The sequence below is a fragment of the Silene latifolia genome, chromosome 3 (assembly GCF_048544455.1).
Source record: "Silene latifolia isolate original U9 population chromosome 3, ASM4854445v1, whole genome shotgun sequence".
Taxonomy (NCBI): Eukaryota; Viridiplantae; Streptophyta; class Magnoliopsida; order Caryophyllales; family Caryophyllaceae; genus Silene; species Silene latifolia.
The window spans coordinates 3,822,385-3,894,025 of record NC_133528.1 but is presented as its reverse complement, the minus strand read 5'-3'; the positions used below and the strand labels follow the sequence as shown (position 1 = coordinate 3,894,025).

Genomic DNA, 71,641 nt, shown 5'->3' with positions numbered 1-71,641 from the left:
GGTGAATGAATGTTCATTTCCAGTTACAGACGGATTAACATCAGTAAGAGTTTCACCATATTCGGCACATAAATCTGTCACTAAGCGCTCAACAACATCGTACTATCTAGTTTTAAAAATTATTTAAGTTATTTAATTTGTTCGCATTGTTTGTAATAATTAATTTCATTAATTTCTGTAATATATTCCCATTATATGTAATTCATTCCCATAATTAAATGTAATTTATTCTCGTAATTATGTAATTTTATTATTAATTATTATTAATTATGTAATTTCATTGTTAATCATGTAATTCATTATGATTATATGTAATTTATTTTATTTATTCCAATTTGTAATTCATTCCGATTATATGCAATTAATTTCATTTATTCCGATTGTATTAATAATTTCATTTTTTTTAAGATGGAAATTGTCGCATGGTTGTATTGCCAAACGATTTGAAGAAATAAATTCTTTGCACACCAACGGGACCCACCATAACCTGAATTTCCCAAAAAAAAAAAAAGTTGTACAAATGACGTGGCTCATTCTCCATTCAGCATTTTTTTCTGAATTAATAAAGATAAGATTATTTTTATTGTTATTATTGCAAATTCGAAATTCTTTTTTTAAATGGTTTTTTTGCATATAAATTAAGGTAAATTAGAAACTCTCACACTTTTTTCCCTTTTTTTTTTACGATCTTTTATCTCTGGTCATTATTTAACATGAATATTTTCTTATTTTAAATAAAGATGGGAAATAGTACATTACAATAACAAAATTAAAACAAAGTAAAACTCAATACAAGGTTAACATAAAAATAAACATTTATGCTTCAACAACGGACTACGAAAACTCTCTGTTGCAACTATCAAATGAAGAGGGGGATGATGGCAACGTCCTTGGTCTGGCTCTCTCTGTAACAACCCGGATTATAAAACAAAGGAAAAACCTTATATAGAGTAAATATCAGAGTACGATACTGATAAGAGGGTCCAGGTGGCGGAAACACCTGACCAATTCGGTTCGCTACTAAATCCAAAACCAAACTAATACATTATTCAAAGGTTCTTAAAACATAAGGCAAACTCCTAATTTATTATTCATCTCGCCGCACAGAACTTCCCAGCAAGATATCATCCAAACAGCAACATCTGAACAACCTGAGAATGGGGGGGGTCGACAATCAGTCGGGAGTAACTAGATGCTCTCCCAGTCATGTTTACAACAATTGAATATAATCAACAATCATTAACAAATGAAATGTAAAACCAGTAAACATGTGAGATCATCTATACTCATGAAAACCCATCAAAGCTTACCATGACTTATCAATCTTAGACGGAACCACGCAAACCTAACCAAATGCAAGAACTAGACCATGTACACTAATAACCATTGTAGGACACGACCCCTAACAACTTAAGGCACAATGCTAGCATCAAAGCATAGCGAATACGGTAACACACAATCCACAAAGAAGAAGGCACAAAGCTAGCAACAAGCATAGCGAATAGAGCGAACGCCCGTTAGAGCGTATCACCATCGCTTTCTTCTAACTTGTCGAGCGTATCACCACCGCTTCTCGATCGACGGAGCGTATCACCACCGCCTCCATCGGTGTGGAGCGTATCACCACTGCCTCCACGGTACTATGTATAGCGTATCACCACGGCCTATATGCCTAAGACTCGGCGGACCCTCGATGCAATAATCGTACACCGAACGACATTCGAGACCCATAACGTATAATTGACTTAATCGGCCACCCCGAACATAGACCAAAATAAATCCCGCATCAACGGGTGGCGTTAGTTCATTCCGATAGTATATAACTGATACTACCGTCATCTATTCAAACCAGCCAACAAACAAATGCACAGTATAACTGACTGTACTAACATGCGTGAACAACATCACGACTCAACCCATAGGATAGTATAACTGACCATCTTACTTATCATATAAATAAGAGTAACCAAAGATATATGCAAACACAATGTCATTTAATAACTGAACACAACACAACATGTGAACAAGCATAAGCAACCAATGTTATAGTAACTTCAGTTATGATTTTAACATTAACCATGCAATGTTATAGTAACCCTAACTATCAAACAGGAGGAGGGCGAGTCTCTACAAAGCTACGTGAAAAGGTTCGACGGCAAGGTTCAACAGATTCGGGAGATCAACCCCGAACTGGCGGCTTTCGCGCTAATGAAAGGCCTCCCAAAGGGAAACTTAAAAGACGAGCTCATCAAACACGGGGGTTTGGGCCTAAATGCCGTCAGGAAGATGACCGATCAGGCCATCAAAGTAGAAGACTACCACAAAACCTGGGTAGGCCCCAGCGAGACTCAACCTTCAGAAAAGAAAAGCCGCCGGGAGGACAGCCCGGAAGAAAGGCGCCGTGGCGATAATAGGTCACGGTCCGATAAACCCACCAGAAATGAGAACTCGACGGGCGCCGGGGAGTTCGGCACCATACTACCGAAAGCGATACAATGATCACACCCCCTAGTTGTATCCCGCAGAAGTCTTCGCCTAAGCAGGGGCGAAGGTCGAAGTGGGAAAGGCCCCTAGGCCGAGGGGCGACGGTGACACAAGCCAATCTTTGCGAGTACCACGGCTCCACCGGCCACTTAACAAACGATTGTCGACATCTGAAAGATGCCATTGAGGAACTGATCCGGAAGGGGAGCCTAGGCAAATATATTGCCGGCGGATCAAATAAGAGGCCCGCTTTAGAACGGAAAGGAGTAATTAATGTCGTCATCGGGGACGACGAGAGCGGCGAGTCCGCTCGTAGGTACAAACGGCACCTAAATGAGCTATATCAAGCCGTCAACTTTGTGCCCAACTTAGCAACCCCCGCTTCCAGCATCCCCGATATGACCATCGGAAAGAAGGATTACGAAGGAGTCGTCGCTCCTCACAGCGACCCGCTTACAGTCCACCTGGACATAGCCAACCACTTGGTAAAAAGGTGCCTAATTGACACAGGCGCGTACACAAATATTATGTACGGAGAATGCTTTCTTAGCCTCGGTCTGAGGGTTGAAGACTTGACCCCCTGTACCAGCCCGCTGTACAGCTTCTCTGGGGCCGGCATGGTACCCCTGGGATCAATCAGACTGCCAGTAATGTTCGGAGAGCGAGATGCAGCCAGGAGCGTTATGTCGGAATTCGTGGTCATTGACGGTTCATCCGCCTACAACGTCCTCATAGGCCGAGACACCCTGAGTGCGGCTGACGCGGTGATGTCTATCCGGGCTCTGACATTGATGTATGTCTCGGACCGGGGGGAAGCGCATAAACTCACCTCGAAGAACGAGGACGACGAGGTGGTGAATATCCAAGTATCCGCCAGAGGGTGCAACCTGCAATCCTTCAAAGCGGCGAAGAAATCAGAAAAGGGGAAAAGCCCATCCTTACGACAGGATAGCAAATCCATGGATACCACCGTCGGCATGATAGAGGGAGCGGAGACCGAGGAGGTAGAGATTGATCCAGGCCGCACCGTGACTATCGGCGTCGACCTGGAACCGAAATTCAGAGCCGCTCTCCTAGATCTGCTGAGGGAAAACAAAGACGTCTTCGCCTACTCGGCGGCCGAGATGCCGGGCGTGAGCGGGAGGTGATCATTCACAAGCTAAACGTACTTCCCACCGCTCGCCCTGTCAAGCAAAGGATGAGAAACTCCTCAGCCGAGAAGGATGATGCCATCAAGGCCGAGGTAGCTAAATTACTTGAAGCAGGCTTTATTATGCCTTGTACTTATCCTGAGTGGTTAGCCAACGTCGTGATGGTGAAGAAGTCATCGGGGGCATGGAGAATGTGCGTAGATTTTACCAACCTTAATAAAGCATGCCCCAAGGATTGTTACCGTTCGCGGATAGATAGCTTAATCGACGCCACGGCAGGCTACACCATGCTGAGCCTGCTAGACGCCTTCTCGGGATATCACCAGGTATTCATGGACGAGGAGGACATGCCCAAATGCGCGTTCATCACCGCGAACGGCACATACATGTACAAAATGATGCCGTTTGGTTTGAAGAACGCCGGAGCAACATATACAAGACTGGTAGACAAAGTATTCCAGAGCCAAAAAGGGCGAAACATCGAGGCCTACGTCGACGATGCTATTGTGAAAAGCAAGTCTGACAGCGAGCACCTGGCCGACTTACACGAGACATTTTGCTCACTAAGGAAATACAAGATGAAGCTCAATCCAATGAAGTGCAACCGGTGTCCGGCGGTAAATTCCTCGGTGTACTCGTCGGTGCAGAGGCATTGATGCCAATCCCGGACAAAGTCCGAGCAATCCTAGACTGCCGAGCCAAGGAATCGAAAAGAGGTTATGATCTTCGACCGGGAGAATGGCGGCCCTAGCCCGTTTCATCTCTCGGTCAGCCGACAAGAGCACCCCATTCTTCAAAATATTGAAAGGGAATAAAGACTTTAGGCGGGGGGGAGGAACAGAGCACGGCTTTCCAACGACTAAAAGCCCATCTTCGACTCTCCCAACTCTGTCCGGTGCCGAGGCGGGGAGACGCTATACCTATACATAGCGATTACCTCGGCCACGGTCGGCCGTAATCATCGAGGAAGAAGACAAGCAAAGAACACCCAATCTACTTTGTCACCACACATTGTTGCCCGCCGAAAGAAACTACCCGCTTGTTGAAAAAGCGACCTTTCTTTGTCGTCATCGCCGCAAGAAAGCTAAAACCCTATTTCGATGCCCATCCCGTGTGAGTCCTAACCGACCAGCCGTTAGAGAAAGCACTGGAAAAATTTGAACAATCCGGCAGACTCGTCAAGTGGGCGGTAGAGCTATCCGGCTTCGGCATTCAATACAAACCAAGACCTTCGATAAAGGGGCAAGCACTTGCGAGATTTCTGGCCGAGTGCACATATCAAGAGGAGATACACCCCGGTGTATGGGAGGTATTCACCGACGGATCCTCCACAACAAGCGCCGCAGCGCCAAGCATCCTTATCATCGCCCAAACGGGGACGAGTTTGAGTACGCTTTGAAATTCACCTTCCCGGCCTCAAACAACGAATCCGAATACGAAGCGGTAATAACAGGGGTCGAACTAGCCAGAGTCACGGAGCAGTAACACATCGTGTTAAAAGAGACTCACCGTTGGTTACCAACCAAATCGAGAGGAGAGTTCGAGGCGCGAGACGATGGGATGGTAAGATACCTGGAAAGGGTAAAAGACGACACAAAAAATTGAAGTTCTTCAAAATTCGGTGCATCCCGTGTCCGAGAACAACCGGCCGACGCTCTCTCCAAACTTGCCACCAACCATCAAGAACATCACCCGAACCGTCTTTGGTAGATATCAGGAATACGAAGAGTATCACCGAGGACGTCGACATAATGGGCAACGTAGAGGCCGAGACAACGTGGATGACTCCGATAATGAAGTACAAAGTTACAAGTGAGTTACCGGAGGACCGCAATCTCTCGGCCAAGATAAAAAGAATCGCCGCAAGGTACTTGGTGTTCGAAGGAGAACTATACAGAAGGTCCGTAATAAGACCACTCTTGAAATGTGTCGATCCAACCGACGCAGAGCTAATCGACAGAGATTCACGAGGGCATATGCGGACACCACATGGGGGCAAGAACGCTAGCCCACAAAGCTCTCCGAGCCGGCTACTTCCGGCCCACCATGCTTCATGACTCGAACGAAGACCAAGAAGTGCGCAAACCGCGATGCATGCCCCGGTGATTCACGCTCCTTCCCAAGACCTACAACCGGTGCTTAGCCCCTCCCCTTCGCACGGTGGGGGATGGACATGCTAGGGCCATTTCCAACGGCCTCCGGAGGAAGGAAGTTCTTGATCGTCGCCGTTGATTACTTCACCAAATGGGTTGAAGCGTAGCGGACCGGCGAAGACCACGGCCGTCGAGAAAGGTGATGCGGGAAAATGTTATAACCGTTTCGGATTACCCCAAGTCATGGTATTTGACCACGGCCGGGAGTTTTGGAGTGACCTAATAATGAACTGGTTAGAAGAGCTTGGCATCAAGTTTGCATACTCCTCCGTCTGCCACCCACAGAGCAAACGGACAAAGGAGGCGCCAATAAAACGATCCTCAGCGGTTTGAAGAAGACAGTGGAAGACCTTAAAGGAAGGTGGGTCGATGAACTACCGGCGTCTGTGGTCCCTTCGGACCACGGAGAAAGAAGCAACGGGGTACTCCCCTTTCCACTTAGTCTATGGATCCGGCGATCCTACCAATCAAGCGACGGTGCCGAGCATTCGTAACGGCTACCTTTAACCCGGTCGAAAATGAGGAAGGCCTTAGAGCCTCCCTAGATCCGGTCGAAAAGCCGGGATACAAAGACGCCTCAACTTAGCAAAGATACCAAAACCGTATGAGAAGAGCCTACAACCGAAGAGTCCACAAAAGGGACTTAAAAGTAGGAGACCTAGTCCTAAGAAAATCGGCCGCCACCAACAAAGGAAACATTCACGGTAAATTGACGGCCAATCGGGAGGGTCCCTACAAGGTGGTCGAAGAAATGAGGCCGGGTACATACGGGTGACAGACATGGAGGGTGTGCCTTTGATGAGCCATTGGAACACCGACAACTTGAGAAAGTACTTTGTGTAGCGGCGGAGGTGTCCAAACCCAATGTGGACACCCCAACGTGTGATCTTAAATAAGGAAACAACCAAGTTTTTCATCCAAGTGCTTGTCCCCTCCATAGTTGTCCAAACCCAATGTGGACACCCCAAAGAGAAGAATTGCTGCCGAGCCATAACCCCGTTACCTTGGCAATTGGCCGAGAGCGACGGGGACACAATGACCGGTACGCTAGAAGAATTGCTGCCGAGCCATAACCCCGTTACCTTGGCATTGGCCGAGAGCGACGGGGACACAATGACCGGTACGCTAGAAGAATTGCTGCCGAGCCATAACCCCGTTACCTTGGCAATTGGCCGAGAGCGACGGGGACACAATGACCGGTACGCTAGAAGAATTGCTGCCGAGCCATAACCCCGTTACCTTGGCAATTGGCCGAGAGCGACGGGGACACAATGACCGTTACGCTAGAAGAAATTGCGCCGAGCCATAACCCCGTTACCTTGGCATTGGCCGAGAGCGACGGGGACACAATGACCGCAGACGCTAGAAGAATTGCCGCCGAGCCATAACCCCGTTACCTTGGCAATTGGCCGAGAGCGACGGGGACACAATGACCGAAACGCTAGAAGAATTCGCCGAGCCATAACCCCGTTACCTTGGCATTGGCCGAGAGCGACGGGGACACAATGACCGTACGCTAGAAGAATTGCCGCCGAGCCATAACCCCGTTACCTTGGCAATTTGCCGAGAGCGACGGGGACACAATGACCGGGACGCTAGAAGAATTGCTGCCGAGCCATAACCCCGTTACCTTGGCAATTGGCCGAGAGCGACGGGGACACAATGACCGTTACGCTAGAAGAATTGCTGCGAGCCATAACCCCGTTACCTTGGCAATTGGCCGAGAGCGACGGGGACACAATGACCGGTACGCTAGAAGAATTGCTGCCGAGCCATAACCCCGTTACCTTGGCAATTGGCCGAGAGCGACGGGGACACAATGACCGGTACGCTAGAAGAATTGCTGCCGAGCCATAACCCCGTTACCTTGGCAATTGGCCGAGAGCGACGGGGACACAATGACCGGTACGCTAGAAGATTTGCTGCCGAGCCATAACCCCGTTACCTTGGCAATTGGTCAAAGGCGACGGGGACGCATCGGACGGTACGTAAAAGACGTTACTCAGTTGAGATATGCATTCAAACCGCCTCGGCCATACCAAAGGTAAAAACAAAGGCACTCAATTAATAACGCAAAAGGACAAACAAAGGTGGTTGATCAACGCCTCGGCCAAGCCAAAGGCCAAAAGGATAAACTTTGTTAAAAGAGTTGAGAGAAGAATACAGACGACGGCCGTCCCCATAGGGGCAAGCCTAAACACAACCTACCAAGAAAGTTTTTTTTTTTTTTACAAACAAGGAAAAAGAAAAGCAAAAGATTACAATCATATCAATTGAAGCGCCAAAAGATGGCAGGGAGGAAAGGCTCAATAGTTGGCCCCCGAACAGCTAAGGCTATCCGAGACGCCGGGTGAGTTTGGTGACGACCGCCCGTCTCCCTATGCCTGATGCTGTCCTCCATCAGAGGCAGCAGCGTCTACGGTGGCCGGCTCAAAAGAAGGCCCGACATTCTCAGCCTCCTTCTCGGCCCCCTTTGCCTCATAGGCCGCCTTGGCCAACGCAATCTGAGCCGCCTTCGCCGCCTCCTCCTTTTCAGCAGCCGCTGCTTCCGCAGCCTCAGCCATCTCATCAAGGAGTTGGTCATATTTATCCCACGGGAAGCCATCGGGGACGGAGCCTGCCTCCACGAGCTTCCTGATTGCCGTCTTCGCCGCCTCCTCGGCCTGGTCCCGGAATTGAACGCACATTTTAGGAAGGAGATCATCTTGCAGCATGTCAATATCCTTCTCCTTTTGGGCAATGATAGCCTGTGCGTCCCCAAGCGCCTCCGCCTGTCTCTGGAACTGATCCTTCCACTCATCCCTTTTGGCAACCACGGCGTCGTAGGTTTCCTTATACCTATCCCGCTCCGCCATCATCTTCGCCGTGGCACCATCAGCCTCCTCAACCTTGGCCCTCTCGGCCTTCAGCAGCTTCTCAACCTCCTCCACACGCTTCTCGGCAGCAGCGAGATCGTGCTTAGCCTTCGCGGCTTCCCCCCTCGCAGCAGAGAGATCAAGCTTGAGCTTTGCAATCAGTGGCCCAGATTGGGCCGCGGCCTTTTCCTGCTCCGTGACGAGGGAGCCGGCTAAACGGATCCACTTCCCCAACTCCTTGTATAATCTCTTACCCTCCGCCACGAGCTCGGTGGGAGGAATTTGCTGAGCTGAGGAGTCAACGGTGATATTTCTATCACCCGCCTTTTCAGGGACCTTCTCAGGCTGCTTCTCTGGTTGCCGTTCAGTCGAAACGCCGGCTGCCGATGATGGATCTACAAAAAATTTACACAGAGCATCCATGTCACCATGCATTGATACATCGGAAAGTCTGTCATCAGGAACGCCCAACGAACCGGCTAAATCCGAACCACAAGTTAAATCCGTACCGGTTTCGACCCTCTTATGCGGAGGGCTGGTGGAGGCAGGTGGATCCTTCCTCTTCTTCGGAGAAGGGACCTTAGCAGCGGTCACCTCCTCCTCAGTAATATTGATCACCTCCACAAGAACCTTTTCGGCCACCGGGGCCGAAGAAGGAGTTGCCATTGAGACAGCCGCCGACTTGGACGCTGCCTTCTTCGCTCTTTTCGGCACGCCTACAAGAACCCGTGCATGGGCCGTCTCCGATCCAACCCCTAGTCGCTTTTCCATGATTTCGTTGGGGGATAGCTGCGATCTTTCGAATCACCGTAGGGCGCAGATTGACAACCTTACCGTCCTTGTCAAGCCCTAGCCTATTCAAGTCCTTCTCGCATGATCCCGCCCAAACCGATCTGCAAGAAATCAAACAAGAGTTACATAAAGGAAGTAAAACAAGGCTCTGAAAAAGGAACATAACAAGCGAAGGTGGGCCTCACACCGACCCCACTCACCCCTTGGTGAGGGCCGGTATGAGGCCGACGCAAGCATAAAGCATCTCATCCTGGATAATAATCTGAGTCGGGGGCAGCCATCCCTTCTTAGCATCAAACAGCTGCACCACCCGCTTCTCATCCACAGTAAGGGGGACAAACGAAGCGTCCATCTTAACTTTGCCACCCCGGATGACGTGTTTCTCATACTCATCCCGGGTCTCGCACCGTAAGTGAACGGGGCTCTGGAATGACCGAGGCAATGGGTAGTCATCTGGCACCTGGACATACACCCATCGCCCTGGCCAGTCTTTGCAAGAGGTGAGTTTGTTCACAGAGACGTAGCCCGGCTCCGCCTGTACGCTGTACCACCCCACTTTGCCGGATTTTGACGGCCGAAGACTATGGAGGCGGCGAAACAAGTTAACTGATGGGACCTCCCCCCTAAAAAGACAGATCCATACAAAGCTGACTATCGTCCTCATGGCCAACGGATGCAGTTGGGCCACGGCGACGTTCATAGCTTTGATAATGGCCATGACGTGCTCATTCAAAGGAAACCGGAGCCCGTACTCCAGATGCCTAATGTACACGCCAATATGACCCGGGGGAGGACAGCAGACCGCCTGACCCTCCTTAGGGATAACAATCTTATACCCCTCACCGAAGGAGAAATGATCTCCGAAAAGAGTCTCTCCGGAACTGCTTGCGAATTTATTTGTAAATGCACGGTCGAGGCGATCGTGCAGCCTCACCATGATCCGGGGACCCGTCCTTCCACCATCAACGGCAGACCCTCCCAAAGACCATCATCATTAACAAGCATCAGCATCATCCTCATCCTCCAACCCCTCCACGAGGGGCGAATTAACTACGGGAGAAGGAGACCTAGGCCCCCAGTATCTTAACGGGACGGCCTCTAGCATCCCCTCCTCGTCGAGACGCGGCGAGGAACCCCCAGGCGCAGAAGCACTGGTCCCAGCATCAGCAGAAGACATGTTCACAACAAATTACCAACGAAATAAAAGAAAACTTGTTTGTTTACCTCAAAGAAAAAAAAACACTCGCCGGATCGAAGACCAAAGATTGGAAGAAAAGAAAGCCCTTGAAAGTTTAGAAAGAGGAAGATTTTGGGAGAAAATTTTGAAAATTTGGGGAAATGAAAGTAATGGCCAAAATCACGGAATAACTGCCCTATTTATAGGAGAAAGCCCATGAAGAAGGACCAATCAGGGCACAGCCCATGAACCGTCAACCAATCAGCAAGCAGACACGTGTCAGGCATGCAACCATGGAACGTCAATCGTTGCAACAGTTGAACGTCAATCAATGCTACAGTTACCAAGCGTATTCAACACGCCCATTCACATCTCTTCTCCTGTTCATCTCCCACCTGGAATTCCTAGGCACCTGCTCTCCGCCGGCCACATGATCGACCAAGCCATGAAGCACCGGCCGGGGACAATCAGAAATAACCGGCACTCTCAGCCCTGGTCTCGGCCGGCATCATCATTCTTTCCCACATCGGATACCCTTTACGCATCCATGTGGAGGGGGGATATGGTAGGCCTACGAATGATCAAGCCGATGCACCAGAAGAGGCCGACGCAGAAATTTTTGCAAAATACTTGCGCAGAATATACGCTCAACATACACCGGAGCCCATGCCACGGCATAGACTACGCTGGGGGCAAATTGATGGGGCATATTCTGCACCGCTGACCAAGTCAACAATATTGAGCAAGGTCAAGGGTATCCACAGCAAAGTCAACGACTTAGACAGTCTGGCCGATGCATCCCATCGGCTGTCACACCGGGTCCCGCGGACAACTAGCGCCCGAGACCCAAATCCGCGTACTCATATCCAAGACCCTCGGCGAGCCTGCCACAGGTCCATCGGCCGAGGGTACAACGGTCTTTTCACCTTTTGTCACGTGGCCACCTGGCCACTACGTGACAAAAGGTGAATGCCTATAAATACTCCTCAACCTTCATTGAGGAAAGGATCCACAAATTGACCTAATAACCACTATTCATCTGGTAATATCTTCCTTATCTCTCTACAATACACTCTTAGCCAAGTAACAACAACTTACCTCTCTAAGTTTACTGACTTGAGCGTCGGAGTGAGTACGCTCGGCCAAAGCCGAGCCCTCAGTTTGTTCATCGTTTCAGGAAACCGCAGGAAGGATTCCAGCAAGGACATCATTCTACTAGCTACGAGTGGTATCAAACATCTGCTCTGGAACTATACCCGGAACAATATGCAATTAATTTCATTTATTCCGATTGTATTAATAATTTCATTTTTTTTAAGATGGAAATTGTCGCATGGTTGTATTGCCAAACGATTTGAAGAAATAAATTCTTTGCACACCAACGGGACCCACCATAACCTGAATTTCCCAAAAAAAAAAAAAGTTGTACAAATGACGTGGCTCATTCTCCATTCAGCATTTTCTTCTGAATTAATAAAGATAAGATTATTTTTATTGTTATTATTGCAAATTCGAAATTCTTTTTTTAAATGGTTTTTTTGCATATAAATTAAGGTAAATTAGAAACTCTCACACTTTTTTCCCTTTTTTTTTTACGATCTTTTATCTCTGGTCATTATTTAACATGAATATTTTCTTATTTTAAATAAAGATGGGAAATAGTACATTACAATAACAAAATTAAAACAAAGTAAAACTCAATACAAGGTTAACATAAAAATAAACATTTATGCTTCAACAACGGACTACGAAAACTCTCTGTTGCAACTATCAAATGAAGAGGGGGATGATGGCAACGTCCTTGGTCTGGCTCTCTCTGTAACAACCCGGATTATAAAACAAAGGAAAAACCTTATATAGAGTAAATATCAGAGTACGATACTGATAAGAGGGTCCAGGTGGCGGAAACACCTGACCAATTCGGTTCGCTACTAAATCCAAAACCAAACTAATACATTATTCAAAGGTTCTTAAAACATAAGGCAAACTCCTAATTTATTATTCATCTCGCCGCACAGAACTTCCCAGCAAGATATCATCCAAACAGCAACATCTGAACAACCTGAGAATGGGGGGGTCGACAATCAGTCGGGAGTAACTAGATGCTCTCCCAGTCATGTTTACAACAATTGAATATAATCAACAATCATTAACAAATGAAATGTAAAACCAGTAAACATGTGAGATCATCTATACTCATGAAAACCCATCAAAGCTTACCATGACTTATCAATCTTAGACGGAACCACGCAAACCTAACCAAATGCAAGAACTAGACCATGTACACTAATAACCATTGTAGGACACGACCCCTAACAACTTAAGGCACAATGCTAGCATCAAAGCATAGCGAATACGGTAACACACAATCCACAGCAACAGAAGGCACAAAGCTAGCAACAAGCATAGCGAATAGAGCGAACGCCCGTTAGAGCGTATCACCACTGCCTCTAACTTGTCAGAGCGTATCACCACTGCCTCTGACTGACGGAGCGTATCACCACTGCCTCCATCGGTGTGGAGCGTATCACCACTGCCTCCACGGTACTATGTATAGCGTATCACCACTGCCTATATGCCTAAGACCTGGCCAGACCCCTCGATGCAATAACTGTACACCGAACGACATTCGAGACCCATAACGTATAATTGACGAATCTGGCCACCCCCGAACATAGACCAAAATAAATCCCGCATCAACGGGTGGCGTTAGTTCATTCCGATAGTATATAACTGATACTACCGTCATCTATTCAAACCAGCCAACAAACAAATGCACAGTATAACTGACTGTACTAACATGCGTGAACAACATCACGACTCAACCCATAGGATAGTATAACTGACCATCTTACTTATCATATAAATAAGAGTAACCAAAGATATATGCAAACACAATGTCATTTAATAACTGAACACAACACAACATGTGAACAAGCATAAGCAACCAATGTTATAGTAACTTCAGTTATGATTTTAACATTAACCATGCAATGTTATAGTAACCCTAACCATAACATAAATTCTAGATGCGAGGTTATAGTGACCTCTACTATAACTTCAACACATATAACTTGAAGTTATACTTACCTCAACTATAACTTTGACACGAAACTCAAAGTTACACTAGTTCCAACCATAACCTTGAGCCATAATCTCAGGGTACGTTAGTTCCAGCTATAACCTTAACTCGTACTTCAATGTTATAGTTTCTCCAGCCATAACTAGGGTAACTACCCAAAGTTGTATTAACTTTAGCTATATCTCATGAATCATCATCAAGGTTATACTAGCTTTAGCTATAACTTTGGAGAGCACTCTTGGCCGCCATCATGCCGCCACTAGGGTTTGATTCGGAAACCCTAATTACGCTCATGACGCCCATAATAAACACATAACCAACATACGGTATATAATTAATACATTAGAACATATACAAACATGTGAAAATATAATTAACATGATAATAAACAATCAAACACGTACTAATCATACAAAGCATTCATTAAATCATATTAATTACATCAATTGGCATAAACACAATTAAAAGAAAACACCTAGTTACCTTATTAGCGAATAAACCCTAGAGATCGTCTTCAACGATATAAACGTCTTCTCCAGGAGCAACTTCCACGCCTTCATTAAATCATCCACGTGCCAAAGATAACGAATCTAATAAATATACTAATATATATATATATATATATATATATATATATATATATATATATATATATATATATATGTTGGGGTTGGTGTCCTTAACAGTTAGTGCAAGGACTTATAAACCTCTAAAAGGATCAAAGGGCATACTTTTGGTATTATTATCGGTTGATCCACGTTTATCAATAACGGTTGGCTTGCTAGATAAGTTTGACGTTATTGTCATACGAGATGGCGGTGGTCAATGGTCCCTAAAAGTCACACCTATAGGATACGTTCGAGAGATGTGACAAGATGAAAATACTGATCATGTAGATGCCAAATTTGACTAACCAGTTAGTCCGAGTTATTTGACTAGTAATTAGTCAAAATGTGATGTTGAGATATTATATTTAATACGGATTAAATATCATGGGCTAAGGCGAATTAACTGATTAATTCGTAAAATTAAATATAAGCGTTTTATGTTTAATTAATGTATATTGAATTAATTATACAATATCGTCTTTGTCGGACACGTTTTAATACTTCAACTAACCCGTGTTATTAGTTGATGTTTTAATAGCCGATAACCGATGACGATTTATAATAAACCGCGTCATATACATTTAGTCTTTTGGGCACGGACTACGAGTTAAAATGAAGAGGAAATGGAAAAGCCCATTTCCTCCCCATGGACTCGGTTTGGCCGAGATTAGGAGATCAAAAGGGAGAGCTTCTCTTCCTTTCTGACCTAATCGTCATTAGTGAAAATAATTAGGGTTTTAGAGATTAATTTTCTCTCTGAAACTGAGATCTCACATCTCGAGAAAACCTCACATCAGTTCTCCCAATATTGCAAGGCAATCGGAGAACACCATCTAGCCAAGGGCATATCTCGGACAAGTCTTGGGTGCAACAATTAGGAGGGAATCTCGTTTGATTTCTGTTCTTTACGCCGCACTATAAAGGACCCGAGGTTAATTCTTTACCTTTATCGTTTCTCTATTGTATTTATGTTTTATGACGATAATCGCATGTTAAATTTACGTTATAGTCCTAAATTTAGAGGGTCTTATACGGATATTACCCCACAAGTGGTATCAGAGCGAGGCCACGTAAATTTTTCATGTGTTTTTCATAAAACCGATTTTGAAACGATTGTTTTGTCTCGAATTCCGTGCCATGTATACACGGCTGATTCGTTTTTTTGTTCTTGTTGAAACCGTGACATGTTTTACACGGTTTTATCACCTTGTTTTCGATTTGTTTTTATGCATATTGTTGTTTTATACGGAGATTACAGCAACATGTCAAGTTTTGTCAATTGTTAAATTGTTTTTGATACGTTTTTGATCAAAATTGCAATTGATTTTGTTTTGTCAAACTGTTTTCACGAGGGTTTTATGTTTTCCAGAAACTTTTTCCCTCGATCGAGCATGTTTTTAGTCGATCAAATGGTTTTTCTGACATGTTTTTACTCGATCGAGTCCTTCTTTGTACTCGATCGACCGCTTTTAAAACCCCACCGCTTTCGATCGAGAAGTCCTCGTACTCGATCGAGCAAAGATTGTCTTGATATAAGTCCTCGATCGACTACCGGTTTTGTCGATCGAGTACTTCTGATTAGCACACCTCTCGATTGACTTGCGCGTTGATCGATCGAGCCCTTTCATTCCTCGATCGAGCACTGTGTCCCTGGATCGAGGGATTTTGTTTTTATGACTTTGAAAATTTATTCTTTTTGCTTTAAATTTTCTTTTGGCTACAAAATGTACATTATACGGATATTGTACACTCGCTATGATTGTGAAACGGTTCACACACGTACCATTAAGTTATTTTAAAGCGTATTTAAAGTAACAATTTGTATTGATTAAAATTAAATGATAGAAGCAGTTTTATCACATGAATTTTAATCATTAAAAGGTGGTTTGGATAAATTTAACATAATTACGGAATTATGTCACGTATGAATTTGTTTTTAGTTGATGCATTTATTTATCGTTTTGTTGAATGCCTTGAATGCCTTTTATTACGTATTTATTTATTTTTTGCAAACGGTTGTAACTTAGTGTGGCCTTAGTAGAACGTGTTACCGTAATGATGGAACACGGTCTTGGTTGTATTTTGAGATCTCGTATCTCCGTTTTGGATTTTTCACTTGTAATTACAGTTTTTATTAGAATGTAATTAGGTTTATATTTTGTAATTTTAATTGTAATTTTTGAGAAGACCAAAGACGGAGACCAGATGCTCACTCCCGCTACCTGGATCAAGATGGAACAACAAGACAAGCTTCTTGGGTCCAACGGTGGATTCCAAAGTTGTATTTTGTTCTTTTTATTAGGATAGGCCACACTAGGAAATTTTATTTACGTATTGCATTCAATTATTTATTTTTATCATAACGATAGTATGCATCATATTCCGCCTAAAAACCAAACCACCTAATAATTGCATGAAAACTGACACATATAGAGGTCACGAGTTAGTTTTTTTTGACATTCGTATGTCACACGATTTTTATAAGCCATCACCCAAATTAATTCATTCACGCAGACGCTAGTTATTCGTTCACTTAATATGAATTATAATTTAGTTGATGGGATCTTCCTCGTATAAACAAAAATTGAGAACGGTCTTTATAGGTCAAACTCCAATGAGTCCCTTCTTCGTCGGTAGGCATAATATGACCCCTTCTACGTCGGGTAAGTTGGAACCGATTGATCTATTTTATCTCAACACTATGGTCACTAAACGATCCTGTGACTGTGGTGGACTATAGATAGGATTTACGGAAATCTATCGACCAAGAGTTCTTCCGGAAGAATTAGCTAAACAGTTGGCTTATCAATTTACAGAAATTGAGTCTTGGGATCACTTGTATCATTCTTGAGGGAGATCAATTATGCAAGTGCGAGAGTCTACATGTTTAAAATGAATTTTAAATAGACTTAAATCACCTCGATGAGTTGCTTATTTCGTTTTGTTTTTCTTCCTTTTTCAATGTAGAACACGAACATTTAAACTGCTAATAACATAATGGCTGGCCGTGAGGACGACCCAATGCCAAGTGTCACATTGGACCGTGAGTCCTGGCTTCGGATCTTCATGGATCGATGAATCGTCTACTCTACTCGATCAAGAATGATGGATCAAACTTCACGGACCGGGAGGCGGCATTACGGAATGCCGCCATTCGATGGGAAGCTCAAATATCCGATTGAGCCCATCCCACCAAACCCAGGCCCCACGGTGAAATTAACGAAATCGACAAGTATAACGATTTCGCCATGGAAGTGGGTGCGGTAAAGAACGTACTTATTTTTGCAATGGAATCCAATTTGCGAAACGCTTCATAGCTCAAAGTGCAAACAAGATTTTCACTACACTCACTAGGGAATTCTCAAAAGCACCGAGAATCGTGACCTATGAGCTTACCACTCGCTTCTTTGATGCGAGACTCGAAAGGGCCAACCGGTTAGCCCACACATTCTCAAAGCATGATTGAGAATGTCGAGAAGTCGGAGACCTTTGATTGTAAGATCAGCGAGAACATTGTGATCGACCGCATACTTCACTCACTCCACGATGGTTATTCGCAATTTAGAGCGAATTACTATATGAATGATTTGAAGAAAACTCCCCATGAACTGCACTCCCTCCTCGTACAGACCGAGAAGGACATGAAGTTCGGTGGGAGCATGAAACAGGATGTTCTCGTTGTGTCAAACAAGGGCAAGGGTAAGGGCAAAGTTCAGCCAGGCCTAGCAGTAGGCAAACCGAAGTTTAAGAAGTCGGGATCAGGTAAGAGTGGGCCTGGTGAGGCAAGTAACTCATCAGGCGCGACAAAGAGCAAGACCGAAAACATGGAATGCCATCATTGCCACAAGATCGAGCATTGGAGGCGTACATGTCCTGTTTATCATGAGGACATAAAAGCGGGTCGCGTTAAACCTGTTGGTATGTCTTCTCCTTCTACTTTTATTCATATGATTGAGATTAACCACGCAAGTTACGGAACTTGGGTACTTGATACTGGTTGTGGTTCTCATCCGTGTAATCATGTGCAGGGGCTCCGAAATCTCAAGCCTCTCGTAAAGGGTGAGGTTGACCTGCGTGTCGGGAATGGAGCAAGAGTGGCTGCCGTCTCGAGGGGAACATATGTGATCCAGCTTCCTAGCGGATTTGAGTTATCATTATATGATTGCTATTATGTACCCAGTCTTTCGAAAAACATTATTTCGGTTTGCACTTGACAAACTTGGTTTTTCATTTGTAATTGAGAATAATACTTGCATTTTCTCTTTACACAATATGATTTATGGCAAGGCAGTCTCCATGAATGGAATTTATGTTTTAGATCAGACCACCGAAATATTACACGTAATGAATAAAAAGTTAAAGGTTGGTGACAAAGATCAAAAGTATCTATGGCACTGCCGTATGGGACACATTAATGAGAAACGCGAAAAAACGGCTCATCAAACATGGAGCTATCTCGGCCTTTGATTTTCAATCATTTGGCACGTGTGAATCATGTCTCATCGGTAAGATGAATCGTATTTCCTTCAAAGGTGTTGGAATGCGCGCTGCTGACCTATTAGGACTCATACACACGGATGTATGTGGACCTATGTCAATCACCGCACGAGAAGGCTATAGGTATTTCATCACTTTCACGGACGATTTAAGTAGATATGGCTATGTCTACTTAATGAAGCACAAAAGTGAATCCTTTGAGAAATTCAAAGAATACCAGAATAGGGTGCAGAACCTATTGGGTAAAAAGATTAAAACACTACGTTCAGATCGTGGTGGCGAGTATCTTTCTCACGAGTTTGATCAACACCTAAAGGACTGTGGGATTGCCCTACAGTTAACTCCACCTGGAACACCTCAGTTGAATGGTGTGTCCGAACGGAGAAATCGAACACTACTTGATATGGTTCGATCCATGATGAGTCACACTGTGTTGCCTGACTCGTTATGGGGTTATGCTCTTATGTCAGCTGCTCTAATACTTAACCGAAGTCCGTCTAAAGCTGTTGACAAGACTCCATATGAACTATGGAAGGGAACGGTCCCTAACTTGTCCTTTATACGGGTTTGGGGCTGCGAGGCTTATGTCAAGTGGAGACACGAGGATAAGCTCGGCCCGCGATCGGTCAAGACATACTTTATAGGTTATCCTAAAGGAACACTTGGTCATTACTTCTATTCGCCAACCGAACAACGTGTTTTTGTTGCGGCTAGTGCGACATTCTTAGAGAAGGAATTTCTTGAGAATGCAAAGAGTGATAGAACCTACGACCTGTCGGAGATTCCAGAACCAAACACCGAGCAACCATTGGAGGAACCTGTTCCTTCAATCCCGGCTGCGGTGAATATTCCTGAGGAACCTAGGAGGTCGGGAAGAGTCTCTATTCCTCCAGACAGATACATTGGTATGGTCGAGGAACATGACATAGATGACGTTCTACTCTTAACGAGTACTGAACCCGCAACCTATAAAGGTGCCATGACTAGTTCTGACTCAAAGCTATGGCTTGAGGCCATGCAATCCGAGATGGACTCCATGTATGAGAACAACGTGTGGGATCTCGTTGACTTACCTGCTAAGGTTCGTCCCCTTCAATGCAAATGGCTTTACAAGATAAAGCATTCGTTGGAAGGTCAACAAGATATCTATAAAGCACGACTAGTTGCTAAAGGTTTCACACAAGTGCCAGGTTTGCACTACGATGAGATTTTTGCACCCGTAGTTATCTTTGCGTTCCATTCGGATTATCTTAGCGATCGCCGCTTTTCATGACTATGAAATTTGGCAAATGGACGTGAAAACCGCCTTCTTAAACGGTTTTTTGGAGGAAGAGTTGTACATGGTACAACCCGAAGGTTTCATCGATCCACAACATCCTAAGAAAGTATGCAAACTTAAGCGTTCCATTTATGGACTTAAGCAAGCATCCCGGAGTTGGAATCATCGCTTCGACCAAGTGATTAAAGAAAATGGATTTACTCGATCGGTCGAGGAACCATGTTTATATATCAAGTCGAGTGGGAGCAAGATTGTTTTCCTAATATTGTATGTTGACGACATACTCCTGATTGGGAATGACATACCTCTCTTAACTTCGGTGAAAGTATGGTTGAAAAACCATTTCCAGATGAAAGATCTGGGAGAGGCACAAAGAATTCTAGGCATCCGTATCTATCGAGATAGATCACGACGGATGTTATCTCTCGTCAGAGTCTTACATAGACAAAGTCCTAGAGAGATTCAAAGCATGACTAACTCCAAGAAGGGGTTCCTTCCTATGGCTCCAGGGGTGCATTTGAGCAAGTCTCGGCACCGAGACACCGGAAGAGAAAGAGCGCATGACACGGATTCCATATGCCTCGGCAATAGGATCAATCATGTATGCCATGATATGCACACGTCCGGACGTGGCATATGCATTGAGTATGACAAGTCGATTCCAACAGCATCCAGGTGAACCACATTGGTTAGCTGTCAAGAACATTCTTAAGTACCTACGGAGGACTAAAGATTGGGCATTGACTTATGGAGGCTCTCAAAAGCTATGCGCAACCGGTTACGCAGATGCTAGCTTCCAAACGGATCGAGATGACTCGAAATCTCAGTCTGGATTCGTTTTTACTCTTAATGGCGCTGCATGATCACGGTGGAAGAGTTCAAACAAATCATTATAAAGCAGATTCTACGACCGAGTCCGAGTACTATGCCGCGTCTGAAGCTACAAAGGAAGCGATATGGATGCGTCAATTCTTACATGGGCTCTCTGTAGTGCCCAGTTCGAATGACCCGATCACCATCTATTGCGACAATAGTGGTGCCATCTTCCAAGCTAAGGAGCCAAAGTCTAGCAACAAGTCTAGACATGTACAACGGAAAGCTCATCTAATCCGGGATTACGTGGAGCAAAAGGAAGTAGTGATAGAAAAGATTGCTACAGATGATAACATAGCAGATCCTCTCACTAAAGCATTACGACAAGATAAGCATGAAGGGCACGTTAATTCCATGGGAATTAAACGTGTTCCTAAGTTGTAGTACTCTTTTATGGATCAGATTCATTCTCTCTTGTACTCTATACGACATCATCGTTTTGATATTTTATATATATATTTTGTTTGTCATGTGGATTTGTACGACAAATTTTGAACACCACAAAGTGAACTGAACGAACATTATATCTTTTCGGTCCTTAATTGCCCACATGAGCTGATAACTCGGCAATTATTTTGTGACGTTGGTTGATGGTGGGTTCAACGAGCCATAAGTCAACCGGTTGGCTGACCAATCACAGAGGCGATTTATACGGATATTTCGTAGGACACACTTGTGACATCGACGTGGAGTCCTAAATGTTTTATAACATTCGGTGCCCGGTCGTGGATAGGACCTCCATGGTGATCCTAAGAGTCGATTCTTTTGACTATCGATTGTCTCTTGAGACTACGGCAGATTTTGGGTGACTTTGGTTTCTTTCTCACGGTCATCCGTAACAGGGGGCCAAGTAGATTTTTTCTCGGGTCATTTCATCTTTGTGCTTAGATCGGAAGGAGTCGAGTTGAAGGAAATATTCAGCCTTTATCGGGTATTAGATATTTCTCGGGGCCACTCGAGGAGTCAGAATCGAAATGCATGGCCATGCTCGGATACGGATTCGTTTTATCGGTTAAGTTACTCTCTAGTCGGGGAAACCACTCTAGATACGGATCGATTGTAAAATACGACCTTTGTAGATTCGAGATCGCAAATTGTTTTACATTGAGTGGGAGAAATTTTAAATGAATATGAGAATCGGTTATCGCACATACACTTGTACGGACAAGTGGGAGTTTGTTAGAGCTGTGTGTCCTCCAGTTAGTGCGGATAACGTCATTGCACATGCACTTGTACGGACAAGTGGGAGCTTGTTGGGGTTGGTGTCCTTAACAGTTAGTGCAAGGACTTATAAACCTCTAAAAGGATCAAAGGGCATACTTTTGGTATTATTATCGGTTGATCCACGTTTATCAATAACGGTTGGCTTGCTAGATAAGTTTGACGTTATTGTCATACATGGATGGCGGTGGTCAATGGTCCCTAAAAGTCACACCTATAGGATACGTTCGAGAGATGTGACAAAGATGAAAATACGATCATGTAGATGCCAAATTTGACTAACCGGTTAGTCCGAGTTATTTGACTAGTAATTAGTCAAAATGTGATGTTGAGATATTATATTTAATACGGATTAAATATCATGGGCTAAGGCGAATTAACCGGTTAATTCGTAAAATTAAATATAAGCGTTTTATGTTTAATTAATGTATATTGAATTAATTATACAATATCGTCTTTGTCGGACACGTTTTAATACTTCAACTAACCCGTGTTATTAGTTGATGTTTTAATAGCCGATAACCGATGACGATTTATAATAAACAGCGTCATATACATTTAGTCTTTTGGGCACGGACTACGAGTTAAAATGAAGAGGAAATGGAAAAGCCCATTTCCTCCCCATGGACTCGGTTTGGCCGAGATTGGGAGATCAAAAGGGAGAGCTTCTCTTCCTTTTCGACCTAATCGTCATTAGTGAAAATAATTAGGGTTTTAGAGATTAATTTTTCTCTGAAACCGAGATCTCACATCTCGAGAAAACCTCACATCAGTTCTCCCAATATTGCAAGGCAATCGGAGAACACCATCTAGCCAAGGGCATATCTCGGACAAGTCTTGGGTGCAACAATTAGGAGGGAATCTCGTTTGATTTTGTTCTTTATGCCGCACTATAAAGGACCCGAGGTTAATTCTTTACCTTTATCGTTTCTCTATTGTATTTATGTTTTATGACGATAATCGCATGTTAAATTTACGTTATAGTCCTAAATTTAGAGGGTCTTATACGGATATTACCCCACAATATATATATATATATATATATATATATATATATATATATATATATATATATATATATATATATATAAACTATAGACTATAAAAACTACGCGAAAAACATAAAACTTACGAAGAAGATAGATAAATTCAAGAAGTATGATTGATCTAAGCACGAAAGATGATGAAGGAAGGAGGAAGAGGCGCGGCACGAAACCCTAGGAAAGGGGCGCGCGGCACAAGAGAGGAAGGAAGAGGAGAGAATTTAGGTTTAGGGTTTTGAGAATTATGAGAAACGAAGAGCAAGCGTTTGATTTCCCCTTATATTTATAGAGAAGCTCATGGGTTTATTCTAGGTTTAGGCCCAAAATCCACCCATAACCACCAAAATCACGTGAGACCCAAGGAAGAAACGGGTCTTCATCGTTTTTCGAGCCCAACGAGCCCAAAAGATAAAAGACGGATATTTTCCCGGAAAATAAAATATGAAATATGGGAAAATAAAATTAAAGAATTATATTACGGAAATTAGGGGTGTTACACTCTCCATCTGATCTGCAAGTTCTTCATCCCTTAAATAGTCTGAGTATATGTTGTACAATAACTGAAGTTTAGAACGCTCTCCTTCTGGAAGGATAAATTTGAATTCATATTATTATGATTATTATTATAAGGATTTATACTGAAAGTAAATAATAGATATATATATGTAATTTGGAGAGATTAAGTAGAGAAAAAAATAAAAGAAGAAGTGTGAGGAAATATATTGATATTAGACTTATTTTATAGAGGGTAAAAAAATATGAATTATGGTTATTTTATTTTTTAAAAATAAATAATTTGTGAAATATTACTGTTCTAAAATTTCTTCAAATATAGCTATTATAAGAAAATGTACCACTGGGGAGAGGGACACATGACAGATTTCGAGTGGCTAATTGAGTTAATAAAAGAAAAAAAAAAGTGAAATGAAATCCTTCTACAGAAGTAACTAGAGGCCCCACTTTCTGATTTCTCACCAAATTTCAGACGGGTTAAATTTTCGTTCAAAAAACTGTGCCTTTATTGCCAAGGTGTCAACTTTTTGCAATTTAATATTGTTTCACTATCTTCACGAGAAAGTGTGAAGAACCTATTGTGGGTGCTCTTAACAAAATTATCAGATTTGAGTGACCCAAATCGAACTCGGCCTGCACCCGTAAAGCCGTACAAAGGACACAAGTTGATAATATTCAACTTGAACGTTTTTCTGACAAAAAAAAAAACTTGAATGTTTATTGCAATGTATTGATTATTATCCCTTAATAGTTGATATATTTATTACAAATTACAATACACCCAAAACTGAGCCGAATTCAAAATTATACGATCCAACTTAGCTCATTCCCAAAGACATGTAAACGAGAATAAGTCGAAGCCTTGAAGACCTGGATCCAGAAGCGTCTTAAAACAAATGGAGGTCTGGTGCGGCACAAAAATATGAGGCCCCAAATATGAATACACAAGTGTACTGTAATATGTTTCGAGGTTTATATTGAATTTCATCAACAAAGCGTGTTAATTTAGTGACCAAAATCGGAGACCCGATTCCCGCGCCCGTAATTACCCGACGTCTTAAACACGCCCCTACCTGGACCGTTATTAACCCGACACGCCTTCGAATCCAATTGATCCGTTTGACGGGCCTTAGACCATGTTTATCCGTAGTTCTTGCAAACCTAGGTCTTACATTAAATATTAATATTTTTTCTAAACCAACATAGAAGCCCTAGTTTTCGTTTTTACTCTTTTATCAAGCCCTACCTTAACTTACTTAAACCATCTCCTTATCTTTTTACTATATACAACAAGAATAACAAAAATAAATAAATATTTGTCCCAAAATGTGTGTGTATACATATATTAATGTAACATATAATATTTTTGAATTTTTTAAGTTTTATGATATTTTTTCATTTAAAAATAATGTTTTATAAACAATACAAATAAATTATAATGTGCTCCAAAATATGTCAAATGTGATCTCATTTTATAGAGCACGAAAAATTATAAATTTTTATGTAATTATAATTTTTTTTTTAATATGTAAAATTAAAATTAAAACCATTTTGAAAAGAATAACAATAACTTCTTTTTTCCAATAAACCTTCTATCCATTCACTAGCTGACATGTGGCATGGAAGAGGAGGTCTTGAATGTGGGCTAAGTGTTCCATATTGGAACGCATGGAACGACTTTGTGAAACAAGGTCTACATTTTATTTTTGTTTTCCTTTTTGTTTTTTAGTTTTTTTTGTCTTTATTCAAGACCTTGCCCATGTAAAACCTACCTATAAACATGGTCTTAGGAAGAGGTGTAAACCGTAAAGAGCTATTCGGAGAAGGTCGATAATAAATCAAACGACGAAACTTCCAAAATCAAAATCAAGTCACATAAAAACGGGTACAACAACAAGAACCGTCGTCGTATATACTCCAACAAGCCCTCTCCTTTTGGCTGTTGATGCGGTCAACCACTAACTAATTCCTTCTTCGCTAAGCTAATCAAACTATCATCCATGGCGTCCGATACCGAACCTGCGAAACTCTTACTTCCTTATCTCCAACGCGCCGATGAACTCTTCAAGCACGAACCTCTTGTCGCTTACTACTGTATCTTCCTTTCTCTCTCTCCAATGCGTTGTTTGATTCCAGATTTTATTTCGAAACCCTAATTTTGGTGTTTGAATTTGATTAATCGATTATTTTGTTTGATTGATTAGGTCGATTATATGCGATGGAAAGAGGATTAAGGATTCCGCAAAACGAGCGCACTGATACTACTAACAAAATTCTCGTTTCGCTAATCAAACAACTTGAAAAGGTTGAATTTTTCTTCATTTTTTATTCGTCTTTTTGATATGTGTAATTGCATGTGTATGCTTAGTGATTTGAGGAATTGATTACTGTTTTGATTGTGTATATCATCGCATGCTTTGTAATCCTTGTGTGATCAATTGTTTTGATACTGGTTGATTGATGCGATTCAACATAAAAAATCTCATTTGAGACCGTCTTAAGAAAGACGAGCATGTGGTTCATTTAATGCTAGCTGTAATAAATTTCTAGCAAGCTTAAGACGGTGTTAGGCAAGTAATGTAGTGGAGTGCTTATATCAGATGTTTAAAACGCGCGACATGTTAGCGAGGGTGTTTGGTTAGTGGTAATGAGATGCTGTTGAGTTTAAAGTTTTGTTGTGATTATTGTTGGTTACGAAGAACTGTTGGATTAAGTTATAGTAATGTAAATTATACAGAAATACGTCTAGGCATTGAATTTAGTAGCTCAATTCAGATACCTCTGGTAGTCTGATTAAATACCACTAAATTCATTGAAACAGTTGCTACTTGCTAGCAAAGATGACATATTTGTCGCTGAACTATAAGATCTAATGACGATGCTCAAACGATGGTCGGTGAATTGCCCCATGAAATCTTAACCGATTACTGGTCGACTACATTGGGTGCGAGTGATGTACGATATCCTAGAATTCTCATCGTGTTAATAATAATGCACTACTTTTTTCTGGAATGTAAAGTCTGTAGCAGAATATCATTAGCTCACCTCATATATGTATTTAAAGGATCATCAGTTCTCATTTCTATTAAGCTAGAGGTTATGCGTCCAGGTCCACAAGCACAGAGATTTGTATCTTAGAAAACGTTGTTGTCGAGATTTGGTAATTGTGTTTCTGTTCTGCTGGCTTGGGGTCATTTTTTTTTTGGCATATTGCAGGACAAAAAATCGTTGAATTTATCACCAGATGACAATCTACACTTGGAAGGATTTGCTTTAAACGTTTTTGCCAAGGCAGACAAGCAAGATCGCGCTGGGCGAGCAGATCTGTAAGAGACTTTTTTTTTTTTATCTCGAATGACTTGTGTTCAAACTTCAAAATCTCTGTTTACTAGTTTGTTACTTTGTTTATAGCTGCCAATTCCAAATTCTATTAATGACTGCCTTATCTTGCATAATATTGTAGGCTTGATATGAGGAGATAAAAACGGTTAACATGTTCAAGAAATGTTATGTTTCATGTTCCTCGCAGCTTTTGTTTTTCTCATTTGTTTTTTTAACTTCTCCCTACTTTTTGAGACTTGTGTGAGATAAATTGGAAGATATCAAACAAACAAAAGTATAAACATAAATTTGAAAAATATATATTTTCAGATATTCAAACTCAAATTTAATTAGTGAATAAGCTGATATTGAACATTGGGATTCTATGCTCTTTTGAGATTACATTTTAACTATCTCTCTTTCAAATTCTCAAAATTGACTTTTGTTAGCTGCGTAATCATACCTGGTGATCTCCCCCTGGCCTTCTTAAGATGGATGTTTAAATCTTATTTGTTTTTTAGTCTATTCAGCGCGCTACTTTGGTGGAAAGCAAAATCCTGAAACTGTGCGAGTTTTATTTGCTTGAAAAGTCATTATCTGATGTTGACGTACTTAATTTGCTGTAGAAATACTGCCAAAACCTTCTATGCTGCAAGCATCTTCTTTGAGATTCTTAATCAATTTGGAGAACTTGCGCCAGATGTAAGTTTCTTACTTTGTGTCGATACTTCTTTCTTCTTTCATTTGACAGTGCTTTCCTTTGAAGCTCCACTTAAACTGGTCATTGGCTATTGTATAATATGAAAATGTTATTGCTTATCTGCTGCGCTGTTTCACTTCTCTACTCTAAACTTCCCATTTGACAGCTCGAGCAGAAGCAAAAGTATGCTATATGGAAAGCTGCTGATATAAGGAAAGCTATAAAAGAGGGAAGGAAGCCTGTGCCGGGGCCACCTGGTGGTGAGCAAGATTTGCCAAGTCCGTCGGCAACCACAAGCACTGGATTTGTAAGATCCGAGCTTGTCTTCATCTGTAGTTATAGATTGAAAGCTTTGTTATTGTTGATTTCTGAGGCTTTTTCTTACAGTTTCATGTTACCAAAGAAAGTTTTATTTCTTGCTTTACGTCCTATTCCTGAGTTGAGCTGGAAAAATTAATCCGGACACAATGTTAGGCGGTCTCAAGCTCTTAAACATTTTGGATCCACACTATTACATTTACCTATTTTCGGGACAAAGGTTCTTAAATTTTGTTTTATTTTTGAAAATGTATCAACCCCCATTGGCTCATCCCCCCATTAGTTAGCAAGATTTCTATATTCTGGATAAAGGACAAGAATTGTGATATATTTGTGGCGATCAACGTAGAAATTAGTCACTTATGGGTAGCAGTGTCACGTGCATCAGATAATGTGGAGTACATGAGGATGCAGCTTTGAAATACCTATTTGTGGACATTTAAGAGCGGATCTATCGAGGAGTGAAATAATTAGTGTCTGGAAATAAGATAGGAGCTGCAGTTACTAAGCGTGAGATTACTTGTAGGCTAAGAAGGTATGTCTATGTGAGACTTAGACCAAAGTTAGGAGGAACGAGAGTGGCAATAATATGATTTTGAAGGGTAGAGGAAGTCTAAAACTCTGATGATGGTGATTGAGAGAGATGTGTCTGTGTGAGATTGAAATGTATGTCTCTTAGAGTACAGTGGAAGGCGATAATTATTCATACGTTGGAGTTGAAGTTTAAATTTGTGAAAATAAATTGATTTCCGTTTAAGTTTCTTTATATTCGCCATTTGGCACTTATTTACACTTCTAGTTTGTGTTCTCTCTTTGGAGAGTTTTCATACATTCTTATTTCTTTTCCCCTGTTAATGATCTATTTTCATCTATCCTTCCTAGGTTTTTCTTAATTGTTTAGTCATCACATTTATTTTCTCAAGGTTTCCCCATTTTTAATCCTTCATAAATGAAATGCATTTAGATACCATGTATCACATCACGATAAAGTTCATGAGACGGTTCATGTCAGCCAACTTTGTGTAACATTGGGGCTAACACTTTGTTCTTGCTGTATGGGAATCACATGTGAAATGAGAACAAGAGAGATATAATTGATGGGCCAATATTATTCGTCACAAGTCACTCTAATAAAATAGCTTTCATCTCTATACGTCGAAAAATGAAATGCATTCAGATACCATATAGAAAGCCTTCTCTAGATCTCGTGCTCTACAATTGATATGCATGTTGAGTTATTCGACGGTCCATTTCAAGCGTGGTATTAAAATGTCCATCAATTGACCACGAAGGTAGTACATGGCTTTCAGTGACGGTTTCAAAGATAGTTATTGACTTATTGTTGCTGCTTCTTGCAGGATGTTGAGCCAAAGCATATTGGGAATGATATCAATCCAACTCACGAACCTGATCCAACGCCCTCCCCTCAATTCCCTGACAGTCTGAAGAGACAAGCTTCCATAAATACGCCACCACCTCCTCCCTCGTACCCGAGTGGTGAATATTCCTCACATACTTCCGAATATCCTTCTCATGATTACCAATCGGGTCATACTTCTGTAAGACCGGAAAACCCTAATTATCCTCAGCCATATCAAGGCCAACCTTATATGCAAGAACCTCAACATCCACCTTATGCTCCTCCTCAAAACTATCATCCACAAGAAACCCCAGCGCCGTATACTTTACCTAACTTTCAGTCATACCCAAGTTTTTCTGAAAGTAGTCTCCCGGCCGCACCATCTCATCAACCGTCGTATTATCAGGGTGCCGATGCATCATATTCTCAACAATCAGGACCACCAGTAACAAATTACCCGCCTGCCCCTCAATACAATTCAAATAGCGGAAATGGAAGTCTACAGGATGGTCCGACTATTGCTCAGACATACCATTATGATAGCAGTTACCGGGTTCCGCCTGAGAAGATAGCCGAAGCACAAAAGGCAGCTAGGTTTGCAGTTGGGGCATTGGCATTTGACGAGGTGCCTGTTGCTGTCGAACATCTCAAGAAAGCACTCGAATATTTGACTAATCCATCTGCAGGTCATTGATTCCGTGGGCTTTGGATAAATTTCGGAATTACCATGGTGTTTTTTTTTTTCTTTAAAAAAATCATTTTATATTGATTGTGTTCTGTAAATGTGAGTTGGTATATGTCAATGAAAATTGTCGTACTCCCGTATTACTGTTTGTCTGATTAAATGGGAGTTTGTGAGCTGCTCTCTATTTTTAAATGCGTACTCCACTTTTGCAGTGGGATCGAAATATGTAAGGTTGGTCCGTCTTAAGATTAAAATTGGTGAAATAGTATCGCACTTGCAGTGAGTTGCCACAAGTTTTTTTGCTAGTCCCTAGACTTTAGGCATTTTGTTTTTGTCTAATAATTTAAGTTGAATATACTTGTCTTACACAAGAACTTGGAATCATATTAATGGGTTGGGGTTAAATATCTAATTCTCAAGTTGTGCCATGATGTGTCATTAGTATATATAGTAGTCATCTTAATTTTTTTTTTTTTTTTTTTTTTTTTTTTTTTTTTTTTTTTTGTTTTTGTCAGAGAAGTAAAAATTGCCTAAACTATAGAAGTAGCTATAGTATGAGCAATCCTATTAAAGCTCCGGGGTCAGTGACTAAGAGAAAAACAATGACAAGATATCAGAGAAATAATAAAACGTAAGACTGGTGCAGCATCATGATTGGCCTCTCCACAACCATTAAGTTGAAGAACCAAGTTTAAGCAGTCCGAGGTTGCGTCAATATGCCGAAAACCACGATCAATGGCATCCATACAAGCATATTTAAGCGCCATTGCCTCTGCTTGAACAGCAGATTTTGCCCATAAAGCAGCATACCCGCTATGATTAAATTTAATTTTGAGGTCCCAATACATTCACATCCCAAGTTTGACTTGTACTATAGAGTACAATTTGGTGGCCTATAGACTCGAGTTGCGCGTATATCACTAAAACTTTATACGAAGTATATTTTAATCATAACAACTAACGAGTTAGCTTTTTTCAAGTATTTTTTAGTTATATCAATTTTTACACTATTATGTTTAAAAGGTCAATCATTAAGAAAAAAATTGACTATAGTTATATTAATGCCCGCAAGGGTGAAGTCTAGTGGTTAAAACTTGGGCGAAATTCCAGGAGACCCAGGTTTGAGCCTGGTCTGAATTCATGCCTAATAGACTTCGAGCATGTCACCCTCAGCCCTCAGGTGGCTTACCTGATACACCCGAGGGTTTACTCAATGCACACAAAAGGTAGCGGCTACGGGTTCCCTCGTCACAAAAAAAAAAGTTATGTTAGCCAAAATCTTAAGAGCACTAAATTAAAAATACCAAACAAATTTGACTAGTGTTCCTACTTCCTAGTACTATATGATTGTATGAATGACAAATATGTAGAAATGTTAATTTTATCCCTCAACTATTTCTTTATATTTTGTTGATTTGTTTTGTATGATTTCACTTATTATTAACCATTTCGAGCGATAATTCATGCCAATCCGCCCCAAAGCACTTGGGGTTACGGCTCTACGGATCTATGTATTGTCTTGCTGAAGATATAATAACAAGTCTCAAATACTTGTAAATATTATGAACTTCAGCTTAAATTCATCTCAATCATAAGCAAATTTATCGGAAAAATAAAGAGAAAGGATAGTTTAACCCTGTACATATTTATCAGCATGGCTAATAAGATGTTACAGGAGGAAGAAAAACTGAGGCACTAGCGCTACATAGTTTACAGAGGAGGAAACAAAGCTTCCATCTAGAAACCGGTACCGGACTAAAATCCCAACGATTAATTACCTGTATGAGAAAGGGAAGTCATCACATGAAAAAACGAATCAAAATACAATAAAAATAATACTCCCTCCTAGTCGCTCATTTCTTCCCTCTTTCCTTTTTCATGGTAGTCGGATTTTCTTCCTTCTTTCCTTTTTTGGAAAGGTTTGTGCGGTCCAAATTTATTTCCATGTGGGGTAGAGTGTTTTGTGTGGTTTAAAATCATTTCTTTATTTCTTGTACAAAATGGAAGGGGAAGAAATGAACGACTACGAGGGAGTAATAATAATTAATAAGCAAAATCCTTGTACCCTAGATGGAAAAAAAAAAACAGTTTCAACATGAAACGCGACAAATTTACAATGAACTTAAAATCCTCACTCCAACCTAGATATCCGGATTCCGGAATTCAATAACATTTGTTATCAGCAATTCAACATTATCCCAACGCCTCAAAGGCTTCCACAAATTGCGGGATATGGGGTTGGATGTACGCATAACACATTCAGTTTAGTGATTCATTTACTCTTTATCATTATTCAAAACCAAAAGCATAACGAGCCATTGGTTCCTTTGAAATGACAATTTTGTTCTGATATTCAACTTAGGGAAATTCCAAAAGACGCAAGCAAATCATCTATTGCTCTAATATGTGGCGAAACCATAATTTCTTTGTGTTCATGACTTCATGTAAAATAGCACATTAATAGATAGTAATGTTCCCAGTTAATCAACGTAGGTCACTACATCGAATAGGAAAAAAACGACGACTGAATGAAACACGACATACCTCTATCTACTAAGAAGATTCATTTTGATGGTTGTCACAAAAACCTTCTAACAGCAACAACTACAGCATTACCACAATCAACTAGCACTAGGACAGAAAGCCCGTTTTGAGTCATCGTAGAACCAGCTGCATAGCACAACACAAGATTATTAACATAAAGTAGTCAGCTCGGCAAATTTTCTCCAAGTTAGCAACTGCCATACTAAGAAAATTACTGCTTATCCATCTTCTCTCTCATTCCCCATTCCGTGTGGTTTGCACACAGTAGAGGGAAGAGACCTCAACAACTTTCTATTTTTTTTTTTTTTTAAATTCATACTAGTTTGACAATAATTTGCCATGAAAATGTTTTGTGAGGCTAAAAAACGCTACGCAAGAATCCAGATAGCAAATCATCAGTGCAGCTCATTGGCAAAGCGGCCCAATGATTCGTCTCCTTCTACTTTGGCTTTTTATCTTTACTTTTTAGCTAATTTCCCTGCATTGTCATTGCTCTTTCATGGACACATTTTACTCTTTCATGTACTTTTTTCCATAATTTTTCCACTTCATGTCCTTCTCTTAAAAAATAAGAAAAAAAGCCTTTCTTCTCCTCTCTTCTCTTCCACAAGAAATTTGATAAATCCTACCAAATTCACTCATTATGCACTTAATTCACACATTGAACAAATAATAATCTTAATTTCATTAACTATGTATCAATTTTTTTGTCTCAAAAATCAAAATCAACCAAATACAAATTCATTAGGCTAATTTTTATAATTAGGGTTTTATTGGAGGAATGGTGGCCGAGGTAGAAGGCTGGTCGCCAGAAAGAGGAGAGGGAAGGGCGGGGGTCGCGCGTAGGAGTTTGCTCGTGGGTGTATGATTGTGTAAGGCGGCTGTTGGCGGGGGACGACGGTCGTGGGTCAGGGTAGGCCGTAAGGGAGGGATTATGGTGGCAGACTAGCACGTGTGCGATGGGCGACATCGGTGGTGGACGCACAGGGGTGGGCGACGGTGGGAGCAGATGTGGGTGAGGGTGGTAGGGATGGGGGTGGTTGTAGGGAAGGGTTACAAGCAACGTAACTTTTGTTTCTCTCTCTTTTTTTTTGTTAAATGAGAGGGGTATAATGGTAATTTACGTCCATGATGAAGTAAAACCTATCAATGAAAGAGCATACCCCTTCTTTAAGGTTAAAAGGTTATTACTAAAAATATCATCCAGCCTATAATTTCAGTCAGCTGATGCACTTTAAAGTGTTATGGTCAAACAAACAGGCCAAGAGACAAGTGCAAAAGAAGGGAATGGGGAGTCTTCTTCACATGCATTAGAAAGTCATAAAGGCCTAACAAATTACTCTCCATATAACATATAACGAATAAATAGCATCAGTGTATAGGTTGTGAGTAAAGAAACATACTTTCGTACAAAAACAGGCCCCGTTCTTTCATTTCCTTGAGAGGTGGGTTCACTTATACCAGCTTCTTCTCCGAACTTTCTAAATGGAAGGACCTGACAAGGGCCTTGAACAGAACCAGCCATCACACTGCTGTCATGAGTAGACTCATAAACCTACAAGAAATACATAAAATATAGTCCTGTGTCAGTATTGAGTTAGAATATGCCAAGTAAATGTTAGAATGACAAAATACAAGTTTCTGAAGTTCTGAGAGTCTGAGACCAGTAAAAGTCCAGGAAAAAAAAAGTAGATGTAGCTAACGCCATGAAAAGATTTAAAACAACATTCTCAAATAAAAGTAGCAGCACACCTCATTGATTTGAGGAGCACCCGGGCGGCCGACCTCACCGGGTAAGTCGTCAGGAAAGTAACATTTATGGACAAGAAGCCAATTTGAGCTAGTTTGACTATCTTCCCACATGCCCTGAATCACAGCAGAAATTCACTTTAATTTAAAGACAAACGGTATATGGAGTAGTGCTCTGTGTTATGTATGACTCAAAATAATAGATATTATCGTGACAGATCACTAACCTGCAGTCTAAACGGTGTCAGCTTGCCAATGCTAGAGCGAAATAGAGCATAATTCTCCACATGATATACCACTCCGTTGATGCGGCAAGATCGAAAAAATTTCTTCCCATCAACAACTTTATCTATTTCACCAATCCAATCAACATTATTTAGCTCACTCTCTAAAGTCCCAACTACCTCTCTGGCCTGGTCGTGTACTTTATCTGTCACAACCAGATTCTGTTTGGCTCCATCCTTTTGGCATCTTTCTTCATGGTAATTCTGATTACATCCCACCACTCCGTTGCTATCACCATGTTGAACAGGTGGGATTTTATCACAATTTGACACCTTTCGGTCAACGTTATTTTGAGTGCTAGATACAGGCAAATTCTCAGATGCACTATTTGCTTGAGTAATTACTGGAGTGCAGGATTCAGACTGAGGGATAAAACCATGTTCAGGATGCAGAATATCAGGCTTCACTGCCTGATAAGGAAGTTTCTTAATAGAAGAGGAAGAAGACCCAGCGGAAGTTAATAGGGAGGCGTCCACAGCAGCCGTCATTCTGTCTTTGGGACCACTACCCATGTTAGGCTCAATTTCTTTCTTAATGCCTACGGACTTGACAGTTCTACCAGGGTCAATACCATGCGGCAGGTTTGACCCAAACGACGGTTCAGCAATATTAACAGCCTGAGATTGTGTTTTCACATTCACATTTCCATTTGTTGTTGCACTTGGCTGACTCATCTTCTCATTTACACTTTCCAACTTTTTATCTGACTGAAAATGAGATACAGATGCGTTCGAAGTTCCTTTTGGAGCATTCATATTTCTAGTTACACGGCCATATTTTGGAGGAAATGGCTTGCCATGGTTCATCGTCATACACCTAGGACAATGCCATTCGAGTTTAGGAATGCCCTTCACATTGTGTGACTGAAGACATCCCAAATGAAAAGCCTTCTCACAAGCATCACAAATCACCACAGTTTCAACCTCATTGCTGACCAACTTGCAAAACTGACATGGATGCGCTTTGGTCATGTACTCTCTTGAAGGAGGCGTCCAAGTAGGACGCTGGGAGACTTTTGGGTTTAGCAGCCTATGCACTACCTGAGAGATCTCAACATGATGACTGACGGCCGGAGGATGAGCATTTTGCAATCCTTGTACAGTATGATGCATAGTTGGTAAAGTTCCAGGAGCAGCTTGGCTGACAACTGGTCTTGGAGCTTGAACACCTACTGGTTGCACAGGCATTTGGATACCACTCGTAACCCTAGCAGGAAATTGATCTGGTGCCTTTTTGCTTGTTCCAATATTGATCCGTGAAGAAGGTTGAGGTTGCATATGAACAGGAGTGATTCTAACCGTATGTCGATCGGCTGGAGAGCTGACTGAAAACATACAATAGAAATAGCTATTCATCATGCTTAGGAGAGATGAAAATACGAACCAAGAATTCACAAATTCAATCATCACAGTACCCAATAGACAACAGACAGTTGACCATTTTTTCAAAACAAGTCCAACTAGAAAAGGCGAAAATTGAGTTTATTACATAAAAAACCACAATCACCAAGGTTTTCGAAAAATCACACCAGTTTGTAATGAAAGCAAGGTTGATTACATCACTAATGTGGGCATCATCAAAGATACGAAGATGCTTTTTGAGATAAAGCAGTTCGGTTAAAATAGTGCGCACAAGAAAAAGAAAGGGGGACTGAAAGACAGTTGAAGTAGCATCAAAGCCTCGTACGCAAATCATTATTAATTTATTATAGAGGAACAACTTTTAACCAACAGTTTACTTTCTAATTTCCTATGATTCTTACGTCATTGTTCAATTTTGGTGCCTGCTTTAACTAAATCGCCTATCATATAAATGAACTCCACTGTTTGCAACCAAAGAAACACATACGTGGTTATATGAGAAAACAGTGTTTTATTATAATAAAACATTGATACTTCTATAATCGAAATGACAAAGATATAGCGAAGGAAAAGGTGACACTTTGAGAAAAATAAAAATGAAAGAGCAATTTAAGGCCTTTCATTAAGTAATTAGAACACCTTTAAAAGCACCCATTGCCTTGGCCCACATAGACGCTATCACGCTAATACTTTTAACTGAAGTCAAGCATTAAATCCCAAGAATGTGAATTGTAACATACAGAGTACTACAACAATCTAACAATCATATCCCACCACCAAAAAATTTCCTAGATAAATCCTCCCAGTAATATTTTCATTGATCATCCTCATATACTCAGCAGATATCACAGAAGCCGTAAGCAGTTAATAACACGTTATAATATAAAGTTACTTAATTCGAAAGCATCATATAATGATATAAATGTACCTGGAATCTGTGGCACTGCAGTTGGTCCATTCAGTCTACCATCAGGTCTTATATGTACTCGGTCACTTCTAGTAGGTATTGCAGAGGTAGAATCCTTTCCTGCACTTCTACTCACTGTAGAGAATGCCGACGAAGGTGTAGAGACATTAACAGGTGGTGTCTGAACAGCTGGAGGCGTATGAACAACAGTAGTAGGAGGCTGAAAATTTCCAGGGGAAACAGATACTTGGCTTGCTTTATCAGCAGGGAACACACGAACAGGAGGTTGTGTCCCATTGTTTTCACTAGCAGCCCCGCTTCCAGTTTGTAGCCGCGGAGCTGAATATTGTGCAGATTGAGCAGCAAAAGCATTGGATTCTTCCATCTACATTATAAACAAACCACCAAAAGAAATACAGATCAACATAAGTTGGTTTTGAGATAATACTGAGGATATGAAGGTGTTATTACAGTAGTCTCGGTTTGATCAAGTCAGATGAGTGTGTCATAACTCATTAGTAATTGCTAACCAAATTTATACTGTACTATATTCCAGCTTACCCCCAAGCATGAGGCAACAGTCACAAAAGTCTAAGAGGTGAGTGATTCTAAATCGGTTATAGCTTACTGATAATCTCGTGGTTACCGGATTCGCAATAAATGCGGCATTACTGACTCGCGATTTGCTCATATAGAATGTGTGTTATGTGTATTTTTAGTAAGTGGCACGATAGGATTCACTCTTAACGATTCACAATTTGCAGGGTACTTGAGCGAATATGGTAACTCTGACTGATGTACTGCATGTTTTAATAGAGCAGTAAAAGAAAAAAAAAATACCAACCATAGCTATGACCTCAGCAAAAGACTTAGGCAGTAAGGCCTATGTTAGTCCACTTTGCTTAGTTTATCCTTAACAAACAGATAACAACATTTACAACTGAAAGCTATCTCTTAGAGTTGGAGAAGGCTTAGGCTTCCTCCTCCAACTGTCCAAAGTCCCAGGGGCGTCTAACACCCCGTGCAACCACGAGCGGAGGAACCGGGCCTCCGGTTTTGAACACCAAATTGATAAGCCTTATTGATTAAATTCAATACAAAAATCAAAGTATAGTACCCTTGTGCATTCATATTTAGGGCCTCATTTTTTCTCGGTGCACCGGGCCTCCATTTGTTTTAAGATGCCCCCAGTCCAAACACAATACAGATAAACATGTACAACTGTATCTTGTAAGCTATGTTACTCCGACTCTTCTAATTTCCTCGCGTACCCGTGTCCGACCCTCGACACTCGGACATGGGTATGACACTTGGACACCTCATTTTAGACCAAAATATGCATATTTTTCAAAAAAAATAGCCGAGTCCGACACTTGGACACGTACCCGTGTCGGATACTTCTAAACGAGTCTGAGTAACATAGCTTGTAAGCGACATACATTACACTGACATTTGAGGAACTAAAAAAAAAAACACTGAAAAATCAAACAGACTATGCTAAAGATTTCAATACTACACCCGTACACCGCCTCTGAATTCTGAACCATAAAAGCCCACAGCAAACTGCACAAACCAGGAACTTACAGCAGAGTATTACAACATTATGGTGTGCAAGTTTCGAGAGGAAACAATATTTTCTCCTCTCCCATCATTTAATGAATTCAATGACATACGATTCCGCGCTAATGATTTATACGGAAACTCTTGAGGTGGTTAAAATTTTTTGTCAACTTGTAAACCATGATGCACTTTCGTGAGACAAACACACTTCTGTGTGCGCTTGAGTCAATCAAACAACAATCTCATAAACCAATATAATATCTACAATTTGACTCCTCTCCTAAACATGGCCAATAAATAGAGCCAACACGCAGTACACCTTAACCCACATTTGAAAGTGTGAAATGAAGCTGCTGCTCCTACCTAAATAAAATTAAAATTCGAATGGTCTCAACCCAATCATCCTATTAAAGTCTATGCACTAAGCAGTGTTTTTTCCTTGGCTACCAACCTAAGTCCAAACTGTATATCGCTCATGTTCTTAAGAGTCGGGAATGCCACCGCCTATAACCCAAGTGGAAAACCTCAATACAGCAAAGTATTTTTTTGTCAAGAGGAAACAGTACTAGCAACAAAATTATGAACATGACATAGCCGCCTAGATCTGAGTTACTCAAACACAATCTTTCGAACACATGAAAGACTGCATACTACTTTTCGTTCTCAAATTTTGAGAAAAACAAAGCACAACATGTGCAATGACAAAAGTCACATGACGCAAAATACATCAACAAAAATTTGAACAAACGTTGTCATTCTCGACAGACAACAAGTGACTAAACATTGAGCATGAAACAAAGACCTCAAACTCAGCAAATGCAACTCACAAAATCACACATAACATCAACAACACAATATCCCTAAAAATTCCGCAACCAAAAAACATTCAACAAAAACAATGCCAAAAGTCTCTCACCCTGCGTTTAGTAAGAGCAATCTTATCAGAAATCGACAATTTAGGAGGACGAAACCCTAACCGCTGATCCTTCAACCTACTAAGCCCTAAATCCTCCATAACACCACAAAAAACCTCCCTAGGCACAATATCCTTCGGCGAAAACTCCTCACATAACGCCACAACTTTCTTCCTTGCCTCCGCCATCATCTCCGTCTCAACAACCGTAGGATCGCTACCACCTCTCATTTTCCCCATTGCCGACAACACCAACACTAACTCCGCCACTCTCTTCATCTCCGCATCTCCACCATTCACCTCCTCCTTCCTCCTCCTCTTCACCTCACCACCTCCGTCACCACCTCCGTCTCCGCCACCACCGCCGCCGTCGATCTCCATCCGCCGTTTTCCGGCTTCGCCGCAATCAGATTGCGGCGAAATCGGCATGATATCGTCGAATTGTATCGCCAGCGATCAAAAATAACCTGCAAAATTACAATTACAAAAACAATAAAAATTACAATTACGATTATTACAATTATAATCAACAAGACATGATTCCATTGAAGAACAATCGATTAGAGAGAAGGAAGAAATGGCGGAAATCGGAAACCCTAGAGAGATGAGAGAGAAGAGAAATACAAAAAAGATGGAGGGAAAGTTTAAAAAATTAAAAAAGATTAGGGAGTGAAATTAAAAACCTGAAAATTGGCGGGTAAAATTGTAAGATTAAAAAGATTAGAGATTAGAGAAATTTGTTGGTTACGATTTAGGGAGATGGAGAAGAAAAACTAAGGTTTTTTTTTTTAGAGAGAGAAACTGATAACTTTTTAATATTTTTATTTATTTATTTATTTTCTTTTGAGATTAAAATTTGAAGTTCTTTCCGCTTGTTTGTGGTTTTGGACCAGAACCGGTATACTCATGGGCCCAAAGGGAGACAATCCGTCGTATGGAATTTGGGCCGTATAAGTTGACATGTTATCGGCTTTTGAAACGTTTTGAACTGAACTAAACTAGACTGTGTCTGAATTGAACAAATATCAACTCATTTTGAGTTGACCGTAGGTGCGATAGCGAGCAGAGGCGAGCCCGAGCTTGGCCTTGGTCGACTTGTGCTGATGAAACAAAACTCGTTCTCAAGCTTGAAGAAATTGAGCTCATTACCTTGTTCGCGAGGTTTAATACGGGTTCGAGCGAAATTCGAACCTATATATAATTGTTAAGTTATTGTTTTTTTTTCTTTCGATATTTTTAGAAACATGTTTTCGAGGTTATATGTAAAATTATTGGGCAAGTCAGTGAAAATATTTGATATTGTTATACAAAAATTTTTAATCAATATTTTATTAAATAAGAGCAATATATTATCTTATCACACGCGTTTGAGACGCTCGCAAGCTTTTTGAGCCGAACCAACATTAGCTCGGCTTGACTCGTTAAATTATTGAGCTGCACTCAAGTTGCTCGCGAGTTGTCTCGTCTCGTTATCACCCCTAGTCGACCCCAACATGACACACAACTTATTTGAAACGGGTTGAGTTGAGATATTTCGACACAAAAATGATATGAACTAATAATATATTTAAATGGGACATGATTGAATTGAGTTGGAATAAAAATCTACCTAACCTTATTAAGGAATAAGAGGTAGAGGGTGTTTGGTAAATGGCGGATTGATAGATTTTTAGCATATTGAGGGAGGGAGTTTAGCATGTTTGACTCGTCAATATGCTATTTGGGGTGTTTGGTAGATAACATATTGAAATAGTAGATTGGGGTGCAATCTACTATTTTGCAATATGCCGCTCCCGGCTCCCCCAGCATATTCAATTAGTAGATTGGAAAATATTTTAATTGACAATTTTACCCTTAAAACATATATTATCAATAATGATTCATATCCATATTACTCATTTTACAATAAAAATAAGGGTTTTTCTAAAATGTGCCCTAAGGGCAAATGTTAATAACTTTAATATGGTAAGATTGACAGAATATTCTCATGAGATGTTCAAGTATAAACTCATTGTTACCATAATTAGTGAGAATATAATATTAATCTTACCATATTAAGTATAATTAGTGAGAATATAATATTAATCTTACCATATTAAGTATAATTAGTGAGAATATAATATTAATCTTATCATATTAAGTGTAATTAATGGAATTTAGCTTGATTTGGTTTGAAGTTTGTTTGTTGAACTAGTTTTAATGCCCGTGCAAAAGCACGGGCCCGTAGAAAGAATTGCTTTTTAAAATTTGACTATTGATTATAGTGTGAATCATTGTATATTTTTTCTTGTTTTATTTATTAAATAAGTTTTATATTGGTCCCTCCATTTTGGTTAATAATAACATAATTTGAAGTTTTTTGACATTATTTTTGTCACATATTTCATGAGTTGCTTGCTTTATTGCTCTAAATTATGCTACTTCCCAACTTATTGCATTAGAAGATGGAGAACCTCGATATAATGAACTTTTTATTAGAGAATTTAATGGTTGGATTGGGATAGGATAACAAAGAGGCATAATAATTAGATGATCAAGGGGATTTCAAAGTGTACTTTTACAATGTATGCCCGCGTGTTTAATTTATGAATTTAAATTGCCACTTAAATCGTAGTACAAATAGATATAAGACTCGCTATAAGAGTAGAAGGAGATCATTTCTTAGTAGCTCAAAACATTACCATTTTTGTCCATAGGTATAAAGAAATAAAAACAAATAATATGATTAATTGTGTTTTTATCCACACAATAAATAAGACCCGTTTTTATCTACACAAAATACTGTAAGGTCTTAAGGTGAGTCACTCACCCTCAGATTTTTCTACACTATAACTTCAGACGCTTCTTCATACCTGGTTAATCTTAGTCTTACACATATACTTTAAGTAAATGAAGAGAGATAAAAAAAAGTAGAGTAAATGCATATCTTAATTCTTGTGCATATAGACAAAACGTCATATAATCAAAATTGGAGGGAGTAATAAGTATCTAAAAAATGAAAAGACTCAGAAAATGGGAACACATTTTTCAATCAAAAATGGAGGGAGTATTTTTACGACAACAAAATTAACAATATGATTCGTAATTGTTATCAAAGTACTTATCCATTAAAATTAAAAGTAGAACAACTGCTTATAGAATCATATGGAGATGAATCAAAATTCACAGTGCTCCAAATAATAATGGTTGTCCACTTTAAATTTTTTTGAATGTATACAAGATGATGTATGAGTAATTAGTAATGTTTATGTTTAATAATGTTCATAATATTTAATTTAAATGATTTATTTGTTTTGTGTTTTGTATGTTTATAGGAAAATAAAGAACTCGGTTTTTCTTAGGCTAATTTTACTTACCAATACATAAAAATTGCTACCTCATTAATGATACAATAAACCTTGTAATTAAGAATCTGAACACAAATGTGAGGGACAATGGTCGTTTTAATTGCAAAATGAAATCGAATTCAACATTCTTATTCAATCAACCTTAGCAAAAGTTGCCATCCATTAATCGTTGACAAAATAACAAAACCAAAGTCACTAAACAAAAGGAGGGCCAAATGGATTGACGATGGCAATACTCGGGATATGCAGGAGGTATATAACATTTTATTTTATTTTTGGGTAGAAATTAAAGTCCACTTACAATAAAAATGGACTATCTTAACAAACAACATGTAAACTTGTTGATGGGGCATATTCTGCACCCGCTGACCAGTCAACATATTGAGCAAGGTCAAAGATATCCACAGCAAGTCAACGACTTAGACCTGACCCTTAACCGACTTGACTGTCGGCTGTCTCTTGGGTCCCGGCTGGGACAACTAGCCAGCCGGAGCACACATCCGCGAACTCATATCCAAGACCCCTCGGCGGTGAGTCAACAGGGCCCGCCGGCCTGCCATGGGTCCCTCGGCCGAGGGTAGATCAGTCTTTCCACCTGTTAGCCACTTGGCCACTACGTGACAAAAGGTGAAAGTCTATAAATACTCCTCAACTATCATTGAGGAAAGGATCCACAATTGAACCTAAGAATCACTATTCATCTGGTAATATCTTCCTTATCTCTCTACAATACATACTTCGCCAAGTAACAACAACTTATCTCTCTAAGTTTACTGACTTGGGCGTCGGAGTGAGTTCGCTCGGTCCAAAGCCGAACCCTCAGTTTGTTCATCGTTTCAGGAGACCGCAAGGAGGATTCAACTAAAGACGTCATTCTACAAGCACGGGTGGTAACGTATAATCGCTTCCGGAATTACACCCGGAACAATTGGCGCCGTCTGTGGGGAAAGATACTAGAAGCTAGTCACATTCATTCCCAAACAAAAAAAAAACCCAAAACAAAAACCCACCCAAAAAGCTAAGAAGATGTCAAAACAACCAGAGAAGGTGTTGGTGGAAAACGAATTCTACCAAGACGACACATTCCACAACTCAGAAATCGGGCAGTCCCCCACCGGCCGTATCACTGATACGACGAACGGGACGCCGAAGGAATAAGATATGCCGCTGCCCGCCGACCAGGTCACCATCATGGGACATGTGGTTGATGCAAAGAAAGTCAAGCTACCCGGACATAATTGCTAGTATGCCGGCTCACACTGTCACACCGACAAGAGCGGCGGAACCCGTCCAGGAGACCAGGGCCCAGAATGTGACTCCAAGAAATTTGAATGGAGCACTGGAAGAAGCTGGCCCTGTCAAGACACCGGGGGAACCCAGAGCGCTAGTGGTAGACCTTAGTCCTTCTCGCACTCGCGAGAGGACGGCGTCACCGCAGCGCCGACGAGGCACCCCCCAGAAGAGTGAAAGAAGTCCGACTCACCAGAGCCGGAGAAGAAGTCCGACTCACCAGAGTCGGAGAAGAAGCCCGACTCACCAGAGTCGGAGAAGAAGCCCTTCCCGCCACGGGGAGAGGAGCCGGACTAGGGAGGTGAGGAGCCGATCGCCGCGTGTCGTCCGACACGTGGTCAGACAGCCCCTCAGCACCTACGTCCTAGATACCCCGGTGCCGACTAAGCTAAAATTGCCACCTATAGCATACAAAGGAGAAGGCGACCCAACCGACCACGTCGAAGCTTACGAGTCTCACATGTCAGTATGGGAGCAACCCGACGAAGTCTGGTGCCGAGTCTTCCCAACAACCTTGCATGGGATGACTCAGAGTTGGTACAAGAGGCTGCCCGACGGCTCGGTGTACTGTTACGCCGACCTAAAGGACACGTTCCTAGCCCAGTATTCCTGCAACAAGAGGAGGGCCGTGGAGACCTCGGACCTCCTGACTATCAGACAGGAAGGAGGCGAATCTCTCCGAAGTTATGTGAAGAGGTTCGACGCCAAGGTTCAGCAGATTCGTGAGCTGAACAGCGAACTGGCAGCCTTCGCGCTGATGAAAGGCCTCCCGAGAGAAGACCTAAAGAATGAGCTCATCAAGTGCGGCGGCCAGAGACTAGACTCCGCCAGGAAAATGGCCGATCAAGCCATCAAGGTGGAGGACTACCACAAAACCTGGGTAGGCCCCGGCGAGGCCGAGCACTCAGAAAGAAAAAGCCGCCGGGAGGACAGCCCGGATGAAAGACGCGTGTGACGATCTCGGGTCACGGTCGACAGCCCACCAGGAAATGAGAACTCGGCGGACGCCGGGGAGTTTCGGGAACGAACCGCCAGAAGCGGTACAATGATCACACCCCTCTGGCCGTGTCTGTCGCTGAGGTTTTCGCCCTGAGCAAGAGCGAGGGTCAAAAGTGGGAGAGTCCTCCCAGGCCGAGGAGTGACGGTGACACGAGCCAGTACTGTGAGTACCACGGCCACACCGGTCACCTTACTGACAACTGCCGGCATTTGAAGAATGTCATTGAAGAACTGATCCGGAAGGGGAGCCTCGGCAAGTATGTTGCCAAAGGCCAAAAGACTGATGCCGGCGGTTCAGATAAGAAATCCGTCTTCGAACGGATAGGAGTAATCCATGTTGTCATCGGGGGCAACGAGAACGGTGGGTCCGCTCATGGGCACAAACAAGACTCGAACGAGCCGTATCGGCCATCAACTTTGTGCCCAACACAAAGCGACTCCCGCTTCCAACATCCCCGATATAACTATTGGGAAGAAGGACTACGAGGGAGTCATCGCCCCTCACAGCGACCCACTCGTAGTCCACTTGGACATAGCCAACCACCTGGTGAAGAGGTGCCTGATTGACACAGGCACCTACACAAACATTATGTACAACGAATACTTTCTCAACCTCGGTCTGAAGGTTGAAAACTTGAGCCCCTGCACCAACCCGTTGTACAGCTTTTCTGGAGCCGTCCTGGTACCCCTTGGGTCAATCAGGCTGTCGGTAAGGTTCGGCGAGGGAAGTGCGGCCAAGAACGTTATGTCTGAGTTCGTGGTCATTGACGGCTCGTCCGCCTACAACATTCTCATAGGCCGAGTCACCCTGAGCGAGGCCGATGCAGTAATGTCCATCCGGGCTCTGACATTGATGTATGTCTCGGACCGGGGGGAAGTGCATAAGCTCGTCTCAAAGAACGAAAAGGACGAAGTGGTCAATGTCCAAGTGTCCGCCAGAGGGTGCAACATGCAATCCTTCAAAGTGGCGAAGAAGTCAGAGAAGGGGAAGAGCCCATCCTTACAAGAGGAGGGCGAGCGCATGGAAACCACCGTCGGCATGATCGAAGGAGCGGAGACCGAAGAGGTAGAGATTGACCCAGGCCGCACCGTAACTATCGGTATTAACCTGGAGCCAAAATTCAGAGCCGCACTCCTAGATCTGCTGAGAAAGAACAAAGACGTCTTCGCCTACTCAGCGGCCGAGATGCCAGGCGTGAGCCGGGAAGTGATTGTTCACAGGCTAAACGTACTCCCCACCGCTCGCCCTGTCAAGCAAAGGATGAGGAACTCCTCAGCCGAGAAGGATGAGGCCATCAAAGCCGAGGTAGATAAATTACTGGCGGCAGGCTTCATCATGCCTTGTACCTATCCTGAGTGGTTAGCTAATGTTGTAATGGTGAGGAAATCATCGGGGGCATGGAGGATGTGCGTGGATTTTACCAATCTTAATAAAGCATACCCCAAAGATTGCTATCCCTTGCCTCGAATAGATAGCTTAATCGACGCGACGGCGGGCTACACTATGCTGAGCCTGCTGGACGCCTTCTCAGGGTATCATCAGGTGTTCATGGCCGAGGAAGACATGCCTAAATGCGCATTCATCACTGCTAACGGCACATACATGTACAAAATGATGCCGTTTGGTTTAAAGAACGCCGGTGCAACTTACACAAGACTGGTGGACAAAGTGTTCCAAAATAAAAAAGGGCGAAACATTGAGGCTTACGTCGACGATGCTATTGTAAAAAGCAAGTCCGACAGCGAGCACCTAGCCGATTTACACGAGACATTTTGTTCACTAAGGAAGTACAAGATGAAGCTCAACCCAATGAAATGCAACTTCGGTGTCCGGCCAGGTAAGTTCCTCGGCGTACATGTCGGCGCCTGGGGAATTGATGCCAATCCGACAAAGTCCAGGCAATCCTAGACTGCCGGGAGCCGAGGAATCGAAAAGAGGTTATGATGATGCTGACCGGGAGGATGGCGGCTCTAGCCCGTTTCATCTCTCGGTCATCCGACAAGAGCACCCCATTCTTCAAGGTGTTGAAGGGGAATAAAGACTTTACGGGGGGGGAGGAGCAGAGCACAACTTTCAAACAATCAAGGCTCATCTTCGACTCTCCCAACCCCGTCTGGCCGATCGGGGAAACACTATATCAGACATAGCAGATTACCTCGGCCACGGTCGTGCCGTGATCGTCGAGAAGAGGACAAGCAAGCAAAGACCAATCTACTTTGTCACCATACATTGTTGCCCGCCGAGAGAAATTACCCGCCGATTGAAAAAGCAGCCTTTGCCGCGCATCGTCGCCGCAAGGAAACCGAAACCCTACTTCGACGCACATCCCGTGACGGTCTTAACCGACCAGCCCGTTGGAGAAGGCATCGAAAAATTTGAGCAATCCAAGCAGGCTCATCAAATGGGCAAGAGAGCTATCCGGCTTCGGCATTCGGCATACAAGCCGAGGCCCTCGATAAAGGGACAGCACATCGGCAGATTTCTGGCCGAATGCACATACCAAGAAGAGCAAAACCTCGGAGTATGGGAGGTATACACCGACGGATCCTCCACGACGAACACTCAGAGCCAAGATACTTATCATCAGCCCAAACGGGACGAGTTCGAGTACGCCTTGAAATTTACCTTCTCGGCCTCAAACAACGAATCCGAATACGAGGCGGTGATAACCGGAGTCGAGCTAGCTAGGGCCGCAGGGGCAGAGCACATCATTTTGAAAACAGATTCACTTTTAGTGGCTAATCAAATCAGAGGAGAGTACGAGACTCGAGACGACGGAATGGTAAGATACCCGGAAAGGGTAAAAGCCGACACCTCAAAGTTGAAATCTTTTCAGATACAATGCATTCCTGTGTCCGAGAACAACCGAGCCGACGCTCTCTCAAAACTCGCCTTGATTCAACCATCAAGAACGTCACCAACCGTCTTTGGTGGACATCGGGAATGCCAAAAGCATTACTGAGGCCGCCGGCATGGTGGGTAACATAGAGACCGAGACAACGTGGATGACTCCGATAATGAAATACAAATTGACAAGTGAACTACCGGAGGACCGCAGTCTCTCGCGGAAAATAAAGAGGATCGCAGCAAGGTACTTGGTGTTTGAAGGGGAATTGTACAGGAGGTCCGTGACGAGGCCACTCTTGAAATGTGTCGGCCCAGCCGACGCGGAGCTAATATCTTCGAGAAATTCACGAAGGCATCTCGTGGTCATCACATGGGGGCAAGAACACTAGCCCACAAAGCTCTCCGAGCCGGCTACTTCGGGCCCACCATGCTTGCGGATTCGCAGAGCCAAGACCAAAAATGCAACAAACTGTCAAATGCATGCTCCGGTGATACATGCGCCATCCCGAGACCTGCAGCCGGTACTTAATCCCCTTCCTTTCGCACAGTGGGGGATGGATCTACTAGGGCCATTTCCAACGGCATCTGGCGGAAGAAAGTTCTTGATTGTCGCCGTTGACTACTTCACCAAATGGGTTGAAAGCGTAGCAGACTCGCAAAGACGATGGCGGTAGTAAGAAAGGTAATCGGGAAAATGTCATAACTCGTTTTGGGTTACCCCAAGTCATGGTATCCGACCACGGCCGAGAGTTTTGGAGTGACACAATAATGAGTCGGGCTGGAAGAACTCGGCATCAAATTTGCATACTCCTCCGTCTCTGTCACCCCAGAGCAACGGACAAAGTGAGGCGGCAATAAAACAATCCTCAACGGTTTGAAGAAGACAGTTGAAGACCTAAAGGGAAGATGGGCCGATGAACTACCCGGTCCCGTGGTCCCTGCGAACCACGGAGAAAGAAGCAACGGGGTACAGTCCGTTCCACTTAGTCTACGGGTCCGGCGATCCCCAATTAATTGAAGCAACGTGCCGACATTCGAACGGCCACCTTTAACCCGGTTGAAAATGAGGAAGGCTTAAGAACCTCCCTAGACCTAGTTGAAGAAAGCCGAGATACAGCACGCCTCAACTTGGCGGTATACCAAAACCGAATGAGAAGAGCTTACAACCGAAAAGTCCATAGAAGGGACTTGAAAGTAGGGGATCTAGTCCTAAGAAAGTCGGCCGCCACCAACAAGGGAAACATTCATGGTAAACTAACGGCCAACTGGGAGGGTCCCTACAAAGTGGTTGAAGAAATGAGGCCGGGTACATACCGGCTGACCGACATGGAGGGTGTGCCTCTGATGAGCCATTGGAACACTGACAATCTCAGGAAATACTTTGTGTAGCGGCGGAGGTGCCCAAAACAATTGTTGGCACCCCAACGCATGTTTACATCTAATGAAGAATCACCCAATTTTTCCATCAAAGTGTTTACCTCCTCCGCGGTCATATCGAGGTAGACGCCACGGCCCAAGCCGGGAAATCACCCCAAGAATCTTTGTCGCGCCAGTAACCCCTAGTCGCCTCGGCCCGCCGAAGGCCTGGCAGGGGACACAACGGTCGGTGACGCCAAAGTATCTTTGTCGCACAGAACCCCTAGTCGCCTCGGCCCGCCGAAGGCCTGACAGGGGACACAACGGTCGATACGCCAAAGAATGCTGTCGCGCCGTAACCCCTAGTCGCCTCGGTCAACCGAAGGCCTGGCAGGGGACACAACGGTCGACACGCTAACATTTTCACAACGACGGTTGGGAAGCGCAAATCCGACGCCTCGGCTAGAACGAGAGTGAAGGATGAAGCGACCAACACGCTAACATGTTCGAGAAAAAGACGTTAAACGCAGTTGAGATACGCATTCTAGCTGCCTCGGCTAAGTCGAAGGTAAAAATGAAAAGCGCTCAATTAATAACGCAAGAAGACAAGAAAAGACCTCGGCCAAGCCGAAGGCAAAACAAGCAAACTTTCATTAATGATAACAGATTACAAACGAGAAGAATGCAGACGACGGCCGTCCCCATAGGGATAAGCCAAAACGCAACCTACCAAAGTTTTACATAAACAAGGAAAAGAAAAGCAAAAGGTTACAGACATGATATTTGAAGCGCCAAAAGATGGCAGGGAGGAAAGGCTCAGTAGTTGGCCCCCGAACAGCTAAAGCTATCCGAGACGCCGGGTGAGTCTGGTGACGACCGCCCGTCTCCCTACGCTTGATGCTGCCCACCATCGGCAGCAGCAGCGTCAACTTCGGTGGCCGGCCCAGAGGAAAGCTTGTCATCTCCACATGCCTTCAGCCTTTCAGCCTCCTCTTCGGCCTCCTTCACCTTTGCATCATAGGCCGCCTTGGCCTCGGCTATCTGAGCCGCCTTCGCCGCCTCCTCCTTTTCCGCAACCGCTTTTTCCGCGGCATCGGCCATCTCATCCGAAGTGTTCAAATTTCTCCCACGGGAAGGAGTCGTCAGAATGAGCCTCTTGATTGCCTCCCTGGTCGCTTCCTCGGCCCGATCCCGGAATTGAGCGCACGTCGTCGGGAGGATCTTATCTTGAAGCACCTCAATATCTTTCTCCCTTTGGGCAAGAACAACCCTAGTGTCCGCGAGTGCCTCCGACTGAGCCTCATACATCTCCCTCCATTCTTCCCTTTTGGCAACAACGGCGTCGTAGCCACCCTTATACCTGTCCCGCTCCTCCAGCAACTGGGCAGAGGTGGCATCAGCAGCCTCAACTTTGGCCTTCTCGGCCAGTAGCTGCTTCTCAGCTTCCTCCGCACGCTTCCGAGCAGCTAGGAGGTCAAGCTTAGCCTTCCCGGCTTCTCCCTTTGCAGCGGTGAGATCAAGCTTAAGCCGTTGGATCGGTGGCCCACCGGGCCATGGCCACATTCTTGCTCCATAAGGTAGGAGGCCGATTGAGTCCACTTCGCCATGACCTCTTGGATATTCTTGTACCCTCCGCCACAAGCTCGGCGGGGGAACCTTCCGGAGTACGGAGTCGACGGTGACATTCCTATCACCCGCCTTCTCAGTCGCTTCTCTAATTGCCGCTCGCAAGAAGAACGGCGGCTTCCGACGGCGGATCTACAAAAAATTTACACAGCGCATCCATGTCAACATTCATTGACACATCGTAGAGTCGTCATCGGGATGCATAACGAACAGCTAAGTCTCGAACCACAGGTTAGGTCCGTACCAGTCCGGGCCCTCTTAGACGGAGAACCGGGTGAATCTTTCTTTTCCCCGACGACGGTAGAAGCCGGCAGTGGCTCTCTTCTCTTCTTCGGAGGGGGAGGGCCCTTCGCAACGGTCACCACCTCCTCGGAGACATCGATGACCTCCACATGTTCCTTCTGGGCCGTTGGGGTCGAAGAAGGAGTTGGGATTGACGCTTTGCCAACCCCGGACGCGCTTTGGTTTTCTCTTCGCACGCTCCGAGAACCCGTGCTTGAGCCGCCGCCGGATCCGGCGCCTTCACCGCTTATCCATAAGTTCGTTGGGAGCCAGTCTACGATCACGCGCGTCAGCCTGAGGGTGCCGCTCAACGACGTTCCCGTCCTTATCAAGCCCTAACCTCCTCAAGGTCCTCTCAGACAGATCCTGGCCAAACCGGTCTGCAAGAAACCAGACAAAAGTCACATAAAAGAAGTAAAACAAAGCTCTAAAAACAGGAGCATAACAGGCAAAGATGGGCCTCACACCGATCCTACTCACCCTGGTTGAGGGCCGGTATGAGGCCGACGCGGCAAAGCAGCTCATCCTGAAGAATAATCTGAGTCGGGGGCACCCATCCCTTCTCAAAGATCAAAAAGCAGACGCCCGCTCCTCGTCCGCACCAAGAGGAACCCTACTCGCATCCATCTTGAGTTTACTCTGGGAGACCCATTTTTCACGCTCCCTCTTACTCTCGCACCGTAAGTTGACTTGGTGCTGGAAGGACCGGGGCAGCGGATAGTCATCCGGCACTTCGACATACACCCACCGCCCCTTCCAGTCCTTGCAGGAAGAAAGCTTATCAACAGAGAGGACGCCCGACTCCATCTGCACGCTGTACCACCCCACCTTACCGGGGATCGATGCCCGAAGATGATGAAGCCGGCGGAATAAGTTAACTGTGGGTACCTCCCCCTTAAAAAGACAGAGCCACACGAAGCCGACTATCGTCCTAATGGCCAACGGATGCAGTTGAGCCACGGCGACGTTCATAGCTTTGATGATGGCCGTGACGTATTTATTCAGAGGAAACCGGAGCCCATACTCCAGGTGCCTGATATACACGCCGATATGACCCGGAGGAGGGCAACAGACCGCCTGACCCTCCCCAGGGATAACAATTTTGTACCCCTCGCCGAAGCAGAAATGACCCTCGAAAAGAGTTCCACCGGAGCAACTGGCGAATTTATTGGTCCAGGCACGGTCAGGACCGGTCATGCACGCCTCGCCGTGATCCAGGATATGCGGCCTCTCTTCACCAGAAGGAATCCCTTCCTCACAGTCATCATCAACATCATCATCCTCCCAACCCTCTGGAGCTTTTGGATCGACTTCAGGAGACGGAGACCTAGGACCCCCAAACCTTATCGGGATGGCGTTTAGTATCTCCTCCTCATCAAGACGCGACGGGGAACCCCCCGGCGCAACCTTACTAGGCCCGGCACCAGCAGAAGACATGTTTACAACAAAACTTACAAGTTAAAAAGAGAGAATTTATTTGATTACCTGGAAGAAAAATGTTACGCCGGAGTAACAAGTCTGAAAGCTAGAGAGAAGTTTCGTCAAAGAAGACTAGAAAGAAGAAAATTTTATAGAAAATGAAATTGGTGGCCAATTTCAGGGACTAACTGCCCTATTTATAGGGAAAAGCCCATGAAGAAGGACCAATCAGGGCACTGACCCATGAAACGTCGCCCAATCAAAGAAACAGACACGTGTCGGACATGCAACCACGGAATGTCAATCGTTGCAACAGTTGAACGTCAATCAATGCAACAAAGTGGCAAGCGTCTTCAACACGCCCCTTCATATCTCTCTCCTGTTCATCTTCCTCAACAAATTCCTAGGTATCCGTTTCTCCGCCGGCCACATGATCAACCAAGCCGTAAAGCACCGCCATGGGGCAATCGAAACGACCTAAGACTCTCCACCCCGGTCTCGGCCAAGCCAGCGTCATTGCCTTTTTCCACATCGGATGTCCATTACACATCCATGTGGAGGGGGATATGGTACGGCCTAAGCAGAGCCATGCCGGGGAAGAAGAAGCCGGGCGTAAATTTTCACTTGCGCAGAATATACGTCAAAGATACATCGGAGCCCATACCACCAAAGATAGACTACGCTGGGGCAAATTGATGGGGCATATTTCGCACCACGACGACCAACATATTGAGCAAGGTCAAAGATATCCACAAAGAAGTCAACGACTTAGACAATGCCTTAACCGACGCAAACTGTCACTGTCTCTTGGGTCCCGGCTGGGACAACTAGCCAGCCGGGGCACACATCCGCGAACTCATATCCAAGACCCCTCGGCGGTGAGTCAACAGGGCCCGCCGGCCTGGCATGGGTCCCTCGGCCGAGGGTAGATCAGTCTTTCCACCTGTTAGCCACTTGGCCACTACGTGACAAAAGGTGAAAGTCTATAAATACTCCTCAACTATCATTGAGGAAATGATCCACAATTGAACCTAAGAATCACTATTCATCTGGTAATATCTTTCTTATCTCTCTACAATACATACTTCGCCAAGTAACAACAGCTTATCTCTCTAAGTTTACTGACTTGGGCGTCGGAGTGAGTTCGCTCGGTCCAAAGCCGAGCCCTCAGTTTGTTCATCGTTTCAGGAGACCGCAAGGAGGATTCAACTAAAGACGTCATTCTACAAGCACGGGTGGTAACGTATAACTGCTCTGGAATTACACCCGGAACACTTGTCATATGTCTTATCATCATGTATCTCATATCTGCAAAATCTTAAAAACTCCATAAGAGACATGTAAATGAATAATTATTTCTTAAACAATAGAATGCCAACATATATATATAATGTTACATTTTATTTGCTTTTGGGTAGAAAAGTCCACATACTATATAAATGGACTCTCTAAACAAACATCCTGTAAACTCGTCGTTTGTCTTATCATCATGTATCTCATATCTGCAAAGTCATAAAAACTTCATAAGAGACATGTAAATGAATAATTATTTATTTAACAATAGAATGCCAAAATATCAAAAGTCAAAGCATTTTTATTGATAAACGTATATTTAGCGACCTAAATTAACATATAATAATGCATAGCTTATTCAAAACAAAAAATATAAATACATCTAAATTGCTATAAAATAGATAGATCAATAATCAAGAAAAATATTAGCAACATCTATAGGAGTTAGTGGAAAAAATTAGGAAAAATCCATACTTTATAATAAAGACATATGAATGTCTCTTCCTATTCCCTTAATAGTGAAAAATAAAATGAGTAAATTAAAGTGTCTTAATGGGGTTAATTATATCAAATTATTAATGACATTATTTATATGGTTCATGACTCTAAGCTTTTCATGTTGATATTCCATTAGTCTTAATGTTGGAATTGATTAAAATTTATTCATGCGTAGGTAGTAGTAGGAGAGATCTTAATATACACAATTAATTTAAGAATAATGATGATATACTTTAATTTTCTTTAACTTATATGTTACAAAATATATAATGATACTTTTGTAAAGAATTTTAGTAAATTTAATATTTATGTGAAAGGGTTAGTGTATTACTTCTACATGGTTGTGAGGTGACATCATACATGGCTAAAAAAAATGAAAAATCTCATAAATTAAGTACCCAATATGCTTTCTAATTTTTTTTTTAAAGAAGTCTTTTAATATTATTGTATAAAGGATAAAAGAATCAAGGGATCAAAGTGTACGTGTAATGGTGAGATAATCAATACTACAAATTAAGATATTATGAAAATGCCACATGAAATAACATTTAATGGTTATGAAAATAGAAAATCTCATTAATTAAACACTCAACATGTCGTCCAATTTTTTATTTTGAAGGAATTTTTTATTGTATATGAAAATGTCACATGCAATAAAATTCAATGTTTTTAAGTAGTCTTTTAACTATATTGTATAGGTTTAAATCATGATTTTATGATTTCAAAAAAAATATTAATAAACCTTATAGAGAGTTTTAACAAAATAACTCTAAAATAACCTTAATATTAACCAATATAAATTAATAGAATTTAACTATGATAATCCTATATGACAAAAAAATTAATGTGTTAAGTTGCTTTTTAACTATATAGTATAGATATAGATAAATAAATTTAGTAGTAGACTAAAATGTGTAGGAATTAATGTGTGAGTTGTGATGTGTATTTTAATTTAATGCTAAAGCCATGTGGATTTTAATTTAATACTAATGCCATGTGTAATTTAATTTAATGCTTTTATCTAACCTTTTAATTAAATTGTATAGATATGCCGCACCGATGATTTGGGGTATTTATAGTAAGAAAAGTTTATGGTTATTTTTACACGTGGTCGTCAACATATTTTGTTCGTCCATTTGTCATTTTATGTTTATCAATATATGCTATTCCATTTCAAGTCCACAAATACTATTATACAACTCTTTTTACGTAGAAAAATTAACATTTAGCAACTTAATATTAAATTTAATATGGAGTATAATAGTTAAGAAGTAAAAAATTACAATAACTTTTTAAATTTTATGTTGTAATCTATAATTCTTAAATATTAAATAAATTTATGATTAAATTTAAGACTCGTAATAAATATTAATAAAGGTATCTATAGTAATCTGACAATAAATATGATACAATACATCACACCTAAAATATATAGTAGATCAAAATAACTAGTAGAATATATTTATTTGCATAGATTGATGCATAAGAGTTGCAGAGCATAGATAAGGCCCACGTTTATAAAGAATATCCAAAAATATTAGACTCAATTTATAGGCTAAATAATTTAAACGGAAAAATCTCTAGATTCACCTATTCTTTACTTAGATAGGGGATTAGTTTCACAAAATTGGGCTCGTGCTCAATGTGATGGTTATAAAGGAAGTATTTGTGCCTTGAAGCTGATCTTATCACCTTTACTTCAATTAAATTAATACAATTACACCATGCACCAAATGTTAGGCCAGTCGATTTCGGGAAATCAAGGGTGAACCGCGCGCGAAGCAACAACTTGTTTATATATAAATATAATACCTTTATTATATCAAGATTATCGTTTACATGATTCACTTTAATCCCCAATTAGTAGTACATAAATGAGGATTCGTCATAATTGACAAATATATATATAATTCTAATAAAGCAAACACGAAAAAGAAAACGAATATGTGAAAGTCCTTTAACACACGAGTACATTAACCATAAAGATGATGACGAAAGTCGTATAGTGACCGTCGTTCACCAACAATCCCACGAACAGTGCTTCTCATATACGGAATCACCTTATTTATATAAGTACTCCGTAGTATACTTGGATATTATGTTGTTGTAGCCGAAAGAACAATCTTTCAGTCCTTAGGCGGTGTCCTGAATTTACCATGACATAAATGTTGAACAAGTTAGTATCATTAAATGTTGCAACGTAGGGTGAAAATTATCGTCTTAAGCTCAAGACGATCTCATGTTACCTTTTGGATGGAAACCCCAAGGGAATGAAGAAATTCTCCTTGAGCACCAAAAAAGCCAACAATAGGACCAGTTGATGGGTCAGGAGACTCGAAGGCCTTGGTGTCGGTGACATTTTCCATGCGCCCATAAGGTCCATATCCTTCTGGACGCGCAGCGGTATGAATTTTGAGTTGTACCACATGACGAGTACCACCATAATCTCCTTCGTACCCACTTATTTGTGTTATACGCTCACCCTTCAGATTCAGCTATTATTAAATAATCAACCGAATTAAAGTGAGAATAATAATAATAATACATTTTATTCGCCTAAGCTAGGAATGTAAGATATAACTAGCGTAGATCCTAGATCCCGCGCAAATGCGCGGTACATATATGTCTTTTAATTTTTACTGTATTAATTATAGATTTTAGATTTATATCTCATGAAATTTTATAAAAAAATAATTACTCCTAAAATTAATCAAGAGAATTGAGTAATTCCATGTACAGTGTTTTTTAAGAAAATATTTTAACTACCTCCAATTACTTTAATAAATTCTTTTTTCGTCACGAAGTTAATAATAGGAGATACAGTTTATATGTATAGATTATTTTAAATGGAAAATTAGTCTAATAAATGAAAATCTAATTTGTTTTCATATATAAGCTTGAACAAAAACTTTAGAGAAGTTTTATTCTCTTTTTTTTTTTTTTTTTTTTTTTTTATTCTCTTAGTATATAGAAGGATGAATTTTGATATGTACCGTCTCAACTTCATGGGCCCTCAGATTGCCTTTGTCAGTACTGTCATCGAGTTTGCCGGCAGTCACAGTGCCATCCGTCCATATGGTTGTGTAGTTACCAGCAGTGTCAAGTACTTCGAAACCAAGAAAGTCAGTGACTGAGCCACTCTCAATACGTAGCCTTTGGATTACATCACCTTTTTCAAGTATGAAGTTGAAAGTAAACTTTTCCTGGCTACCATAAGGCCCGTACTGTTCAAATACCTGTGGCTGAACCATAACAACATACTCCATCGTTAAAAAAATCTCGGACTATTATAAAAGGAAACGTATAACGCCACTATTAAATGACTAAATGTCACTCAAGTTTGTGAGAGACCGAAAGTGTAGTAAGATACGGCCGTTTAGACTTATACTCGGGCCGGGCTGGCTAAGGGATGAGCCGGGCCGTTCTGGTAAGACCCGAGCCAGGCCAGGGGGAGGGCCTTGCTGGGACATGCATGACCCGGGCCTGGGCCCGAGGCAGGCTAGAGGTGGGTCGGGCCTAACATAAATCTTATTTTTTTCCTAAAATAGACGGGTCGGGCTGGGAAAACTGAACCTGGGCCAGGCCATGGGAAGGAGCGGGTCGGGCTGGTCAGGGGCGGGCCGTGTGGAGTGGCGGGGTGGGGCGGGGCGGGCTTGCCCGTGCTGTTGGCTAGCTCTACGGCCGTTATTATACTTGTATTTCAGTGTCATTAAACGAAAGTATAGTGACGTTAACATGCAAAAAACAGTTTAGATCTATTTTCAAACTCGATTGGACGAGACGATAAATTAAATGTACCCTATGCACCTATTTGACAAAAAACTACTATGCAAGTATACAATCATTAAGCTAGTTATGTTTATGCGTACCATTTTTTGACGTGGTTGCTAAGCTTTAATCGAGGAAATTATTTGTAGATTGTGTGATGAATTTGCTACAACAATGTGGAGTATTTATATTAAACACAAAATCTCATTTGTGACGGTACATATCCGTCACTCTTGAGTGACGGATACCATTTTACCTCACAAAGTACCCACTTTTTCTCTCTCTGCAACACTATTCATGTGGTCCCCTTTCTCCACTAACCCATTTTGTTACCATTTTAACTCACAAAATATCCGCCACAAATGGTAACCCGTCACAAGGGAGACCAATTGTATATTAAAACAAACAAACAAACAAACAAAAGACCAAACCTCGTGGTGGTTGCTACGTTCGTGCCATTTTTTTGAGGTGGTTGCTAAGCTTAACTTGAACAGCTAGTCTTTCACGTGGGCATATATGACAAATCTTTTACTTTTTTATATACTAGTTGTTGCACCGCGCCCTATCGGGCGCGGTGCCCCAATTTGGCAAAATGCCAAGTGGAAGCAAGTCGAGAGTATAGCAACATAAAGGGACATGGTCCTTCACATATTTAGAAATCGTGGACCAAGCATAGTAGTTAATTAGTTATTACACAACGGACGAAGATGCTTGAAAACACGATGTCTAATGCAATATAATAGAGAACAATAAAAATTATTAGGTGAAATAACAGTGCCACTAAGGCATAGACAATAGTATCCTTTTTCTCAATTTAAAGAATGGGATAACCCCACGAAAAGACTGAATGCTGAACTAATGACCAAAAAAATTTTATGACTTGTAGGTTAACAAAAAAAATAGCACTGTAGAAAAACTCCAACCTTGACATTATCGTCGAGGGGTATCATAGTGCAATAAACAAACAAAAAGATTAGCACTAAAACACTCGACATGGATCATAAGAAAAAGGTAGCTTTTATAGGTTCATTTCTTGTACTCTAGAGTTCCAATAGCAACTTATCCCACATTGGACAATGAAGGCTGCAACATCGTGCACGAAACTAAGCCCAACCTTTCCTCGCTGGCGCATACGAATTCACATCCTGCATATTTATACAATGGTCGCCCAAACATTCCGTTCTCCTTGTCGATGCCACCACTATCTTTGGGGAAGCTTTTGCTTTCATTGATGACCTAACTTTGTGCCCATCCTGACCAAAATAATTCAAAATCAAAACAAAAAACAATAAAACTTAGGAAAAATTCAAAATTACACCCTTATATGTACACTTTTTTCAAAGTTACCCCCTTTTAAAACAAAATTTCAAAATTACTCCCTTATACGAGGGTTCCGATAAAAAATTGGTACCAAGACCCAACTGAGGTCATAATTAGACCAATTTTCCGACTAAATTCAAATTTCTTATAATTTCCTTCATATTTTACCCCTTGTTTTTACTATAATATGTCCCTCCTCTCTCTCTCTGGCTTACACCTTCTTTCTCTCTGCCTACACTCGTTTCTCTCTCTTCTCTTCCTCCATATGAAATCATTGTCAAGTTCTAACTTGCACTCAAATTCTCATTGTAGTTGTGATGGTCCAAGATTGTGCTTTTGTGGTCTTGTAGCTTCTAAGCTAACTTCTTGGAGTAAAGATAAATAAGGTAGAAGATTGGAAGCATGCCAAATTTACAATCCAGTGACAAAGGAAGGTGTACGTATTTTTATTGGTTTGATCAGTCTCAAACCAATTGGCAAAGGAAGGTAATTAATGAACATAAAAAAAAAATTACAAAGTAAAATAGAAGAAATAGAAATAACTTACCTAGCTAGCAATGATAAAAGAAGTTGAAATCAGCAGATTAAGGTTAATTGATTTTAACAGAATAATTTTGGCTGAGACTATTTAAGAGTGAATCAATAGTAAATTAGGATAAACTATAATAAGGTTTGTGTTATAAACAAGGGTAATTTCGTCAATTCCTTCTAATTATGACTTGAGATGGGTCTTGGTAATAATTTTTGATCAGAACTCTCTTACAAGAGTAATTTTGAAATTTTATTTTAAAAGGGAGTAACTTTGTAAAAAGTGTACATATAAGGGTGTAATTTTGAATTTTTCCTAAAAATTACAACAATATCACAAAGAATGACAAGGCTAAATAAAAAAGGCTATCCTTCCTCCGTCTACATCCCCTCATCATCCTACTCTTTCTTACTTCTAGTCGTCCCCATCGTCATCCTTCTACTCTTTCTAGCCTCTCCCCTTCCTCATTCTCATCCTCCTACTCCCCTTTCCCCTTGCCCCTCGCCCTCCTCATTTCTCTCCCCCCCCCCCTCCTTTAAAGCAACTTTTCAGTAAATTAGAGCCTATACATTCCTGGGTAAAAAAACAAAATTCGAGCAACCTGCAACTTCAGCAGAAGAGAAGACGACCTAGTATATGTCTACACAACTATTGTTGACTTTACTGTCTTTTATGATTTGCAACTAAAAAATTCAATCCCTACGAACATAAACTCCCATAAATCCCTCACTATGGAAGCCCTCATATGAATCACCTAGGCTTGCTTTGCTCCTTCTAGCAATAGTTAACAATCAAACTTGAAGCAGTCTTAATCTTTCCACCTAAATTATGGAACCATCTAAAATTTCCATATTAATGGAGCTGGAACTAAACCCATCAGTTTTTTTTGTCTTCCCATCCAAATCATTTAAAAAAATTTGTTGGCTTTGAACCACTCACTAATGAGTCTCTATCAGCTAGCTCAAAAAAACAGTTCTAAACAACACATCAATATCAGTGGCCACAACGTAAGTCATCCCTTTAATAACAATGTATTTTAATAATAAAAAAAACCATTATAAGCAGAGCATCCAAAAACACCACCTACTCCTCCTCCCCTGCTTCCTCTTTTCTCCACCCACCATCCCGGTCCCTTATTATTCCCTCTCCTCTCTTCCCTTTCCTCTTCCTCCTCTCTCACTTCCCACCTCCTCCCCTCCACCCTTATTATCGTCCTCCTATGTGCTATGTTTTGATATTGTAAAAGGTCCTTTTAAATTTGTGAATTTTTTGCGCCCTATTATTCTAAAAATTTGTCGAAATCTCAAAATTTTTAAAGAACAGTTTAAAAACTTTACTTTGGATCATAAAAATTATTAATAGTGTTCTTATCACTCTTTTATTCTACTCTTCCTCTTCCTCCATTTCCCTCCTCCTCCTCTCTCCCGACATTTCCCTCTTCTCCCTTATCTCCCTATCAATCTCCTCCCTTCCCCCTCATATTAGTGTAGAGATTTGCCGAAGTTATAACGGGATTAGATAAATTATGAAAATGTTTTGACATAAGAGAATTAGTTTCTATATATGAAATCTTAGATCTTTGCGACAATGGAGGTAGGTATCCCAAGCTCATTCCTGTATCACATCACACAACATCACCTATCCAACTTCCCCTACCCACACTCCCAAACACAACACAATGCCGAAAACCATATCAACATAACCTGCATTATCGTTTCTCAGAGATTATCATATCTAGTCTCTTGTTTTGTATATTTTATGACTTCTACTTACGTTATCAACATAACCTGCATTATCGTTTCTCAGAGATTATCATATCTAGTCTCTACTTTTGTATATTTTATGACTTCTACTACGTAGTCTCACTAATACAGAGGCTGACTGGCTGACAAAACAACATTCACAGATTAGTTGATCATGTCAACATGATTGATCACGGGTTTAATTGCCACCGATTCCAGAAGTTCAAGATAGTTTAACAATTTCGATTTTAAGTAGCCGCACTGGTCCCTTATGCAATCAAAACGATAGCCTTGACTGTTGGGCCTGGTTTACCCAGAAGCATTTTTCTATAATTAAAAGGCTTGTCAGATAGAATTTGCATTCTAAATTTGAAAACAAAAAACTAACACTACTATGTGCACCAAAGATATGAATGCTTACGCGCGAAAAAAGGTAGAGTTGTACAAGATTAAGGATAACATTTACATACTTCAGCCAAGTAGTACATCTTCTTCTCTGAGTTGTTCACCGTTGAAAGGATAGGAGTGACCTCTTTCTGCTGTTTCTCTTACACCAACTGTAACAGAGACAAGAAGAACTCGTGATTTGATTACTACAGTAAAAAGGAAAAAATAATTAACGGATGGTTGTGAGACTTGCCTCAGCTTCAACTTCATTTAGAATGTTTGCGGCCCTTAAATGGTACTAATTCTTGTCGATTTCAACCTTAAAAAAGTAATTCACGTGTAAGAGTCAAGGATCATCATACAACTTTACCTCGTTCCAAATTTATTGTAAGATCCCGGGTTAAAGAATTATGCCATCATTTTTTTCGAAGGACTCACCCCACGCTTAGCTGCTGCTTCTGCATCTATGTATGCCAGAACATCTTCCTGCCTCATAAAAGCTTCTTGCAGCGCCTTTTTATAAAATCACCGTATAAATTTAAAATGATGGAAGTGCTTTTAACCAGCTTTGAGCACGATTAAAATAAACCTCACATCTGATTATTCAGTCAGATGAAATCCAACTCTTCCAAGGACATTATATGCAAATCATTTTTACGGACAAGTTTAATTCAAAGAGAGTTACCAAATTGTACGGCCAATGACGGATCATGGCTTTAGCGGGAGGGGTGCGGCCCCTGCTGCCTTTTTTAAGTTCATATGCATTTGAATATATAGATTATTGTTAGAGCCCTTCTGGCTTATTAGTTGAGTGGTGAATATTAAATCCCAAGGCAAGGGGATTAACATTGGTCCCCTTGTTTTTGCTCTAAGATTCGCCATTTGCAGGTAAGATTTGAGACATGTTTGTAAATTCTTCAAATCATGGAAATACATTCACAAGCAGCAAAAGGTTTTTCTCACTGTATCCTTAGTTTATAATGGAGTAGAGATGGAAAAGGGTGAATACCTTTTTGGTGGAAATTAACTCTGCTTCTAATGCGTCCAGTCGACATATTGCAGTATTTAACAGGTCCTCTTTCTCGGAGGGCATTTGCATAAATTTAGTTTGTAAAGTAGCCACCTTCTCTTCTAGCTCGGTAAGCCTTCTTAGTGTACGTGAGAACAGATTTGTATACGCGAGCTGCAAACCCGTTGGAGGTCCAAAATCTTCTTTGGGAATTGACCCATCAATCACATCTGGGATGTTGCGATGAAGATATGAAATCAGACTGGTAGCCCCTCCACACTTTTAGAGTTGCAAATCGAATGATGCCGATCAGAGCTGTAAAGAAAGCCATGACCACCGTCAAGAATCGAAGATGCTGCCACTTTGTAGTGTCTTCGATGGATGGCTGAGAGCTTTTTTGCAACAAGTTACATTAGACATGCTGAAATAGGAGTATGAAATTAGAAACATGATGCATCAGATAATGATACATCAATTACCATACCATTAAGAAATATTCTCTCCATTTTTTTTATATTGTCCTCATTTGACTTTAGCGATAACCGTTGTCAACTTTGACGCCTTTCAAAAAATTGATGATATGAAAATTAACAGTTGAGATAAATTAAACATGATAAATTTCACCAAGTAATTTAACTATTTAGGGAAAATTGTGGTGAAAACTGATAACGGTTGACCATCGAACATCATGAGGGTAATAAAAATGAGATTGAGGTAGCACAAAATACAGACACAATCGCCCCACCCACAAAATACAGAAACAAGTTAAGTTTGCGTAGAAGGTCGTGTATGCCCCCGGTCACCTCGCGCCAGGCCTTCGCCCCCTCTCACTGAAACTGACGAAAAAGAAGCCATAGGGATATTCTCATTCCAAACTGAGTATAGCTTATAAGTAATATAATGCTGCACGGTCGAAAATGCGATTGAACCATTGATCTTATACAACAAAATTATAGCATTATCCATAAGCTGGTAATGCTAACCTCTAGATGAATTTGTCTGAGAAGTAGAGAGTTCCCCAAAAAATGTACCATCCTGAATCTTTGCAACTGGTAAATACTCATCACTATGATGCAAGGGACAAGTAGAACTAACAGTTTCCGCAGCCCTACCACAAGGTTTTACATAAGAAGGTTTCTTTGTTGAATCATCTAATTATCTACGTATGCAACCAGATAAGAAATCCAAGAGATGTAGTAAAGAATTTGAATCTAATTCTACTTATCTCAGATTTAAAAGAAAAAATATAAGCCATTGAGCTTACGAATGCTTCACATATCACCAACATTTATACGAAAAACAATGACGAATGATCCAATTAACATCGACTAAAGTTAATTAACTTTCATTATGCACTTACTTCTTCAACTGACATCAATTTTGATGGAGAAGCGGCAGGTACTCTGGAAGAAGATAATTCTTCAACCTCCAATCCAGATCCTGCAGTTGAAATGTCATTAATTTCATCTGATACAAAAATTAGAGAAGCAACCTGAAAAAGAGTGCTTATGCGAAATCAGTAATGTTAGCCCTTCAATGTGGTTTCCGTACTATATATTTTAGAAAGTAAAAAAAGGTTCGTTCAAGTAGCTAAGAGTACCATGTTGTCACAAGCAATCAAACTTCCTTCAGTGTTTGAAATAGCCACCTCGGCTTCACCAGTTTGGATGGTCTGGAAACGGTAATTCAAAACTGAATAAGTTAAATTAGCAGAAGTGAAACAAGTATCAAGAGTCAAACATAAGCGCCAATAATGCCGGAACACGACTGCTCATTTGTGACAACCTTTAAAATATCAGGTTAGCTTGTTCTTCTTCTTGTCACGGATTATTTCATTTGAGAGACAACATAGATGAAACCAATAGGTAGAAAACGGACGCGAATAATACCCTCAAAAAAAAGAACATGGCACAGAAATGAAATCAATTGAGGAATAAAAAATGAGCAAGATAAAATCGTAGAAAATTGCTTTCGCTGCCACTCTCACCTCCATAGCCTGGAATCTTGTTCTCCCTTCCAATGCCGATTGAAACTGCACACTACACACATCAAAAAACAAACTGCAATTAATAAGAGTTCAAACAAAAACCTATATTCCGATATGAAATCAAATGAGGAATAAAAAATGAGCAAGATAAAACCGTAGAAAATTGCTTTCGCCGCCACTCTCACCTCCGTAGACTGGAATCTTGTTCTCCCTTCCAAAGCCGCCTCAAATGAACTCAGAAATTGTAAGCCCCAAGCATAAGCTTTCATATTATGAACAATCTACGGTATTCCAAGGTCCACCATCTGGGCACCAAATGTCGATCTTGGAAGCAGATTCTTGAAAGTCATGACATATAGCACGACAATAGGCATATACAGAGATATGTCTCGTAATGGAGTTGTTCACGGATGAAAGAAGCAACTGTGTTAGGAGATAATTTTTGGATTATGATAAAATAAAGTAAAATGACTTTCTAAATTGGCTACCTATAGAAATCAATTGAGAGATTGAGCAAATTAACCTTGCTTGATTACTTTAAATACATGATTACTGTAACAAATAATTCTGTAACAAATTTCTTACCTAATGTAGTTGTTCCTACCTCCAATTCTATTTCCATTAAACTTGCATTAATGCCATGAAGTACAACCTTTTTTTACATTGGCTGCCATAAGTTTATCACGAATCTCCTCCTTAATCGAGCTTGAAACCCGCAGTTAATATCGTCGAGACAGTCACCAACAAAGTACAATAACACAATCTCTGGGGCTCTTGTCCACTGCTGCTCTTACACCAAAAGCAAAACAAAATTTTTTGTCCCTAATGTCATGCAACTAATTTCAAATTTAAGCATTATCCCCATTGTAGTGACAAGAGTTAAACTTAGTACCGAATACAATTGATCTAAACAACCAGAGAACAATATGCAAACATGAAACAATCCCTGAAGCAGCCAACACAGGCATCAGTAAACGATCAGCCTAAGAAAAGTAGCATTGTCGACTCCGTGTAAAAAAGCAAAAAGAGAAAACATAATCGTATAAGCTTGAAGATACAATGGAGGTAATATACTCAAGTTAGCCAATGTCTAGATTCTTATTGATAGTATTATTTCGTGTTATTGCTTTAGCCTTTTTGTTGCCTGCAATATCCACATTTGATTTCATATACTCTGGACTTTAGCAGCTTACTGGGGCCTGTCCCTACCTCCAATATCCAGCCAACGACTAAAAAACGGCAAAACTACAAGAAATAACATTTTATAGGACTAAAACACTAATTTCGAGTTCTGTGAGAGGACCGAATGAAGGGTGGCAGCAAAAATGCCTTTTGATTAATGCATATTTGTTTATGACTGCTTCCGGCATTGAAGGCATCGGTTCCCGCAAATCTCAGGTACAAAATAATGAAACAACTAACCCACGTGAATTCAGTCCGTAAAATAGTCAAATAAATATGCATAATGATAATTATTAGTAGTAATAAAAACAGCGTAATGGTGAATTATCAACAGATAAGACACCAAGAATCGCTACATAATCAAACGTACCATGGAAATCATGGAATGTTAGATGAAATCACGATTAGCACTTGTGTATAGCAAAAAGCAAACAAAAACATCACACTTTCCACGGCGTTAATTAGTACTAATTGTTATTGGAGTATCAAAGGAATATCAAATCATGAAGTTTAGAGAAGGTGATAGCCAACCGTACAACAAGAGCAAAAAGATGAAGAGAGAAATACCTAGTCATTTGTCAACTTAAATGCCTCCGGCATCGAAGGCACTGGTTCCCGCCATTTTCAACAACTGTAATTGCACAAAACAAAATGTAAGAATCAAATTAATAAAAATAATTAACTTTGTTGGTGTGATTCTGTGGATACCCTTTTGAGCCACAAATTAATACATGCAATCAATTAAAACCTCCAAAAAAGCCCCAAATTATTGCATGTCATCAATTTAAACCCAAAACTAAACCCTAACTTATGTAATTTAATTCACAAATCAATAACAGATAGGAAGAAATCACACAATTCAGCAGAGCAACTAACCTGCTACTTGTTGGTGACAGATTCCATTCTTGATCGCCATTGTTGTTGCTTTAATGAGTAAGAGAAACGGAAGAAAGATTCAGCAGGGTACATTATCACGCCCACAAAACCCAGAAATTAAATTAGGAAATAGCTTAATGGTGGTGATAAATTGGTACACATAAAGAAAGAGAAATCGCATCAAGTAAAGAGAAAGAGAAAATGATCAGAGAGAAGAGGAGGAAAGAACGATAAAGAGTATAGAAAAAAGACAGGGGTAAAATTGGAAAAAACAGCAGGAAAATCACCCGGATTCAATTGCATGCAATCAATTTAAACCTAAGAAAACCCCAAATCAATTGCATGCAATCAATTTAAACCCAAAAATAAACTCGAAATTACTTTAACTCACAATCAATAATCACCTTAATAGTTAGAAATTCAGAATAGTGAACAGGATAACTAACCTGCTACGTCTTCGTATCAGCCGGATTGAATTCGTCATAGCTATGGTTGTCGATTCGATAAGTGAACTGCTTTCTGGAAGAGGAAGAGCAATTATGGTGATTGTTTTGGTTAGGGTAAGGTTAGGGTTCCTACAAAACGGGTGATTTGGCCATATAATAATTGATTGGTACAGTGTTAATGAAGAAATATAGAGGATATAAAAATGGAGAATGATGAGCAGCTTGGAACACGAAAAGAGGAAGGAGGAGGAAATAGAGGGAGAACTTTAGTTGAGCCAAGAAAAAAGGGCACGGAAGTAATAAGAAGTAAAGGTAAGGGCAGAATGGGTAAAAATGCTCAAAAGTACTGTTACAGGAACAGTAGCACACCTTTGGACTTTTAAAAGAGTATGGATTCTGTTTTTGTATTATACATCGCACAAGAGCATATTTGGCCCGGCTTAATCTCTCCACTTTAAATATAATTTGCCTAACTTGAGATGATTTCTCTCTACAAACACTATTTTATAATGATATTTCGGTTTGGAACGGTTTTGTTGTAGGTATTAACCCTAAATTTTATCTCAATTTATTACTCCCTCCCTCCCGGTCAATTATTGTTCTTTGATTTTGGCACAAAGAATAAAGAAACACGAGGGGGCCAATTATTAGATGACAAGTAGATCAAATTGGGTGTGAAAGATCAAATTATTCATCAAATACATTCCCAAAATAGAAAGGGCAACAATTCACTACGACACCCCAAAATAGAATAGGATAACAAGTAACCGGAATAAAAGGAGTATTAGCTTGCTGTTAAATTTTGTTTAAAATTATCTGTAGAATGCTCCATTATTTTTGTATGGTAAATTTGAGAGAATTTCCCAACGAGGGTCTACTTTGGCTCGATCCTTGTGATCAAGTGGTTTGATTGATGTACATGGATGTTAAATAGAATAGGATAACAAGTAACCGGGATCTTAGTTTTAAGAGCCTATTTTCTTTCCATTTCCTCAAAAGAAATTGAGAGGCAAGTATCTATTAATGACCCGGATCGCATATTAACAACATGTAACAGTTCTAAATTTACGCATAAAAATAAAGGAAAATGAGGATGAAAGAGGAAATTATTATTTAAGGAGATTGTGAGAGGAAATGGGGATGATCCATTCCCTGGTTTTAACGAGGATTATTCCATTTTGGATAATAATAAGAACGTTTTTTCATGCGTTAAATTAAATTTAATTGGACTTTTCTTTTTCTGACTTATTTAATCATACAAAAGTGGTACCAATCCACAACCACCACGTGTCTAGTTCGACAAGTAAAAATGACAGGAAGGTTACGACAAAGCCACCATATGCTGTTTGTCAACGTGCCAAAAATAACTCGAAAACCACCACGTCTAGATTATGAAACTGCTAAATACGAGTATCCACATAGTATAAACAATTGGTCTCCCTTATGACGGATTACCATTTGTGGCGGGTATTATGTGAGTTAAAATGGTAACAAAATGGGTTAGTGGAGAAATGGGACCACATGAATAGTGTTGCAGAGAGAGAAAAAGTGGGTACTTTGTGAGGTAAAATGGTATCCGTCACTCAAGAGTGACGGATATGTGCCGTCACAAACAAGAATTTGTGTAGTATAAAAGTCAAGTTTTTTCTTGGCTTTTGATTGGCTGCTGAGTCTACATGTGGACCCCTCCATGTCTCTCATAATACTTAATTAAGGAAAATGAGATGGCGACACGGGGTATTACTCAAAGTGTGCGACACTCGGGGTATTATTGTAATTTACATATGTATTTTGCTTTCCCTCCATTAAAATTCAAATTTCAAACTTATTATTTCAAAAGGGTAGTTTAGGAACTTAACAATTAATTAATTTAACAATTATGATAATCATAAATTGTTAAAAATCTGCTGAAAAGATTTTGTGGGATTTTAGTGTGCGATATTGTTGGAACAATACCGGTATGTTACTGATCATTCGAGTCCAATATTTCTATTATTTTAATAATACGACTTTTTACGTATTTAAGTGACGGAAATCAATATTTCTATTAGAGCGTTTTATTGTTTTATAGAACAAGTCCAGAAAATAGAAGAATTAAAGCATATTCTATATTATATTCCTTTCATCTCGGTCATTTATTTACATATTATATTCTATGAGCAGTGGCGGAGCGAGATTGTAAGGATGTCGGTAGGACGGGTAGAAACGAATATCGCACCTCTTAAGCTAGCCTAAATAGTAAATGGAGAAAGAACTCGAAAAAATGGTGGAAATTGAGACGGCAAATATGTAGTCTTCAATTCAAATTGACTACATGAAATCATACATCTAGTTGAACTCAATTAACTACAGCATTGATCTCATATTACATTAGGAATATATCTCGACCGTTACCTACCTTCACAATTATAAATTCAATATAGGAAATTTCCGTAAGGTATTCGTCATCTCGCATTTGACAATAGAATTCTCTCTTATTTTTTTGTTAAACGGTTAGGTAAGATTTGTTGAAGATAAAAATGTTTTTGTTATGATTTGTATTGCTTTATTATATTAGATATAGTTTATTTTAATGAGTATTTTTTATTTTTTATTTTATTAATATAATTGAATGTGAATTACGATTTTATCCTTACGATATTGGCGCGAAAACTAAAATAATTTTTAAATTTTTATTTTTTTTCTATTTTTTATTAGGGTGTTACCGAAACTCGGTAACACCCGGTGTCGCCCTAGCACTCTCCATTTAATTAACCTCTTTCCTCAACCCAATTTTGATTCTTACTCCTATCTCTTATTCATATTTTAATTATTTTTATTAAAAAAATATAATTTAAAATGTCACAATTTACATAAAATGTTGCAATTTAGTTATATTCAACGGGTCTAACATGTCAAATACCTTTAATATAATTTTAATAAAATACGGTTGTATATTATCTTATATTCAAATCTAATATTTATCAAATATTCGAATTTCTAAATATGGACTATTTATATTGTCACGGTATTGAATACTTAATCACGCTCAATTATATGTCCACGTATTTAATGATAGCGTTTCGTATTACGATCCGTGCATTTTTTGCACGGGTATAAAACTAGTAAAAGAGTAAAATTAGGTAGTTGCTTTTTTATGGATACCTTTTACTTTTTTTATAGACCTCTTTACCATTTTTTTTCTTTTCCTTAATCCTCTTCTAAAAACTACCAAATTCACTCGTAAAATGATAAAGGTGTAATGATCATTTATGTCCATGATTGAGTAAATCATATCTATGAATAAGCATAAATCTAAAATTAAGCCTCTGATTTTACTCGTTAAATACGTCTCTAATTCCTACATTTTTTTTAAAAAAATCGTTTTTACGCTTTCTTTTATTTACATGTTTGAATAACATTACTTTATACTATCTCCGTACCAGACCAATGGTAACACTTACCTAATACGGCCGTACCACACCAATGATAACATTCTTTATTTAGCCCATAACATTACCAAATTATCCTTATACCCATTTGATATTTAGATTATTTACATAAAATGTCACTACATACTCTACTTACCAACTCACAATTAAACTCACAATTACATATCCCACCTATTTTCTTCCCTCTTTACCCCTTGTTTTACCTTATTTTCTTAAAAACCCAATTTTTTACCACGTTATCATTTGTATAGTACGGAGGGAGTATATAAGTTAACAAATAACCCTTATTATTATTATTATTATTATTATTATTATTATTATTATTATTATTATTATTATTATTATTATTATTATTATTATTATTATTATCTCAAACCTTTTTTTACCGCAAATAAAAAAGTACATTATATTTTATACTACTCTCTCCATATCACACCAATGGTAACATGAACCCACTTTTTGTGAGGAGAAAAGAAAAAAGTGGATCCATGTTAGTATTGGTGTGGTCATTGTTGTTACTCTCGATCCGGATCGTGGATCTTACGATTCTACGAACCAAAAAGTGGTGACCGATC

General features: G+C 40.9%; 3 protein-coding genes and 1 long non-coding RNA gene across 17 annotated transcripts; 1 reads left to right on the top strand and 3 right to left on the bottom strand.

Moving 5' to 3' along the window:
* The first annotated feature begins 25,542 nt into the window (after positions 1-25,542).
* Positions 25,543-30,405, top strand: LOC141646815 (protein HOMOLOG OF MAMMALIAN LYST-INTERACTING PROTEIN 5). The gene is made up of 6 exons (XM_074454780.1): positions 25,543-25,822; positions 25,933-26,033; positions 26,945-27,054; positions 27,676-27,751; positions 27,916-28,056; positions 29,426-30,405. Exons 1-6 carry the CDS (start codon positions 25,729-25,731, stop codon positions 30,119-30,121), a joined length of 1,218 nt encoding a protein of 405 aa, XP_074310881.1. The 5' UTR covers positions 25,543-25,728; the 3' UTR covers positions 30,122-30,405.
* Positions 30,406-31,643: 1,238 nt separating this feature from the next.
* LOC141646814 (uncharacterized) lies at positions 31,644-40,262 on the bottom strand. Of its 2 annotated transcripts, XM_074454778.1 has the most exons (8): positions 40,115-40,262; positions 39,435-39,898; positions 36,980-37,343; positions 34,633-36,014; positions 34,409-34,522; positions 34,060-34,211; positions 32,657-32,782; positions 31,644-31,890 (listed from the first exon to the last, which is right to left on the bottom strand). In XM_074454778.1, exons 2-7 carry the CDS (start codon positions 39,858-39,860, stop codon positions 32,734-32,736), a joined length of 2,487 nt encoding a protein of 828 aa, XP_074310879.1. In that variant the 5' UTR covers positions 39,861-39,898; positions 40,115-40,262; the 3' UTR covers positions 31,644-31,890; positions 32,657-32,733. The 2 variants fall into 2 exon arrangements, with proteins under 2 accessions (XP_074310879.1, XP_074310880.1); XM_074454779.1 differs by lacking the exon at positions 40,115-40,262 and having other exon boundaries at positions 39,435-40,064.
* Positions 40,263-56,155: 15,893 nt separating this feature from the next.
* On the bottom strand, positions 56,156-58,331 carry LOC141646813 (uncharacterized). Its single transcript, XM_074454777.1, has 4 exons — positions 58,259-58,331; positions 57,383-57,631; positions 56,636-56,884; positions 56,156-56,534 (listed from the first exon to the last, which is right to left on the bottom strand). The coding sequence occupies exons 1-4, from the start codon at positions 58,259-58,261 to the stop codon at positions 56,523-56,525; spliced, it is 513 nt and encodes a 170-aa protein (XP_074310878.1). The 5' UTR covers positions 58,262-58,331; the 3' UTR covers positions 56,156-56,522.
* Positions 58,332-58,919: 588 nt separating this feature from the next.
* On the bottom strand, positions 58,920-67,944 carry LOC141646812 (uncharacterized). Of its 13 annotated transcripts, none has more exons than XR_012545627.1 (12): positions 67,636-67,943; positions 67,190-67,237; positions 65,317-66,944; positions 65,132-65,183; positions 64,745-64,816; positions 64,505-64,584; positions 64,128-64,252; positions 63,145-63,536; positions 62,574-62,648; positions 62,389-62,454; positions 62,219-62,305; positions 58,920-59,410 (listed from the first exon to the last, which is right to left on the bottom strand). It is a non-coding gene; the product is annotated as an uncharacterized LOC141646812 (long non-coding RNA). The 13 variants fall into 13 exon arrangements; XR_012545631.1 differs by having other exon boundaries at positions 63,145-63,459; XR_012545624.1 differs by lacking the exon at positions 64,128-64,252 and having other exon boundaries at positions 63,145-63,565; positions 65,317-65,554; positions 65,717-66,944; positions 67,636-67,940.
* Positions 67,945-71,641: the final 3,697 nt, after the last annotated feature.

What these genes read in the sequence shown, in the direction of transcription:
- LOC141646815 (XM_074454780.1), top strand. Translation starts at nt 25,729, where the DNA reads ATGGCGTCCGATACCGAACCTGCGAAACTCTTACTTCCTTATCTCCAA. An exon ending in CGCGCTGGGCGAGCAGATCT is followed by an intron (nt 27,055 to 27,675) that starts GTAAGAGACTTT and finishes AATTTGCTGTAG; the next exon opens with AAATACTGCCAAAACCTTCT. An exon ending in TTGGAGAACTTGCGCCAGAT is followed by an intron (nt 27,752 to 27,915) that starts GTAAGTTTCTTA and finishes CCCATTTGACAG; the next exon opens with CTCGAGCAGAAGCAAAAGTA.
- LOC141646814 (XM_074454778.1), bottom strand. Translation starts at nt 39,860, where the DNA reads ATGCCGATTTCGCCGCAATCTGATTGCGGCGAAGCCGGAAAACGGCGG. An exon ending in TTGCTCTTACTAAACGCAGG is followed by an intron (nt 37,344 to 39,434) that starts GTGAGAGACTTT and finishes TTTATAATGTAG; the next exon opens with ATGGAAGAATCCAATGCTTT. An exon ending in GGGCCTGTTTTTGTACGAAA is followed by an intron (nt 32,783 to 34,059) that starts GTATGTTTCTTT and finishes TGTGCTATGCAG; the next exon opens with CTGGTTCTACGATGACTCAA.
- LOC141646813 (XM_074454777.1), bottom strand. An exon ending in GGGCCCATGAAGTTGAGACG is followed by an intron (nt 56,885 to 57,382) that starts GTACATATCAAA and finishes ATTTAATAATAG; the next exon opens with CTGAATCTGAAGGGTGAGCG.